Raw genomic sequence first — 72,089 nt, forward strand, 5'->3', positions numbered from 1 at the left:
AAGCTGTTCTGTATTTTCATCAACAAACTTATCAGCAGAAGTCATGCAAACTACAGAGGAAAGATAAGTGAAAGAATACTTCTTTATGGACTACTGTTCTTAATAGAAGGATCCATTTAGACTTCCAGTTTAGGAATTCTGCTTGTTAACATTTTATTTTGGAAAACAGCAGTAAGAAATGCTTTGTTGATACTTACCTATTTAAAGCAGTATAAATCCCAGATGTGAGCACAGATGTTACAGTATAGAGGGTTTTTGAGTGAGTGTGAAAATCTGAGAGCCTTTGGGTATGTTGTCAGTAAATCTCAGGCTACGATTACCTGTTTCACCACAATGAGTTGATGCAGGCACAGTGTGCACAAGTGACCACAGAATTTGCAAGCTTAAAAAAAAGCCATTGAATAATCATGAACACATCACCAGTGTAATTTTCACCAGTCTTCTCCCATGGCTATTAAGAATACAAAGACTTCTTGGTTTGGAATCAGATACTAGATCATTTATAACTGAGCTTAATAGGGTTACAGTTCATAAGTTAAGAGCATAGTTAAAATGCAAAATGAAAGTTCCTTGCCCTGTGCTTGTACTCTGTAATTAGCTGTTCTTCCTTCTGAAGGAGTGAGTTTGTGACTGCATTCTTGCATTAATTCTGATTAAAACTGTCCTTTAGGAATATGGCCAGAAATGCCATGAAATCCAGATGAAATATGAATGGTGCCTCTTTATTTCGTATTTTCTCCTAGAAGTACCATCTGAAAATATAAAAGGTGTTTTGCTTCTTGGAACCTCTGGATGTATTAAAACCATAGGCACACTTCAGTCTTAGCCCTGACTTAAACAAATCTCAATCTCCCAGCACACTGGTGAAGGTTCATAGCTGTAAGAAACCCAGCTCCTCTGATAATTCATACAGAATATCAGTTCCAGCTAGCTGTGGGCAATGCTAATGCTCATATTAGTGCTGTAAAATTGTTCCCCGAGCTTTTAGTTTTGAGAAGGAGTCACCATTGTTTTATTTTCATGGCTTGTGAAACATCAAACAGACTTGCCAAACAAGAGCAGTGCTGCCTTGCAGCACCTGGCAGCCAGTGCTGAGCAGTCCTCCCCTATGTCAGCTGAGGGGCTGCATATCTTGGGGGCGCTTCCAGCATTGTTATGCAGATTCACATGCTCTGAGGGATAATTGGGGGGAAAAAAGAAAAGTCTGAACTGTGTGCGGAAGATGCTATTACAGAAAAATTCACAGATTTTTTTAAGCCTAAACCTATAAAGAAATGAACTCGTACAATCCTCTGCTCTGACGTCTCCAAGCCCTGAGAGAGGGGTGGCTGAGTCATTCCAAGAGGCTGTGCCTTCATCTCATACCCACCTGTGGGGCTGAGCACCTCGGTGAAAGCCAGGACACACACAGAGTCGGCTGGAGCAATTAGGGCTAGGGTTGTTCCAGGCACAGTGTGTAGGAGCAGCATGACACCATGCACATGCTAAACACTGGCTCGGCTCATTAGGGGAGTCTTGTTCCCTCAGTCGCAATGCTGTGCTGAACCCTGTGTTAATGGTTTGGGAGCTTGCTTGGACACCCCATCGCTCAGCCGGCCTAAACAAGCAGTGCAAACTCCCACTGGAGGCCTGTCGGAGAGCAGGGAGCTGAGCGCAGTTTCCTGCACTCCTGAGCTGGTGCCCCCATCACTAAGGCTTCCTCACCTCAATGCTGTCTCAAACTGTCCAAGAGTAAAATTAAACTCAAATTGCTATACTTGCACTGCTTCTGATACAAAAGCCATCTCAAAGCGATTCGTGTGTACAGACAGCTCTCAGCTGCAACTCTGCCTGGCCAGGGAGGAGCTGCTGCCGCATCGGCCTGTAGGTGCTGGTTTGGGGCTGAACCCAGGTGAGGCAGTGGGAGGTAGGACGTGGCATGAGCAGCCTTCATAAACCCCTGCACTTCAGTTTTTTCTGTCTTTAAAAAGAACAGTGGTTGGCAATACCGCCCCTGCTTTGTGAAACCCTCCGAGGAGTTGCAGGGGAAAGGGAAGAAAATAAGAGAGAAAAAGGAAAGCAAAACCAAAGGAAGTAATGAAAGGAAGAGCAGGAGGGGAAAACAATGGAAGAAACAAGCCTTTTCCTCCTGCTTTTCCCTACTTTATTTCCAAGGCTGTATCTTACAGAAGTGTTTTGGACCAGTGGGTACAGCCCATGGGTGGGGGCAGTGGGGAGCAGGCTGTGAACAGAGCGTGGTACCCACCTGTGCTGCTCTCCCTCTACCCTTGCACAGCCCCTCTGCCTCTTCTCCTGGTGCACATCTCCTCAAGGCTGGGCTGCCAGGGCATCTACTATCTTCCTAGCCCACGGCAAACCGCAGCCCTCTAACAGTGCCCCCTCACAGTGTCATGTGCCGTCACCTTCTGTGAGCATCTCCACATCTTCAAAGTATGGGCATCACCTAGAGAAGCAACTGCTTGCAAGAAACATAGAGCCACTGCCCTACACACTTACTGCCATTTCACACTTTTGACTCCAGTGACTTAAACCCTCCATTAAAAAAGTCTGACCTGTACAGATAGTTGGGGTAATAGCTGAAATCCAGGGTAGGAGAGATATGAGGGTCTTAGGTGCTACGCTGTCTGATAGTTGTAGTACTTCTTTGAACAGTGCTCCAGCCTTCTTGCAGTGTTGAGATCTGCACTGTAGGACACAACCTGCCCAAAGGAACACTCAATTCCTTGGTGTTTAGGACTTGAAAATCACATTTAAATTCAAACCACTACAGCAACAAACAGGACAGTAATGTGGACCTTCTAGGATCTGTGGAGTCACCTGATGGTTATTGTCCAAACAGCAGATGCTACACAGGCTGCAATGCTGAAGGCTACAGCCTGTGAAAGCATGAAAGACATGCTGAATGCATGAGTTTGTGAGTCACCAACTGCTGCGGGCATTTCGGGCGAGCGGGAGTCAGATTCAAATACTCACAGAGTTCAAGATCTGATCCGTTTATTGTACAAACCAGGTAGACTTTTATAAGGCATTCTATAAGCGTGCAATAATGTGGTTGGCTATTTTACAAGCGTATAATAATATGATTGGTTAACAATTGTTTACTGGGAAGATTTCTGTTTTCTGCTTGTTCTGGCATGTAGGCTCCTTTCTGCGGTTTCCCAGCTCCTCTTATCACGTCCCGTTGGCCTTGGTTTTGAGCAAACATCTGCAATTTGCTCCTTTTTCTTCATCCCACTGTTCTGGCCGTAACCTCGTCTTATTTCTTCAGTATTTTTCCACTTGCTTCAGAGTTCAGTATAATCATTCAATACAGCAAGAGCCCCAACACCTCCCCCTTTCTTTTTAAATACAGCATTAATACTGCGTTCCACACAGCTCTGAAAACATTGTAAAAGGCAAGGCACTAAAAGTAACAAAAGAATAACAAACAACAATATAGACAGACCTTGTTTCAATAAATCCCTCAACCACCCTCAATTCTTGTTGAGGTAAATAAATTGATACATTTAAACGGTAAATCAACTGTTGCAAAAAATACGTATTTTTAACAAGTGTAGTATTCCACCAGGTACAGTTATCACTAAAGCCAAAATTCGTGTCATTATACTTCTTATCTAACCAACCCCAATATGATTGATTTATAGCCGTATAGTTTACTCCCAAAGGCTCAAAAGCTAGTTCAAAGCAGAAACGCATTTCTTGTAGGTGACACCTGAAGCACTTTTTTTTCCTTTTTTTTTTTCTTTTTTTTTTTTCTTTTTTTTTCTTTCTTTTTTTTTCTTTTTTTTTTTTTCCTTTTTTTTTCTTTCTTTTTTTTTCTTTCTTTTTTCTTTTCTTTTTTCTTTCTTTTTTTTTCTTTTTTCTTTTTTTTCCTTTTTTTTCTTTCTTTTTTTCTTTTTTCTTTTTTTTCTTTCTTTTTTTTTTCCTTTTTTTTTCTTTCTTTTTTTTTTCTTTCTTTTTTTTTCTTTTTTCTTTCTTTTTTTCTTTTTTTTCTTTTTTTTTCTTTTTTTTTCTTTTTTTTTCTTTCTTTTTTTTCTTTTTTCTTTCTTTTTTTCTTTTCTTTTTTCTTTCTTTTTTTTCTTTTTTCTTTTTTTTTTTCCTTTTTTTTTCTTTCTTTTTTTTTTCCTTTTTTTTTTTTTTTTTTTTTTTTTGGGGGGGGGGGGGGTTTGTAATCAAGTCCGTATTTTTCCTTGAGAAGCTTAAGCTGTTCCTCTTGTTTCAGGAGAGTTTCCAACTCTGATTTGTCAAATAGGTCCGTATTTCCCAAAAATATCATACGTTTCCTCCGCTGTGATTTTATACGGCAGGTTCCGAATATAAAGGATCCGATTGACCTCTGGGGGCAGCCAGATGTTAGCTCGCTTGGCCGCTTGCACTGCCATGGCGCCGATCGGAGGGGGGGGGGGTGTGGAGGGGGGGTGCAGCCTCGGAGAGAAACCGCGGCCGGGAAGGGGCCTGCCGGGCCGCACGCCGCTGCTCGCCGCTTGTTCCTTTTCAGGACACCAGGGTGGTAATTGCGCGACCATACCCCGTACAGCTCGATACGTGCGAGCCAAAGTCTTTACCCCCTTAGTCCCAACTTGCACAGATTCCCATAAGTCCTCTCCTACTTTCTTCCATGTTTCATTATTATATATATCTTGCGTAGAAGCAAGGTAACCACGGCGGCGACTCCAACATAGCAGATCAACTACTGCCTGCCGTGAGACTGGCGTTTCAGTTTTTTCTGCCAGTTTCATCAAACTGTCTACGGTTGCTTTTTCCACCACTGATGCAGTGATTCCCATCCTGCTTAAATTTCCTGACTCACCGGTCAGCCGTGCACGTTCCGCCTTTCTTCGGGCGCCCAGCTCTCTCTCCGCTGGCAGCAGGATCCTCGCCGGCTCCGCAGCTCGTAACACGATCCTTAATGAATCCTCCTGACCTTTTAACCGATCCTGTCGACCCTCATCGGATCACGTCGGGGGTCACCAGATGCTGCGGGCATTTCGGGCGAGCGGGAGTCAGATTCAAATACTCACAGAGTTCAAGATCTGATCCGTTTATTGTACAAACCAGGTAGACTTTTATAAGGCATTCTATAAGCGTGCAATAATGTGGTTGGCTATTTTACAAGCGTATAATAATATGATTGGTTAACAATTGTTTACTGGGAAGATTTCTGTTTTCTGCTTGTTCTGGCATGTAGGCTCCTTTCTGCGGTTTCCCAGCTCCTCTTATCACGTCCCGTTGGCCTTGGTTTTGAGCAAACATCTGCAATTTGCTCCTTTTTCTTCATCCCACTGTTCTGGCCGTAACCTCGTCTTATTTCTTCAGTATTTTTCCACTTGCTTCAGAGTTCAGTATAATCATTCAATACAGCAAGAGCCCCAACAACCAACACCATTATATGTGTGTGCCTGCAGGATCTGTGCCAGACACTGTGGCTGAGCTCCCCTGTAGGACACCTAGCAGTAGGTTCAGGTGTGTTTGTGCTTGAAGCTGACCCTCCTTATGATTTTCTGGGTCTTTCCTGCAAAAACGTGATTTAATTTAGATTTCTTGGAATTGGTCTGGTAACCTTTTCCCACAGAGATGCTACTGGATGAGAAGAAAGTAAATGCAATTTTAAGGTGATGAAAAAAGAAGCACATAGTAAGAGCTGCAGGATGGGAGAAGGAATGGTAAAGCCCATTTCTACCTTATGCCTTCTCCCGTTCCCCCACCTGTACACATCATAAGTGCAGTTCACCTTTAATGCAGCCTCAGGGAATCTTACTCTAGGTTATTTTTTCTCTCCGAGGCTGGCAGGAGAGCTTCAGCAGGGCCTGTCACTGCCCGGAGAGCAACGGTGTGCCCTCTGTGAGGCATGGACTGCTTTCTCTTGCTGTAAAGGGGAAGCTTAAAGAAGAAAACAAACCCAGCACAAACTCTAGTTTTCCCCGTGGGAGAAGAGGTCAGCCAGCTCTTCTAGTCCTTTTATTCAGTGCAACTGTGGCCTCCAAGAGGGACTATTTTTATAGCAATGTTCTAGCTTTTTTGCTCCCTTTTAATCCCACACAAGAAAGATAAAGTCAAACAGCAAGAATGGATTACAAAGGAATTCATTTTATATATGCTTTATATATATATATATTATACATATATGAGCATTTTTCATCCCTGCTTGAGTAAAGAGTATCTGTTGCTAATGCTGGCAGGGGTGGCTTTTGTATCTAGTCAGGATGGTACACTGCAATGAGAGATACAAGTATTTAGGCACAACTGACTGTGCAGAAAGAGTGAGGCACACTATCAGTGCAGTAAAAAACAAACTTTGTGATAGAGGAAAGTAAATGGCATTACCTCCTTAACACATCACCTCATTAAACTGATGGGTGATTTCAGGTATGGAGACTATGAAGGCATCCCTGGACTCCTGGACAGCGGGGTCCAGGGCACTCTTCCAACTCCTCACCTGGGCACAGGGTGGACTTGGCATCATCTGGAACTATGGTGGGGATTTGCAGAGGGAGCACCTTCCCGGGAGATGGCACTGCAGAAACAGATCAGTTCCCCACCAGACACGTGGCTACCTACCCCTCATTACCCTAAATATGAACCGTGAAGATGCAAAATTATTCTACCTTACAGTCAGCAACATCCCTGCCAAAACAGCCATCTGATTGCCCTGCTTGCAGCATTCAGCATAGAGCTGCTTTTAAAATCTGATGTGAATCATTTTCTGGTGGGAAAAATTTCTTTTGACAGAAGTGTTGTTTCTGGTATTTCATCAAATACAGTGGAATTTAACTATCATTTGGGTAAAATGTTATTCAGTAGGAATTTTCACAACTGGCAGGATGTATCCCCCATGGGCTTTGAGTGAAATAGTTGGTATCTCTGAGCAACCAAGTGAGGCAAGCACTCAGCTGAGAGATCACGGGAGCAGTGTATCCCTGTATCTGCCTGGAATCTTTTTTCTGCGATGCTGAAAAACAGCCACTCCTAATATTAACTCATTAAGTGTCACTTCTAGGGTATCCACTAAATCCAGCTTAGGCTGTCAGCAGAGAAAGTTGCTTCAGTCTAGTGATTGTTTAGTGGCCTCTGGTAACCGAAATGCAACTGAATGAAAAGAAAAAAATAGGGGGGGGGGTGTGTGTGTGTGTGAATAGAAGTAAGTACAAGTTCACCCATCGTAAACAGAACTTATTTTCTCCTGGCAAATGATGTCTGTAAATCCTGCTGGGCATATTAGCCAGCTGTGAGACTAACTAGGCATCAGGCAGTTTGCACCTACACAACACTGCTTCTGTGAATCCACAGAGGACTTCAGCTTCACACTGGTAACCCTGGCCCTTCCATCTTCAGACCAAAAAAACCTCACCCCTTTCTTATTTATTTAAAAGCATCAATCTGGGAAAAACAAACAAACAAACAAACAAACCTACAGCAAAGGGGAGTGGGCTCAGGCAGCCCAGGGCTGTTGGCAGTGCTCCTCATGTGGAGAGTGGGTGCACCCCCAACGGCACACCAGCCACTGCTCGCCTCCTCCATCCTCCTGCAGGGGTAACTGTGCTCTTCCTTACACAAAGATGTAAAAGGGACTGAGTGGGTCAGACCAAAGGTTTGCCTAGCACAGCTACCCTATTTCTAGTCAGGCTGATAAACATAGATGTACGGGACGACAGCAGGACACAGCACAAGCCTCTCCTCACAGTCTCCCCCGCTTTCAGTCAACAAGTCCAAGAAGTTTAAAGCCAACATTGCAGCAGAGAAATTTGGTGTGGCTCCTTAGTTTGTCTAATCCCTTTCTGAAACATTTACATTTCTGATCTCTGTAACATCCAGCGACCGAGAGTCGTACCTGTTCATTATATGTTGGGTGACGCAATCATTTCTTTTGTTTCTTTTAAACAGGCTGCCCAAACACATCCCTGCTTCCCAGAGTGCCAGCTACAGTGAATAATATAGTGTCACCTGTTCCATTAGCATCACTATCCTTAAAATTATTTTCAAGGAAAAGTAGGAATGTTTTGTGCTTCCTATCATTTTGGCTTGGATTTATCAAAAGGGTATTTTCATCTGTTTTGCAATTTGGTTTGGCAGAGAAAGCTTAGGGCTCGACAGCAAATCACAAGTGAAGTAGTCTGCGTTGGTTTCACAGAAAGCATGGGGCAACAGCTGGTCCTACCTATCCCCCAAACAAACCAGAGCGTTTCATAGATCCAGAAGCAGCAGAACATTTTGTACATGTTGTGCAAGGGCCAAACAGCTTGGGATTTGCCTGCTGCCACAGAAATATCTGGCTTTTCCGTGCCAAGGCTGATAGACGTGCTGAGCTGGGCATTGCTGAAAAACGGCATCAGATTCAGGGTTGGCCAGACCTTAGAAAAAATATTGTACAGCCTAACATCCTTCTCTTGATCAATGACTGATTTACAATATCAAGTGTCCATGGTTTCCTTCTCCCTGTATAAATGTGGTATGTGGGATGACAGCTGCTATGAAGAAGGGCACAGTAACTGTGTGCCAGAGTACAGAAAGAGGGGAGAGAGGGAAGAGGAGGATATTTCCTTCCTCTCCATGCCCTTACTTACATAAAATGTAATTCTTAAAAGAAATCCTTTCTGACAAAAAAGGAGTACAGTAAGAACATGGTTATTTTACCCCCTAAAAAGGACACGAGGGGAAAAGGCACCATAGCTGGCAGCAGCGTCACCCTTCACCACTCCTTCCAGAGGTGTTTTGTGAATTCCTGCTGCTGTGTAGTCTGTGAGCACTAACAAAACTTTATGTTCTGGGACAAGTTTAAAACTCTGCATCAAACTACAGCCATACTTGGGCTCCCATCCCATCAAATTCAGTTAAAATAGCTTGACTGGAAATAGATACACAAAGTGCAAAATATCCCTTTGGATCATTATTCGTACTCACTTCTGTTATTCACATGAGCACTCAGGACTATTATATTTTGTTTTCTAAATTGTCCTCCAAGTACAGTTAGGTAAACATTCAGATACTGTTGTGGGAAATGTGGGATGGATGGACGAACTGCATAATATTAGCACATAGCAGGGATAAGACCTTACAACTTGTTTTCTAAACCCAAGATTACCATGCAAGCCCAACCTTCCCATAGATGCAAAGACCATGAAAATTGCAGCTAGCCTCTTGTGGAGGAAGGTTACAAAACTAAAGTCCTAAATATTACCAAGAATTACTTTGTAATAACCATGACAGTGCTGTAATATGATTTACTCATCCTTTTGCACTAGAGGGCAAGAAAATCAGCAGGGCCCCATTGCTTTTTGTGTCTTTGACAGAGCCCAGGGAAGACCAGCTGGATGCTGCTGCTTCTTTGCCAAGAGTGGGGATACAACAATATGCATCTCCCTTGCCCTTGAGAATTCACCTGCCAAGCTCTGCCCCTCTCCAGAGAAAAGCAAGCCACCACTCACTGCTTGCAAGGTCTGAGCAACCTGCTCTGACAGGTAGGGAAAGACTGCATCATGTAGCTCCCCTTTGTAACGTTTGTGCTGCTTTGGAACAGTGAAACCTTTTTGCAGGCATAATTTTACCAGCTACTTCCAGCATTAACAGCATGGGAAGATGTTTATGAAGGGGACTCTTGCCTGTTCATCAAGGAACACTGAACCCTAGTTACTAATATCACCTAAATGATTTCTTTGGGTGGTTCTGTTATTTCAGTAAGCTTCTGATGTATTAATTGTATACGTGATACTAGTGCTAAATGCACTGAACTGTCTTTTGCATTTGCTGAGATGGTGACTCACTGAGATCATCTCTACAAGTGCAACTCCAAAATAAAGGGGCTGAGGTAATGGATTTCAAAGAGGTATTTAATAAGCAGATTCCTCCGTTGTCCAAAAAGATGCATACTAATCAGGCAAAATTAAGCACGAGTATGGTTTGTGTGGTGTCTCTCACTGGCATAAATAGGTCTGACACTCCCCTCTGCACTTCCCTTGGTCCATCTGCTGTGCAGAGGGTCACCACCTTTAGGGAACCATGGCCTTTTCAAAACTGAAATAGCAGTTGAACATGACAGCAGAAGTTAAAATATTTGTACACTGGATTTTGAGACTCCTATTTTAACATTTTATCATATCATCGTAAAAACAGAACAAATGTTTTTACAGCTGCTCGCATGTCTGTTCATCTAAATATGACGGAGATTTTCTGGTTGCAAACCTGTATAAAATCATAACACAGGAAAAAAATACATTCCCCCTACCCCCTATCCCCAGCCCCTTTCCCTGTCAAGAAATAATTTCTCTTGCATTTTTCCCTTATTTTTTTGAAATTTGCATGGGCAGCCAGGAAAACTTTCACTGTAAAACCTCACAAGTTATGTCAGATATGGGCAAAATTAATGTGGAGGCCCTATCTTCATTACTTTAAAAGGAAAGACATCAATATGAAAATCAAAAAAGGGATGCAAGACACAACACTCCCTTGCTGGAGCAACACACGTGGCAGCATGCAAGATTTTGTGTGGGCTTTGGTGGCACATCTGTGCCTTGCCTCTAAGCACAGGCAGAAGCAAGGTCAGCATCCCTTGGGGAAATTCAATGTCCCCTGCACCTGCAGCAAGTGTGGCGTTATGACACTGCTTGTGCTGGTGGAGGGGAAGCTGGCCTGCCCCCATGCAGGCTCAGCTCTACCTTGTTGACTTCAAGCATTTTCTCCATCTTTTAGTCGCTTGCTCCAGCTTCCTGAGGACTAGCAGAGGCGGTGTGATGGGCATAAATGCTCGTGCCCTTTGCCATGCACCTAGGTAGGGCCTGGCAGCTGGTGGGACCCACATGCTGCTGAAACTCCACATCCAGAATCATAGCAGTGGTGTGGCATAGGAATAACCCTGCCCTTTCAGGCAGCCTTTTGGTTCACTCGAAGTGAAGAACCAACCTCTGAGCTCCAGTACTCTGCAGGATACAGTCACAGCTGTATGATTTCATGGTGCTGCAGATTGGGACTATCAGCACAGATAATATAAACACACCTGCTCAAAATATTTACTTGGCCCTGAAACCTTGCTCTGGGAGTAGCTGGCATGCCTGATGATTTCTTTAGCTAAACAAATTGAGTAGCTTTGTTCTTAGTATGCAGCCTTAGAAAAGGGAAACCTTAAGATGCCAGTTAGTTTCTTTAATTTTAATTTCTTTCTAAATGCAATTTCCTTATATTGAAATTCCTGGTAAATACACAAGAGGGACAGAAAAAAAAAAAGGCTATTATTCAGCTACTAAGTCACTGAAGGGAGAGGCTGGCCATGGCTGGAGGAGGCATTGCTGTGACAAGACGGAATGGGCTGGGGTGGCACTGCAGCAGGTGTGGCTAGGACTCCCACAGCCCTGCTAGCCAGCCCAGGACTGCTGAAGGGGCATAGGCAGACTGGATCAGGCTGTTGAGAAGAATGGCAGCCAGGACACCCGCTCACACCAGAATGGTAGTGTCAGGACTCAACCCACAGCAGGGTGACCTTGCCTTACTGTCCTGGCCACCCTTTCTCTCCAGCAAGTTTTGTGCAGTGGTGGAACCTACACAGCAATTACTTTTGGACATGTCAGCAGGGAGCAGCCATGCAGAAAAGACTGTGGTTAGCCACAGGTTATTTTAAGCTGAATGAGACTTCTAAGCTGGTTGTGTTACCACCTTCGTGGGCTGAGAACAGCTCTTCCCAAAGAGTAGGAAACAAAAAAGCCATATACTATGCTTATGGCTGTAAACCTGCATAAACAAAAGGTTTTAAAACAAGTGCAAAAGCATGCATTTGGTCTCTGAAAAACACGAGGATTCACTTCTCTACACATGGCACTCTGACAACTAAGGTAGGAAAGCGAGGTGCAGGGGTTTTCAGATCCAGCTTTCATCTAGGAAAGAGCTGCACACCGATGAGGTGTGTTTGTACAAAGTTTTAAAAAACCCACAATGACTAGGTTTGGGAAAACACAGGGATTTCATACAATCCCTTTGCCTGTACTCCACCTAACTAAATTGTATTTGGTTAAAAAAAGTAGACAGAAGTCAGCAACTTAACTGGTGCTAGTAAAACGTGCCCTAAAAGAAGTCACAGTTAGCAGAAAAAAAGTTCAAGTTACTCTGACTGCTTAGGACTTGCAATCAATAGAGACGTTGTGTCAGCTTTTTTAAAAATAGCTCTCTATTTGTAGCCCAAAACAGCATACGAATACTCAGAAGGAGGATGTGCATATATTGACTTTCTTTCTCCAGTACTAGTAGGCTCTGCAAAGATGTTCTTGGCATAACCTTTTACCACACATAGTTAAAAAAACACCCACCCACCCTAGCAGCTTTTCAAATCATGCAAACTGCTTTAAGAAAATCAGACAGGTTTGCTTCAGACTGTTCCAGAGCTACCAGGAGGAGAGTGGGATGAAATGAAAGAGAGAAGCAAAAGCTGCTGCAGGAGTTGCAGAGTAAGAGTGTTTCTGAGGTCTGGGAGCAGAAGCCCAACCGAGTAAGGATATTTTTGCCTATTGCTGCTTTTGTTGTTTGGCAGGGGTGTGACACAGTTGTTTACTGAACTGCAACGCCAGCAATTAAAGATTTTCAATAGCCTGATCAAGGAGGGGGTGGGTGGATTTTAGCCTCCATAGAATCAGGTAAAAGATTTTTGGGACAGTGTTTGCTGGAAGGTAGGAATGATCACCCCTAGGCTTCATCTGTGTTTGCTTGCTAGCACAGCCCAGCGGAGGTGTGGCTGGCACAGTGCCTGCTCAGCCTTCAGCCAAAGGGCTACTGCACGTCCCCTGGCCCTCCCTGCCCTTGGGAAAGGGATAAGCTGTGGCAACCCCAGAGCTCAGGATAAGCAGGGATGTGGCAGAGACACCCTTGAAGAATCAAGGAGAGCTGCGTCTGGAGCCTGGCACTGTCACTGCTGCTTTAGACACGTATGATGTGCTTCTCTTGCTGAAAGATGGGTTGGGTCTCTGCAGTTGGGTATCACCTCTGCTCCTGGTACCGTAACTCACCATCCCCCTCTGTGCTCAGTGGTATTGTAGTCAACCAGCTTGCAGATAGGTGATTAATAAAAGACCAGGCTATCATTTTAAGTTTAAATTTAGACAAAATAGGTAAATACCTATAATAAAAACAAGAAGGAATTTGCAAAAAACAGGACGTTAAGAACTGTTAACAAAACACAGCGTTGGGAGAACTGATGAACACCATGAATATGTCAAGCTAGGGCATAACAAAAGCTCAAGGGGAACCAAGTTGTTAATAAGAGCCAACAGAAAATTACTTGAACTGTGAACTGTCTTAATTAGCACACTAAAAGATCCACCCTCATACAAAGAAAGCCCCTTACTAAAAAAGCCCCCTCCTCACAGAACATCATGTGAGGTGGGAAAAAAAAAGCTGTACTTTTAAATGGAGGCAAGGTTTGTAAGAACCAGTGAGAACTAAATGTGACTAAACAGTAAACGATTGTTATAAGTCTATGAAGTGTTTTACTCTGCGTTGAGAGGTAAGTTTTTGTGAATTACCACCTAGCTCCCACTTTGCACAAACTAGAACAAAAAGATAGTGATTTGAAGAATCAGTCAGCAATATGCAGGCGAGCGGAGGTTATCTTTACTCGGCAGCGCTGGGTGCATGGGGGATCGCTCCACCAAAGTCATGTACACCGACGGGACTTTTCAGTCCCCCCTTTATACAAGCTACTCATACCTATTCATTAGTTTTCCAAGAAATCGTTTACACATTCATTACAATTCTGAGAATTCATTTACATATCACGTGCCTGCACAATGTCCTTGAGGAGTTGTCTCTACGCAGACTCTATTCCTTAGCCGCCATGTTTAAAGTCTTGATCTTCGGCACGTTGCATGTACAACAGGAATCTAAGACCAAATGTCCCTTCTAAAGATAACCAACCCAAGGACTTAGCAGTCTGTGCATCCGTCATGTTGCAATAAGGGTTCTTGGACATCTCCCGACTTTAACTAAACATAGGTGCGTCATCCTTTAGGTAAGTGGTACAGTATCACTATTCATTCCCCCCTTTTCTAACAACTTTTGCAAATTCTTTTGCAACTACAAAAAAATCATTATGCCTTATGATCATTCTTTGACAGCACCAAACAAAACATTGAAGTAATACACATATTATTCCTAAAACTATTACAATAAGTATTATAACAAAAGCATGCTTTAACCATTCCAAATTAGGTAACCACGAAGTCAGTTTGTTCCGTATAGTTTCAAAACTCCATGAGAAATTGTCTGTAGTAATTTCATCCAGGATCTGCACCATGTTCCATATCTTATGGATGCCTTGTTTAATCATTCCATCCATCAGATTGGGAACAAATATTTTGCCCTGGGTTTCCAGGACTTGCTCCTCCTGCCTTGTTTGAGCTTTCCAATGTGTTATTATCACTTTTCATAACAACTGTGGTGGTTTGGTTTAATATTTATAAATCAAATCTAGGACCCAACATATATGTTTTGTCATCATATAGACAGTATCCTTTACCATTGCCTGGCTTTTTCCAAAAGTCTGGCCAGTTAGGCCATTTGCCATCTAGATAATTCCAGTTTTGGGAGGCCACCCCATACAGGGGTGTTATCAGGCCTCCCTTAGGAAGAGAGGTACATATCCAGCATTCCTTAGCTTTTGTGGCATTAACAATTCTTGGCAGTGTTTGAAGATGGGTATTGTTTATCCATGTTTCAGTTTCTAAAATCTCTACAGTTATTACAATTAAGATCAGAATAACTGTACACAAATATCCCTGATCCTTTTGACAGTCCATTGTGTTTCTAGAAGTTATTACAATTAAATAAATTACTATTACAGAAATTACTATTATAATTATGATCTAATAAATTGTAGTTTCATGGGTCCTGCTGAGGTGACAGCCCATGATTTCTCAGGAGTTTTCTTTATCCAAGAATAGTGAATCGAGGCTGGTTTTTCTCTTATCTTGAGGGCGGTGAAGGTCAGCAGCAGCACATGATAGGGTCCTTCCCACTTTTCTTCTAAAGGTTTCCCTGAAAAAGTCTTTATATACACATAGTCACCAGGTTTAAAGGAGTGAATTGGTTGATCTAACCCCCTGGCCCTTGTTCCCAGTATTTGTTTATTTATAACCTTTAATTGTCCCTGGAGGGCCTTCACATATTTGCACAAATATCCCTCTCCCAACTGTCTTAGATCTTCTCCAGCAAATTGTAACTGGTACGGTCTCCCATAATATTTCGAAAGGGCTTAATTTTTTCTTTGTTCTTGGCTTAGTTCAGATTCTTAGTAATGCTAAAGGGAGAGATTGTGGCCAAGTTAGATTTGTTTCCTGCCCTATTTTTGCTATTTGTTGTTTAATTAAATGGTTCATTTTTTCCACTTGCCCACTTGCTTGAGGTCTGTAAGGAGTATGTAATTGCCAATCTATTCCTAATACTGTACTCACTGGTTGTATTATTTTGGCACAGAAGTGTGAGCCTCTATCAGAAGAGATTGTTGCCGGTACCCCAAAACAGGGAATAATCTCATTCAACAATCCCTTTGTTACCTCTCTTGCTTTGTTTGTTCAACAAGGGAAAGTTTCTGGCCAACCGGAAAAATGTATCAGTCATAACTAATAAATATCGGTACCCCCCTTTTCTTAAGAGTTCAGAAAAATAAACTTGCCACTGTTATCCTGGATAATTTCCTCTATTAATGTTCCCTAGTTTTATTCTATTCGTTACATTGGGATTATTAAGTAAACACAATTCGCATTTCTGAGCCACCTGCTTTATTGTAGTGTCCAAGTTTCGCCCTATCAATTTTTGATTTAGACTTTTATATATCGTGTCAGCTCCCCAGTGAGTCTTATTATGTTGTTAGGGCTGTGGTCCATATTAAATTGGATGGTACCACTATATGACCATCTGCCAAATAGGTCCACTTATTTATTTTACCATTCATGTCCTGAATTAGCTTTAGATCTTTAGAATAGTTTGGCTCCTGATCTGTACTTACAGTTTGGATTTTACCGTCTGGTATTAAGGATAATTCCTCCTTTCCCACCTCCTCTGCTACTCTTCTGGCCTCATGGTCGGCCAGGTGGTTTCCAATTTCCAAATCAGTGCCTCAATGGGCCATCTTATGTTCTTCCTTCCTGGATGACCCTCTTATAACAGAGGGGGTCATTCCTCACATCAAGGTCTTGCATGGCATATGTTCCCACTGCTCAGCACCTACGGGGTTGCAGCCAACAGCGGAGCTCAAGATTCTTCTTGGTGGCAAACACAGGCCAACCCAGTCTTGCCCTTGACTATGGTAGGAGCTACTTGACCAACCTTATTCCTTGTACTTCGTTGTCAATGCAGTTTCATCTGCGCATCCCATAACAAGTCACCGTCATAGCAAAACACACAGATTCACATTAGTAGAACTACTACAGAGTGTATTTTATTTTAGTTTTTACGCCAATATCCCCCACAGCCCAGTTGACCAAGGGATATTGTTTTACCTGAGTTAGGCAGGCCTCCTGCTTATCATTTTTACTGTAACAGGTAAAGCATTTTTCGCCTTACCTGGAATTTATTCCCAGATATACCTGGTTAAAGATTTCTTTTACTTCAGGGAGATCCTCTTTTCCACTTTTCTGCTGAATTAAAGATAAGCTCAAGATTTCAGTTAATTGATTATTTTGGTGAATTTGGGATTCTTATTGTTTTCTTAGTTTGTACTTTAAAGGTTTCAGGATGTTTTCCTGGTGGCCAGCAGCTCCCACAACTGTAACAAATTCTTTTCACTGGAGTTTAACACCAATAAGTTGGTTTTGTATTCACTAAAAATTCCACCTCATTTTTCCTAGTCCCTAGTTCACCAGAACCCCTTGCTGGTTCTTTAGCTCAGGGCAATCTCGCTTCCAGTGCCCACTTTCCCTACAATATGCACAGTGATCTGATCCCATAGGAAAGGGATTCACTCTTTCACTTCTGCCTGACATTCCTCCTCTGTCTCTGCCTCTTCTCCTCTACCAGTTTAGCACGACCCAGCTCTTCTTTTACCTTCTGTACACCTTCCCTATTCCTTCTATCAACTTTTCTACATCACGATTATCTAGTAACAATCAACTCGAACCTTTATCTAGTCCTATTAGATTATGCTGATAAGTCTTTCACAACCAACTTTCCTAAATTTCCCCATCAAAGATTCACCTCTATTCTCCTCATACCCACTGCCTGCCCTAAAGGGGCCGTTACCGGTCCTGTTGTGCTGCAAATGCTGCAGCAATTGGGGTGACATTGTCAGGTCCTTCTGCTCAATCGTCAGCAACAGCAACCCCCTCCTCCTCACCATCAGGATTCAGGGCAGGAGATGCTCTTCCTGCTCTGCAGGTTACACAAGCCTGCCTCTGCAACAGCACTTCTGTTTTAACTCTTTCTTACCCTGAATGCAAATCTGCTCCTTGTTGCTTTAAGTCTGTGTTCTTACATATCAGCCTTTGCAGGCAAACAGCAAACACCCTGCCATGCGTCCAGCAGGACTCAGCCGCACCTTCGAGGGGGTACAGGGGGGTACTGCGTCCTTCCTCTGTGCACAAGGGACAGCAACCCTTACCTGCCACCGTGAACTACCCTGGGAAATGAAGAGGAAGAAGGCTGTAAAAGTCCTAATGTTATTATTCACCAATACTGCCTCCAGCAGCTATTTGCGGATGAGTGCTAAATGCCTCTATTTACTCAAGACCAGTTCACACGGAGGAATGACTCTGTCCTGACCTGTGATTCACCCTCACTAGGTGACAAACTGGTAAACACAACAACTTCTCCTTAGGTGAAACCTGAGTAAATTAACTTGCACCCTGAGGCCATTTCCTATCATAATAGGATTTCTAAAGTCTGGCTTAGAAGGTCTTGCTGAGGAACCAGTGAACTATTCTCACTGATGGTCCTTTTATTTATTGCCAGGTGATTACATGTAAGCATAGTATTATCTTGAAAGCAAATAACCCACTTCTGCAACCTGCAGGTTAAGGGCTCAGACTCAGCTAGCACACCTTGAAGCCATGGGTGGTAAATGCCAGCCTTTGCATCACTGCTACACACTTGAAACTACCAGCCAATTCCTCTCGACAGGAGACTGAAACGGCAATTCCTCAGCAGCCCTTGCAAATCCATGTGTGGTGGTCTTACCTCTCTGGCCTGTCCTTAACTCCTCCTTACCCTAAATCTGCTATTTGGTGAACTTTCCGTGAACTGTTGTGACTGAACTGGCAGCAAAACATCCAAGTCTTTGGTCCTACAAGGTCAAACCGAAGGTGATCTTCTAGTAGAAATACGTAAGCCCATATGGATATTATCCATCAGGTAAGTCCGGCATAGTAATCAAAGAAAACTGCTCAGTCTCACTTTGAAGACTGTAACCAGACTGAAAGGGATCAAGATTTTTCCAGGGTTATAAACCTACTTTCCCCTCATAAATCCCACGCTACTTAAAATACAACTAAGGAAAATCTACTTTAGCCTAATCCTGTTTAAACCTGGTCTGACCTGGTCTCCTCTGGGAGTCAAATGGTCCTGTGTACAAACCATTGAACAGGCTCCCTTGGGAACTCAGGGAATAGTCATCACATACCAAACTTCTTGCTGACCTACTAAAGTAAGCTTGAACCAGATCTACAGTAAGAATGCTGTCAACCCAAGGAAAATCCTCATCCACAAAATGAGGCAGGCTGGGTGGGTTTTAAACAGTGTAAGTGTACACTGTGGTAAGTAGGTAAACAGGAATGAGGAACAGTGAATTAGATTGCTTTTCCTCAGATCTGTGCTACAACCTTGGTGATACTACAAGTGAAGATTCACAGTGGGACTTCATCCTGCCTCACTACATTGCACAATCACCAATCAGACAAAAATATTAGAGGGACAAATGTAGGTCTCTGAAGATGAAAAGCCTGAGCTGTGTAGGGAGCATTTTTCCACCTACACGTTTGCCATGCAGTAGCTCCGCAAGCACCTTGTGCTTCTAACACCTCTCACAAAAAAGTACACCGACAAGCTGTACGAGTACATCACCACCACCAAAACGCTTTCAGAAGACAAAATACATGAAGTACATGTAAAGACCACTGTCAATAAGTCTGAAAATAAAAATCAACCAGTAAAAGCAAAGTCCAAATATCATCTCTAAATATTCCTGGTTAACATTTAATGACTCCTTTCAGACACTGGATAAAGGGACAGAGATACCTATCTCCGTAGGTATCAGTGATAAGATGATGTAGCAGTGGGAAAATGAAGCTGAAAGAAAAAAGGTACGAGCAGGGCTCCATACCAAGTCATGACTTCAGTTAATCCTTTAAGTCATGTTGCCTCCATGTATATTGACTGAATTGTTGGAGCTATAGGAAGAACCTAGAAACACATGAACAAGGAAGACCAGGTTAGAAGTGACTTACCATCAACAGTGCTCACAGCCCTACCAAAATGACCACAAAAACCTAACAACTCCTAAACAAAGCATTTTAAAACTGTTGATTTTTCCCCTAACAGCAAACCGAATCACAGTGAGGCTGGTTGCCTATGGGTATGGGGGACAGTAAAACCAATTCAGATCTAGCCGTGTTTTAAGTTTAAAAGTAGCTTAGCAAGCGAAGCCATGGGCAGCTAAGGTGTCGAGTCCAATTAGGCAAGTACATTTGGCTATTATGCAGTCAATGACCAACTCTTTCCTTGGATTTAGACATTTTGCATGAGCAACACAGCTTTAGTGATCCATTTAGCAAACACAGCCCCAGTTTGTCATTAGGGACGCTCATTTTACTCTGATATTCATGCTGGTCTTATACAGAGAAGGTCACTTTATAACCACAGTATATGACATTGCAAATATCAGACTTGGGTCCAGTCAAATCCTTTGAGATATGGCATGTAACTGGAAGAAAAATGAAAAAGATGAAGGCACTTTATATATGAATTCCTCGATATACACATGCTTCCTACACATATTTACAATACATGCACAACAATTAAAAAAATAAAACAACTTGCTGCATAGTCACAACAACATAACTGAGAAATGTCACCTCTGTATGGAGTATAAATAGCACCACACTCCAACGGCAGTCATCTAGCATTAAAGGCATCCCAATGGGACCTTGGAAGGAGAAGGGGGGGTTTGGAAATGCCTTCACTTGGCAAAGGCCATGGACAACCTCACTGTGAAACACCTGCAGAGGCAGACACTTGACCCATGTGGTTAGTTAAGTGCAAGACTTAACCTGCCTTATTATGCCAGGACCAATAACACAATATAGTCTAGCCTGCATCCATGTACTCAGGTGCAAAAGTAGATATAGTTGTCCTATTAATTTTGTTTTCTCTCCCTATTGAGTAAACCTCAGTTTATGATAACAAGGCTTATTGCTACCTGGGAATAAATGCTGTGAGTGGTTGTAGGCAGGGACAAAAAGGCTAGGACTACAAGGAGGTAAAGATACAGATACCTTACTTAAGTTGAGTCAAAGTAACAGTCAAAGAAACAAATCAGCAGTCGAGCTACAAGTGTTTTGTAAGTATACTGCCATCTTCAACAGTTCTACACCTCTATTTTCATTTTGATCACAGGCTGCCTGTAGTCTGCTATCTTGCATCCCACATAGCAAGACTTGCTTCTTCCACTGAATACAATTCTTTAGACCTGTCAGAAATCCAGTTCTTTGTCTTGTTGTGCTGTTGTCCCCTTTCAAACAGAAATGGTATCTGCATTCTTTTCAGTCCAGCAGAAAACAACAAAAACCACAAACCCCTAAACCCAACCCTGTTTATTCTTGGGCCATCACCAAATTACTACTACAATGGGCAATTTACAACCTACTGAAGCGTTTACAGTAGATTAAGGGGTAATTCAGGGCTGTGAAATGGCACTTAAAAAACCCCCACAAACCACCCAAACTTTCCTCTGTTAGGTATGGACCTCACTGTGGGGGTAACTAATCCTAACTGCACTAATCGAGAGAACTTTGGTCCTGGACTATTTTTTAATGTTTCCACAAGTTTGCACTATTTTTCCAGCTCAGGTTTTCTATCTGTTCCCCTCATGTAACTGTTTGGGTTTATCACTTATTAATTCTAATGGCATCCAGATACTTTCAGGTGTATTGCCAGAGACCTTTTGTCTCCTGAGTAACAGCACAGTCCAACTTCTCTGGGCGTTTCCAAAAAAAGGGAGTCAGTAATAAGTCATTTGTGATAAAATGCATTTTCATTGTTTGGCTAGCTTAGAACCCAATACAAACAACAACAACAAAATCACACACCTATACAGAAACCAAAGTTCCTTTTCTTACTGAATCACTGCTACTTAACACACCTGGATACCTGAAATAAGCCAATTTCCTTATTTGCTGTGCATTTCCTCCTTCAAATATATGCATCAGATTACATTCCTCAGCAGCTCTACAGTATTAAGAAACCAACATGCATTTTGACTCAGACAAGAGGCATGAGTCAAATCCTTGTTAAGTATTCTCTGAGTGACTAAGAGACATGATAAATACAAGCAAGTGTCTAAGACATGGCCTTACACTTGTGAATACTGACCTTCCAAAACACATGGCAGAGTAACGAACTTTCAGAAGCACGTGTTCAAAGAGCTAAGTATCAGAAAGACAGTCAGGGCTTCTCGACCCCATGGCATCCTTATGCACCACAACCAAGTCATCTGGCAGCTCATCAGCCTTAGAGCAACAGGTTGTAAACACCACAGGAAGCTCATCATTGTACTCCAAATTCCAGTAACAGCTGTCAGTAAGTTTGCATAGGATCCTGTGGAACATGGTATTGCAGTTACAACACTAGCTAGGCAAGTATTTCCCAGATTGAAGATTACCAAACAGCTTTTAGCCGCTTTTATTTACACATTTGTTTGTATGTTCCTTTTTGTTCCCTAACTAAAATAAAGTCCCCATCATCTGGTATGCTTGTTTGGGACAGAGGAAGACTCTTCCCAGAACAGCATGTTTATGTGTAAGTTAAAAACATCTCAGTCTAACAGCCAAACATTAGACAAGGATCAGTGTCATGTGAACTGATCATGTTTCTTTCCTGGAAGACGTACCACAGTGTTCGCACCCAAGTATAAATACTACCCCTGTCTCCTTTGTCAATACCTGCTCTTTTTAAACAGCCTTCCCCTCCTTTGGGTGTTCCTGAGCCTCCACAGAATCAGGGCTCCTGAATGATTAGAGACACTATACAGATTATTAGAAGAACAAAGCTCAGGGGAGCTTGCAGACTTACATTTGAGTACAGGCTCACACCCCACTTGTGAGCAATTTACGCATGATACAGTTCATGATTTTATAGGACAATGATGAATTTTTCATTCCACACACTCCTCCAGATCAACTCTTTCAACAAGTCTTCCCAAGTACTGCCTTTGTTCAGATGAAAAAACAGGGAGAATGAGACCATCATAATCATTAACTACCAGTATCAGTACTATTACCTGTCCTTACACACTGTAGCCATGACTGTATCAAACCCAGACACATTCTCCTCAAATATCCAGTTACAGGGCATTCTCAGCTTCAAAAGAAAAAAGTGAACAGCATATTATGCCGCAGTGCAATAGTGATTATGCTTCAATACAGAAGGCAGAAAAATGATAATTTTGCTGCTTTAAAGTAATTCCATGATTAAGTTATAAAATTCATCCTGGAAAATGAAGTCCCAGAGCATACCTGTGTTCCCTTATTGGAGATGTATATAGTAGCTGTAGTAGTAACATATCACGTGAGTGGCAGCTGACTGGTGGGATGCACATTATCCATTTCTGATACAAGCAATTTTTATGCATAATCCAGCAGTAAAGATTTCTTCCTCCAAGGCAACATGTGCTGTCCTTCTTATTGGGAAGGATAAATCTGGCATATTTAACATCGTATTTGGATGCTGACCCTGACAATAACTCTGCCCAGGTCTGCTGATGAAGATGTGGACAGAATGGCGAAGCCAGTGTACTGGTTCTATTGTAACAGATCCACTGGAAAAAAGTTTTGTAGGCAAAAGAAAAAGCCTTTGAAGTTCGTTGCTAGTGCCTTCCTTTGCTCCCTTTTAAGCACGCTGCTGTTTGCTGGTATTTTTGTCAAGCCATCAAGTAGTTATCTGTATTCCAGCTGCTCACACAAGTTATTTTAGAAGTTGGTATATCCAAATAAGAAATGAAGACATAGGCAAGCTTAAGCATAAAGACAACATCTATAAGAATTTTATACTAACTTTGCACCTTGAACTTTACAAGCCCACTTTCTGATCACAGCAATAACTAAAACCAATAAACTATCACAAAGAAAGTATTGCCTTCTGTACATTACTTTTATTATTTACATAATACAACGTAGCATAGATGCTGGGTAGCATGATTATGTGCAGTACATAAATATGAACTATCTGTACATGTCTACAGATCTAGTAACTCAGAAGGATGAAGTCAGAAGCAAAACTGAGATGCTTTTAGTAATGAAGTAAAAACTATGACTGACTACTGCAATAGAAATCAGAAGTTCAGGAGTAGCGCCTTGTATACATACATAACTATTTACAGATGAGAACAGGCATTACCACAACACTAGTCTAAACTGTACTTGTTTTTATATAAACACAAGTTTCATACATCACAAAACCCCCTTCCATTATAACACAGAAGTGATATTACCAGACAAGCATCAGTGAAGTATAGTGCCTTTTCTAGAGTTGTTATTGTACAATGCTGTAGATAATGCAGCCCATGCAATACACCCAAGAACACTACAGTTCTACACTCAAGTACAATTAAAAGTAATAAAACAACCCTTCAAGAGTGGTTCCATCTACAACTGAATTCTACAGCAGCCATGTTGGGGATGGTTTTCCATGCAGAATGGTGCAACTGTTACACTGAAAACAGGAAAAAATTATGCCCTTATGAACTGTGAATACACAGAAGGTAAGCAGACACCACACTTCAGTAACTTACCCATCAGACACATGTCAGTTGACAGAGTTGCTGTGGCATGTCTAAACTTACATAGCTTTTTTTTGTAAGTCAACCTGTCAAGCTTGTGCTATGTAACATTTCTAACTATACAAGAAAAAGCTAACAACTGTTGCAGGCCAGTTCACATTTCCTTTGGGAACCTATGAAATAGCTTTCCCTTTATACTTATCTGATTTTATCAATTATACTGAGAAAAATGGAAAAGTGACTTTCTAAAATATGGCACCAACACTGATCTTACTGGCATGGTGGACCCCTCTACATAGCTTACATTCTGCTGAAAAACAATGGAGTGTGAAAACTAAAATGAGAATGAGATTTTAAATGATAGAATTAGACTACCAACCTTTTTGACATACCCTTCTTCAAAACAGGCACGTAACACTAGCCAAAGATGATATACTTCAAATACACTTCAAACAGTAGATATGCTGCAAACGTGCAGATAGCATATATCTGTTTGGCACATGTTAACTAGAGGGTCTGTCCCCTGTGCAAGTTTCTAACCATCCAATTATATCCTGGGGAGAGCATATATATTTTCAAGGGCTGTTATCTACCCAGTTCTGCCTGTAAGAAACACCCAAACATCCTGAAGTATCATTAAGACAGACAAGGCTGAAAGTGAAACTTTGAAGAACAAAGGAAAATGGCCATGCACCTGCTCTTTCATGTTTTCCTAGGATGTATTAAGAACAAAACAAAGTCAGTCTTTTCACAAGCAGGTTAATTTATATTCTCTGGATTTTTTCAGCCACCACAACTGGGTTCTCTTTCCTGATTTTTGCTGCAGCTTCTGCTTTGTAATCATATGGGCAGTTATGCTTGTCAGAATAACGATGAAGTCCACAAAATAAGTTTCCACATCGGCAGTCAAATCCTGTAGATAGAAAAAGCAGCAACATCAATAGGAAGCTTCATATATAAGTTGTAAATTAGGGGCTTAGTCACTACAAGCAGGGTATGTTCATGTACTCTGACATACAGAGTAAGAAAGATGAACAGCTGTACTAATTTGTTGGGATCCTGAAGAAGCAAATTAAATTTAACGGTAGAGACATTTCACCAAGTTTAATCTAGCAAGAGGCAACTAATCATACCAATGTGTTCAAAATTGACAGGTGTTCTCATACCTGTAAGGCCAACCTTCTTTCTGCACATGAAACATCTGTTCTTCTTTGGTTTGGGCAGCTCAGGGGCTCTCTCTTCATCCTGGGAAGTACTAGGCTGAGAAACTGATGGGCTTGGTTGAGTAACAACTGTTGAAGCAAGTAAAGCAAGTAAAGGTTAAATTTCCTGTTCTTGACTTCACTAGCTATTCAGTAGCATGCATGTATTTCTTGTGTATTAAATACCTCTACTAAAGACCCTGATGTTTGTTGTCCAGAGGACTACATAGGCAAGTCTATGAAAATGTAAATCAGGAATAGGGATTTCCAGGTACTCTGTTCTTCCCTTTTGGCTCTACACAAAACAAATCAGATCTTCCCCACAGTCCCACCAGCTAGAAAATACAAGGCACTTGTTACACCTGTACAGGCGCATACAGGCATTAAGGATTTGGAAGGCACTCCAGAAATTCTAAGCACACATTTAATATTTTTAAAAAAATCATGTGATCAAGTAAGATTTAATATAAAACAATAACAGTATTGTCAGGGCTAAAGTTGTTGAACAGAGGGGATACCTGTAGAGAGCATAACTAATAGGAACATATTTTAGAAGGATTACTCTGCCAGTACACTTGTGAAGTCAAGATGCCTAAAATAGTTCACAAGGACAGCAGCTAACAAGCCACTGATTCTGTGACAGATCCAGAACACAGCTACAAGACACGCACAGTTTAAAGATTTCTCATGTTTTTGACACTTCCAGTAATTTAAAGAATCAAGTGCAGATTCACACTGACTATCTGTATTATTGTACTACATTCAGCTTCAAAATAAGTCATTCCTCAACTGCCTCTGTTATGAACACCTGCAGACAAAATGAGTCAGCTTTGATTTAAGTTCTCTGCAGGATAAAGGTTTGCCCTTCTGTGAATCTGATTGTTAAAAAAGTACTTTTTTTTTTTCCATGAAACTTTTAAAATGTCATCTTTATATCCAAACTAGTACAGAGGAAAGCTGAGTTGTTTTTGTACACAACTTAACACCTGCTCCTGGTACATTTTTCCTGAACACTCCCAGCTGTATGACACCTATTGTTCTAAAATAGAACAAACTATAGAACACATTACAGAATAGGCAGCATATGTAGGCTTTAAGGACTTATTTGTAATAAACTCTACACACACAAATAGGATTTGTTAGTTGAGATGCTTTTGGATCAGTAAATGTTGTATCCTGTGAAAAGTGGATTTTTTTTTCCCCTGACTTGAAGAAACAGTTATATTGATTGGTTTTCCGTTTACCCTTTATACTCGTTTTTTAAAATTGTGTTTGCATTACCATGTTCACAGGTACTCTAAACACCCAGCTCACTATTACCACTAACCTAAAAAGCCTCACAATTCACTGTATAAGACAGCCTCCAATGAGGACTTCATAATCTAAACAAGATTTAAAAGTGACAAGCTCTCAGAGGTAATAAGGAATCTTCAGCGCTTAAAAAATTTCATGCAGTAAAACAATGGCTGCTAATATTTTCTTATACATTATAGCAACAGTCCTAACAAATAACCAAGGCCATTCATCACTTCACTTTAATTTCTGTCACCTGGCATAGATCTTTTCCTTAAAGTTTTGGAAATTCAGTCTCAGTGTTCTTCTGCCAGGTCTGAGTGATAGAACTATTATTACAGCACTAGCACCATGATCACTGATGCTATTGCTACTTCTTGGAGTAATTTCTGCTGCTTTGTTTTGAGAAAAAAATTTGGCTTGAGAAACATTCTAGATGAATTGATACAATCCTCTGAACTTGTGTTTAAATCTCAAGGAAAGCAGTGTTTGGTATCAATTAATCAGTTTGAGAGCCTGTGACTAAAAAACAGGTTAAGACCAGTGATATCACAAAGAGCGTAAGCCTGCTGGATACTATGCACCTTGGCTAACAGCCACTAGCTACGGCCTTGAAAGTAATCACTAAACACCTCACAAAAAGCATGGTCAAACTCCTTTTAGATTTGCTATATTGCTAATTTGTTTTAAAATGAAGTTATAATCCTAAAACATGGCAGATTAAACAGAGGAACCAGAAATGCTCACACACTTTGCAAGTGGTGTATAGGTAGTCAAGGGAAGTTTCATCTGCATCAGAACCAGCTTACAAATATGAGCCCTGGGAGCATGCATTCTGTTTCAATCAGATGTAAAAGAAAATGCGTAAGTCATTCACAATACACACCAAGAGAAAATGAAAAGAGGAGCAACCTTTATCACTGCCTATCACGCCCACAGGGAAGGAAAACTGGAAACAGCAACTTCCCTGGAATCACCAAAGCAGAGATAGCCTAGTAGATCACTACCACAAAACAAAGACACTGAAAACAAATCCATTTAAGGGAAAATGTTACCAACTACTACAGATATACTTTCTCCTCTGCATGAAGAAGCTGTGACAACTGGCAGCCCAGCCAGGAACTGGAACATGACAAAAAGTATCTTAAGAAACTATAGCAGCACATTTCCTGAAAGGGATGATAAACAGGATCCTTCCCTCACCACTAAAACATATTCCAAGGAAAAGCAGAACACAACGAGTTAATAGGCACTCAAAGGTCCCAAGACAAGATGGGGCACAGTCCCCTAAAACCAAATAAGATGTTCAACTTATTACTTCCCATGAATACAGAACTCTACTATTCTTTTACACCAGTTTAGCTTGATGATGCATTTTTATCTTGTCAAACCTTCAAAAAAGTGCTTCTGAGTAATAGCTAGGACAGAGGCAAAGCTGCCTATCCTGCCTCTCACTTAAAGCTCTGTGAGAAAAATCCCTTTTCATCAACCTGAAAGATGAAAAATACCATAAACTGTAGTTGTTCTGGCATGACATCAGCAGCAAATATAAATTCATCAAACGCTATCCTGAGAACTGCTTGTCATAAAAGGGTTCCTTTAGCACGTAAGTCAAATCCAACTGGGCAAGTACAGTTCCAGTCCTCAATATAGGAAACTCATTTTATGCCAGACATCACAGCGTTAATCATTAGGCCAAGTCTCTGAATGACTGCTGTATGATCATCATGGAACAAGTGGCTGAAAAAAATGCTAAACATTGGAAAATAACCGTTACAGGTAACTGTAGACCTGCTTCCTCAGTAACAACTTTCAGATGAAGCAAACCCTTCACCACTAAAACAGGTTTCATCCCTTTTATCAGAGTTCCTGTTGGCAAATACCTCTCTCCATCACCTTGGTTATTTCCCTTCCCAACACTCAGCTCAAGAGGTTACCCAATCAGGTTTACTTCACTTGAGTTTTATCAAACCAGTTCTCCTTTTACAAGGCTGAAAAACATAGGAGCAAGAGATTTTCCGGGCTGAGCAGGCCTTTAACTATTGTTTTGGTCTTAAGTTTTTATCTGTAGGCACTGTAAGATGCATTTCCATGATGCCCAAGGAAGACTCACTGATCTGCTAGGATAACAAAGACTAATAAAAACCTAGTATTGGGTACCTGAAAAAAAAAAAGCCATAAATATAGGCAATACATCATGAATTTGGGAAAACTTCACGTGCAGTCTGAGATAAGATGCATCTTTACAAAAGGCATGTGGGAACAGCAAGGCCACTGATGAAAAAAGTTAGCCACATGCCACAGCATGAAAGCTATTCAACACATACACAGAAAGGTCTTGGACACTGGAGAACAAAGTTCTTCTTCAGTCCCAAAGTATTAAATCACAGTGACCATGTGGGACAGCCATTCAAAATTACAAACCACTTTAAGAACAGGCTTTTCAAAACTGACAGTAGTTTTTCTTACATAAACCAGTTGAGCTGCTGCAAAAGAGCATGCCTACTGTAAGTATTTTCCCCTCAAATTTCACACTGGAAAGGTATGAATCCTGTTTCAGTTGAACAAAACATGATGAAAATAAAGCAAACTTTTTAACCCTCCCTATATCAAAGTGCGACCACAAAGGGCTACCAAAGTAACACCAATGAGTTTTTTAAAGCTTCTCTGACTAAATAAAAATTAACCAAAACAAGATCCCAACAGCTTAAACTGCATGACTTTCACTGTACTATAAGTGGTAAGCACACCAGTGGAGCAAAGTCTTGAAAGCATAAGGAAAACTGATTTAAGCATTCTGACTTGAAGCTAAGCCCAAATCCCACCATGGAAGAACTGGAAAAATTAAGAACGAGATTAAATTACAACAAGAACAAAAGAGGTAAAGTCAAAAGTAATCAGAAAGACATTAGACTGCACTTCTGCAGAAATGGAGAAGAAAGCTGTACTAGAAACTGCAATCCTTACATTGCATATTAACAAAATGGACTTGTACATAAATACTGTCCATCTTTCCAGGTTAAAATTTTATTATGCTTTACCAGGCTTCCTGAGCATAAAAACTTTATTCTTTGTGAACTACAATTGCTATGTTGACCCAGATGCCCATGACAAAAGGCTGCAGAATAAGCTCCCATCATGTTTTATTTCATAACATAGAAAGTGAATAGAAACGTTTGGCAGCATGCAACCTATCTCCCACATGCCCAACTAAATAAAGTATTGAGTATCTTTACCGCTACATTAATACAATGTAAAGATACCCCAGTTTCAGTATCACAGAAACATGGTTTATTTGGTCACCATGAAGACTTGATGTCTGTGGCATACCACTGTTAAAGTAACAGTGCCCTATCACCAACAATGACAGAACCAACAGTTGGGTCCCCAGACACCTGAAGCAAGGTGAACAGCTTCAGGGCTTAGGAGAGACTAATGGATCCCTTTCAGAATTGTTTCAATCCAGGGTGAAGCTACAGCAGACATGGGGAACGTGAAGATGAAATTATTATTTCCAACACAAGACAGAATTGTTTTATCAGACAATTTTACCAACAGCCACAAATGAACTGTCTATACATAGCAACATGCCTAAAGTACTATAGTCATGCGTGAAAATAAGTCAGATTAACAAGGCACTCATTGCAACAAGATTAACAAATATCATCTTCAGTCTACCATATCTCAAAGCTAGCTGTTTACTTGGCGTCTTACTCACAGTACTACTTGCAACACACTGGTTTATCTACAATATAAGCAAGGGTAACCCATAACAGGGTCTCAACCTGAATGCAGGACTGTTGTAAAATAACTCTAATCATATTGGTTTGGTAGAAATCCAAGAGACACGTGAGCCAACCACCATTGCATGCAGTCTTCTGAAGCCGATTTACTCAGAAACAGGAAGGGTAAGCTAAAACATGAATGGAATTATAGAGTTCAGTATTTAGGTATTTTTAAAATTGTAGATTACACAATACCATAATCAGTTCAATTTCTGGTTCACTTTCTTTATAAGCAGTCATGCTCTGCAGCTGTGGCTTCACAAAAATGATAGCTAATTATACCACTCCCTAAAACAGAGCTATTACTGGGTTTTAAAAAAAAGCCAAACCACCAAAAACCCTGAAAGAACACCCCAAACAAAACTCCAAGTCTGATACACATGTTGATATCAATTAAGTCTGGAAACACCTGATCAGAAGCTGAGCATTCAGCAAGGTAATGACCTACAAAAGTGCAAGAAAATGCTGGAAATATCCTATAAATTTAAACAACATAGTTGTTTAAACATACTTGTTTTCAAAACAGTTTATTTTTTATCATTATATAACTATGTTACTAATATACAGTTCTTTTTCTTCTACAGATCTTCCATTTCCATTTGAGTAACTGCTAAAAAACCAACCCACTCATGTAAGGAACAGGCTCCACTATGCCTTCACCAACTTGGTAGATAGATTGCTCTGATTGCTTAACACAAGGAAAGGAGTTTGCTAGGTCTTGCATTTAATTCCTGCAACTCAACACAGCAAAAAAGCAACTATGAATCATATTTCTGTGACAGGTATATTCTGACTTCAGTCAAGACTGTATTAGAATTCAATCCCTAAGTGTAGAACCTTATCAAAATCCTGTAAGAAGTATTTTGTAAATAGTGCTTGCTTATGAATATGAGTTTGCACATAAAGTTTATACTTCTGACTCACCAGCAGTTCAGACAACTGCACTGAATATACACCACTGTTCCATTCTAAAACTGCAATAAACAAGTTGAACTAAGAAAGTACCAGTTACAAGAAAACAGCACATTAGACATGTGAATTACAGCCAACCAGAGCAGTTATATCCATCATGCCTTTCCTCCTTTAAATGTTAAGATACAATTAATTGTATTAGCACCAGATTTGTTCTGAATGAGAATCCAGGCCGCAATCTCAACCTGTGTGAAGGGGGAGGAAAAAAAAAAAAAAAATCAGGGTGAAAAAAACAAAAAACCAAAACAATCAGGACAATTAAGCCTGCTAAGTTTCATTGGTCTCAATTTCACTACCTTGAAGTCAGTTGCTTCAATCCTAACAGCAAGCAAGTATAATTCTATGCTACAGACTGCTAAAAAAATAGATCAGTTCACCAGATGTAGTTCTAGTTTTAACTTTTTGGCTTGTAGGGAAATATCCAAAATTTGATTTGCCAATGAAAATCTGGCACAAGAGAAGGTGACTTCATACTGTTGAAGACATTGAGGGGAGAACAATCTACCTTGCTTGAAGACTACATTGTTTGTTCATGATCTGTTACTTGGTAATAGACAGTTATGAGGTGCAGTTTCTAGGGTCAGACTGTGCTTACAACTAGGCTGTGTTTTCATTAGCAACTCCACAACTGTAGCATTAGAGGATTACACCTCATAGACAGCATTAGCTTTGTTGTTATGAGGTGATGTAAATTATTTACCATTGTTTCAAATCCTCCTTGAGAGGGGTGACCAACACATATTGAATGCTGCTGGGAAAAGGAAGAGAAGAAAAAATGCAACTAGTCCAGACATGACTATTTTTATAAAAAGTCTTTTGCCTGCAAGACAGATCAGTGTACCAGTGACTACAGCTAACACTACACAGTTCAGAAGTCCAACAAACCCTAACAGCATATAAAGACATTATTCTATGCTATCTACAATCTGTTTAAATCATAATACTTAAAATAGAACTCTGCCATTGAGGCTGTCTCACAAATTTACAAGTATGTACTCAGGAAGGCAGTTTTGTTCCACAAGGTTTTTACCAGAACAATGAAGTTCTGGTAGTTTTTCCAGCAATCTCTACAAAAGCTTGTGACAGCTTTTACTAGTTTCAGCCTGCAAGGTTATTTACAATTAATACATGCTACTTTTGTTTCTCCTTCACCCGGTTCTAATCAATAGTGCTGTATGACACTACCCGTCATACAGCTGACCCACAGTACCTGAAAAACACGTAACAGATCAACAATAACTGAAGATTGTCCTTTACACCTGGCAAAAGGACAAATTCCTACTGGAAGTTCTAGTAAGAGTAAAGCCACCTGCTACTTCACCACCACCTCTACCACTACCATTTCATGTGTTCCTCTCTCCTGCTTGCCACATTTCAAGTAGGAATTCATAACATGGCGAGATGGGTATTTTAGCAAAGTCTAAATTATTTCTCATTTATGTACAGAAAACCTCTTCAGAAGACATCAGTTACAGGAAGTTAATAGCTGCAAAAATATCTTCTCAGTCTATACATAATAGAAAATCTAATATATTGTATAACTGTACTTTAATGCATGTCACAGAATCTTGACTAATCATGTAAGTCTTGTAGGACTTCTGGTAAATGGTGAAATCCTCTGTACAAATACTGAGCAATTAAATTCAGGTGTTAAAGCAGTCTTTGCTGGCAAAAATATACCTAGATAAAAATCACTTTTATACAGGGCTGAGTAGCACCTCCTACAATTTTAATTTCACTGATTTCAAAACTGAAAAAATACATTTATCTTCAACTTGAGTGAAGAGACTTCACACTAAAAATCAGCTTCATACTAAACATAAGCTTTTTGTGTTTTAGAACTGTTAAATTTAAAAAGGGTGAATATAAGCATGGAATAAGTGTGCTAAGACATCCATTTGAACAAATTGGTATGAATTCACTTACTGGTTGTAGATAAGAAAGCTGCCCCTCCTCACCTCCCTCCAAGAAACAGTTTGCACTAACTACTACAGCTGCTAACTTCCAGTACAAGAATAAAACTTTTCATTTGACAATTCAAACCCAGCAATGAAGGCCACAAGTATCCCGCACCTGCAGAACAATGCTTTGGTGATATCAACTGATAACTCAGTTAGTTCAAGAATCCTAAACAGCTTTCGTTAGTATTTTTATACCAGTATTCCCTTCCCCCACAGCCTCACTCCTCTGTAAAAAGTAATTTATGAAGAATTCCATTCTCCACATGCAACAAGCCATTCTGACTGTCGTGAGTCAGCAGGATTTGTACTGCTAAACAGCACACACAAATCTTAACATTTTGACTTCAGAACCAAACGCCTTGCTGAAATGCGGTTTTAGCATGCCTTACTCTTAAAAAAGAAAGATTTGGGAACCAAAACCACCCTCACAGGTGACAGTATTTTCACTAACATTGAACATGCCTCTTAAAACTCTACCGGGCCACTATCCTTTTTCTTGATTCTCTGAAGAGTACTCAAAAAAAGTACTTAATCACCTTAACGGTTCCAACACTGCAACTGGAGATGCCTGCTTAGAAAGTAAACAAACGATCAGCTTCTCTTACACCAACAGTTGAACCCACTGTTACTCTCCAAACATACCTGGCTCAGTCTCACTTTTTGGTGTTACTTTTTCCTCTCTTGAGATGCTCATTTCTGTCATTTGCTGCGTTACAGGCAAAGCGGCAACAGGCACGTTTCTGTTTAAGTACAATGAAACACAAAACTTACATTAGTTTTGCATTCATAATAACAGCTTAAACTGTCCAGATCTATTAATAAGCCACCTATTCAATTACTACTGATACATGTTCCTGTCCTCTGCTTCTGTTATCTTCAAAACACATCTTTTACTCCATTTTAGTTACTCTAGAAGAAAACAGGCAAACCTGTAGCAAGTGTTTCTTCAGATGAATCAGAAACATTCTTTTAAATGTAGCAGTCAACCCCACATATTTTAATCAGTTTTCATTTACACAGATTCATAAACCCCTGTCTAACAGACCGTCCTTTCTTCCTCTGCAGAAACTCACTGCACTAAGGCAGGATTGCTGCAGGCCTTCAGGCTGCAGTACACTCCAGCTCACTCAAACCTCGAAGTCATACCTTCATCTTACCTTGATTTTTCAGATATGCTCCCAGCAGCACCTTCACAGTTGTTTAAGCTAGTCTCTGCTCTCTGTACAGATGCAGCATCTGAGGTAGGACTGTTTGAACCACTGGCTGTTCCTATGTAACAGGAGTTTAAAAAATTAGTTATGAACAAACTGTAGAATATATGCTAGTCAAATAGTTTCATATACAGCTACGAACTGTCTGCACACCATCTTCACTGCTGCTGCATATTACTTCTTCCTTTAAGACAGGCTATACTGTTTACAACCAAAATACAAAGATTCCACAAATCTGTGCTAACAGAAGAGGCTAACCGGCAAAGCAAGTTATGGCTGAATGCCAAGTGTAGCAGTACACATTACACTTAAATTTTTATCTTTGTAGTAATTTAAAGTAGTATTCTCCTTCTTGATATTGTTTTAGTACACAGCTTTCAGAAGTTCTCCTGAAAAGTGTTCTGGGATTCCTCATCATCTTCTGTATATTTTAAAAGTAAGAAAAACAAAAAAGCCACAGACAACCTTACCCATTGGGCTGATTCTACCACTGTTCTGCTGTCGCTGAAGATGCTCTTTGTAGCAAACAGAACACATCCCATTTGTCCTAGGATTTCCATAAAATCCACATCCCGTACTACACAGCATGGGCCCTGGGGTCTGGTTTGTCTCCTGAGTCATTTCAATGCTGTAAATAAAACCAAGAACTGCATTAGGAGCTGGCATGTCACCAAAATCCATTATGGGTTATAGAATTAAAGTATGTCTGCTCACCCTGCACCCAAAAATGATACCAGTATTCTTAAAGAGGGTTATATGGATGTTAATATACCATTCAATAGCGCAATTGTATTGCTGAATAACATAGTTATGAACCTTTAAGAGAAGAAAGCATCATCACACCAATACTAAGAAACAATGTACTTGTTGAGTACTGAGCTGCATGTGCAGGTTATGACCAAATTAAATTCTCACAACCAAAAAAGTCCTTTATCACCATCCTCTGAGCACTAATAGCGATATGCAGAATAAGCAAGACCAATTTCTTATCTATTAAAAAGTTCTGGCAAATAACAGCTTATTTCCCCCCCCAACTCCAGAAGAGCCCCACTTTTCCAGTAACGTTGATTTTGCATCATTTTGATGCTAATTCCACTATTAGCGGTTCCTACTCTCACAATACATTTATTAAACAGAACAATAAAAATCTCTGAAGTACTAGCACCAGCCATTTAAAGTCCGTATTCCTATCTTTAGAAGGAGTTTCCAAAACAAGACCATGAACATTGCTTAATTGTTTATGAAACCTGATACTGAGTACCAACTGGCAAGAACATGTGTACAACAGGCCCTTCAACCAAGAACCTAAAGAGCATTTCTGAAATAGTAAGTTTAGACTAGGTCCTACTCTTCCAAGAGAAATAAAATTAACAACTTTAAGCTTAAATATGTTCCATTACACAGCCTAAATATATAAAAAAAGCACCAGTTAAATTCTTTGTCTTAATAAAGTTACAGCGAGCCTTCTGAACCTCCGACAGGCAGACAATGCTAACTCTTTGCCATGCACTGCAGAAGTCAGGAGTAAAAATACTTCACCTTCATTACCAGTTAACCTCTGCAAAGCAAGGTTAGTAGAAAGAGTGAGCAGCAACCAAATCCTTGATTCCCAAAGGCAATAAAACTGGAACACAGTAATCAAGCAATCTGCTACAAATTGAGGGCACTAATAATACTGTGCTTGTCCTCCCAAAATTTAAATTTAGTAGAAGCACTGTACATGGCACCTGGAGACATTTTAGTGTAACCTCTAGATTCCTGTCTTTCTATTCAGGAACAGTCACATTAAGAGATATTTCACTGCTGATGCTCATAAGTCAAAAACACCAGAAGCAAATTCATTACAGTGTATAGACAAATACTTCTTTTAATTAAGGAATCCCACACTGCAAGTAGTACATTTACTTTCCATTAGTTTGACAACTGCAACTGACAGATGCCTTTGTCTAGCTAAACTACATCTCCAAGAGTTAGAAGAGCAGGAGAAAGTAAACCAGCAAAATTCATCTGCTCGTCTGCTGGTGGTCCCAGGACCTAATTTTCCAGGTATAAATACTTGTATTACTCATGCCTTTACAACACCTTCCAGATATAAATTGTTTCTTTCCAGGCCTACAAAACAGCTTCACGCTTACTGTGATAGTTTTACAGCTATGCACAGCAGTCAAGGAAGTCAGAAGAAACCATGACCCACCTAGAGAAATCTAAAAAAGCCAAAATCTTGTCATCTTGTCGTGTAGGCCTATGCCCATGCAATACAAACAAAGACCATACTTCTGCCCCTTTATTTAGCAGCTAAGCTCAAAGTGCTATCACACACCGCCACCACCAATCTCAACCGACTAGCTCCACTTCCCAATGAGTGTGCTGCAAACACGTTTCACCACTTACTAAACCTAGCTTTAGGTGCTGATGCTGGTATTAGCCTGCTACAAATCGGAGTCTCCACGGCTCCTTTATCAGCACATTCTCCCACTACTTGTAACGCACACCCCTAATTCAAAGCTCATGTCCTTGTCACCCCATGCCTGGTAAGTCGCACTTTGCCAGGCTCTGCAAGGTGACCCAGGTGCCAGCCCTGTTTCTCCTGAAAGCGCCCACCGCCGCCCTGCACCACCCTGGCCGGCCCTCGCGCACCGGCAGCCTGCTAAGCCCCCCTGCACCAGCTCCGTGCCGCTGTCCCGGCGATCAGCCCCCGGCCGCGCCGCCCCGGCCGGTCACATGGGCGAGCGCCCGCGCTTCCGCCTGTCAGACGGCTGCGACGTGACGGCCCGCTCCGCCGGCACGCTGAAGTCAGCCCCTATTTATATCTCCCGCAGGCCGCCGGCTCCGGCGCGACCCACCGGGCCCCGGCGGCCCGCCGCAGGAGACGGCAGCCGATCACCCTTCCCTTCCACGGGGGTGCGGAAATCCAATCCAGAAAATGCAGCATCACCGGCCCGTCATCTCCCGCTGCCATCGCCGCCGCCGGCTCGCAGCACGGAGGGCGGCGGGGTGTGCTCGGGGCCCAGCGGGCCGCCACCGCTTCGCAAACGCGCCCCATCATCCCGGCGGTGGGTGGTTAAACCCAACTGTTCCTCTTCGGGAAGAGAAGAAAAGATTATGATTTAAAAAAAAAGAAAAAAAAAGAAGTCTTCGTTCTGCCACCAACAGGAGCCGGTCTTCACCTCAGGGGTGCTCCTGCTTGGCCCCGGGACCTCCCAACACAATGAGAGCTTTTATTCCGCGTGTTAAGTCCAGCAGCAACTGAGGCCGCTCACCCTCGCCGTTACCAGCGAAGGTCGGGGTGTGGGGGGCAGCGTGTATCCTGCCGGCGCCCCGGGCCCTGCAGCTCAGCCGCCCTTCCGCCCCCGAGGCGGCGGGCACAACGCAGCGCCTGGCCGCGCAGCGGTCCCGCATTTCAGTATAACGGCGGAAATAAAGGCCCCAACGTGCACTGAAATCAACCATAAACCCCGGGAACTGCGTCAGCGATGGGCTTGCTGGCCTAAATACTAACTTACCTCATCATCCTCCTCTGGGAGAGGGACCACAGTTAAACAAGAGAAACACAGAAACAAAGCGCAAGGGGAGTTGACCGAGGCGGTTCGGGCCGCTCGCCCCTGCACGGCCACTCTCGGGGAAACCGGGGCGGAGGGGTCGATACGGAGAGTACGAATCGACACCGGGCACTTCCCGAAAAGGGTGAAGCCCGGATGGGCGAGTGAGACAAAAGCGGAGCCACTGCCAAGCGCCTGCAGCGCGGTTTAATTGCTACCCCCGCTACCCCCCCCCGCCTCCTCCGCCGAGGACACCGGAACACAAAAGACCCAGAGGCTGCGGGGCCAAGGAGCAGCTACGGCGGCCGGAGGTGCCCAGCCGGGGCGGCGGGGCCGAGCCGCTCCTCGCAAACCCCTGAGTCACGCCCGGGCCGCCCGCCGCCAGGCCCCGTGCCGCTGCCGGCTCCCACGGACTCACCACCGCCAGTCAGGGAAACCGCACAGCCTCGCCGCCGGCCGGGCACAGCTCTGCGCCGGCCCGGCCCCCGGCCTGGCCCCGCGCCGCGGACCAGCCGGCAGGAGGCCGCTGGCAGAGGCAGAGAGCGGCGGGATCGCCCGCGGGGAGGCCCGAGCACCCCTCGCTGCCGTGAGGGCCCTGGTTAGCCCAGCCCAGCCCCCCTCACCTACCTGCTCTCGGCGGGGGCCAGAAACCCCGCAGCGGGTGTCGGAGAAAGCGCCGCGGCAGCCGGGGCAGGAGAGGGACTGGGGGACGCGAAGCTGGCAGCACCGCCGCCGCCGCTTCCCTCCTTTGTTCCCGAAGCAGCGGCAGCGGCGGCCGCTGCGCGAAGCGAGATGCTCCGTAGACAGCAGAAGAGACGAGGGAAAGACTGAGAGGGACAGAGGGGAGGAGAATAAGAGGAGGAGGAGGAAGAGGGAGCAGTACCCACCCATCGGCCCCACCTCCTCCGACGCCACCTCCGAGCCGGGCCATGCACGCTGCCGCCCAGGGGCGGTGAGGAGCCGCGGGGGACGGACTGAGGGCGCGCACGGGGATCCGCGACAGCGAGCGCACCGCCGCCCGCCCGAGCTGCGTCTGCTTCGGGAGGGTGCGAAGGAACTGATGCAGCGCGCCCGCCCCGCCCTCCGGGGGGCGTGGCCGTGGCGGCAGCGGGAGGCGGCCGAGGGCGGCGTGGGCGGTCTGGGATTCCCGGGGGCGGCGCGGCTGCTCGGCGTGGCGCTGGCGGGTGCGGGCCAGGCCCCGCGTGGGGCGCCTCAGCGCCGGCGCGTTGCGGGGTCCCGCAGGATCGGGGCACCTAGCGCCCCGCTTGTTCCCGCCCTGGCTAGATCCCTTGGCCCTTCTCTGCTTGCAGTTCTTTAGGCGAGCAGCGATGCTACCTGTACGTCAAATAAATATCGGGCGACTTTCTCGGGGCTGTCAAACCCCACGAGCAGGCTGTGATGACAGAGCAGCCTAAGCGGTGGCGTTGGCAGCCGGCTGGGTGGTGGCTTCCTTCTGCTCAGTGATGGCATGGAGAAGTTAGCCCTGCTTATTGTGAGCCATGCTGGTACAAAATCCTTGATTTTTGTGTGTTTGTCAAAATTACTCTGCTAAGGGGAAAGTATCATCTGCAAGTACACACCGGTGTCAGCTTGAAACATGTACGTTTCAGGCCGCTGTGTTAGGCTGTGGCCCACATCCAACAGAGTGATTGGATTCCTCCTTGTGCCCGGTTGCCCTGGGGTTTGCCATGCCTCCCATGGGCCCAAGAGTCTGCCAGCCCAGCACTCATGTTTTGAGGGCTTGCTGTTTTGAGCTGTTGGATGTGACCATGTAGAAGCACAGGGAGGACCTGAAGACCAGATTGTGATTTGCATTCCGGTTTGCAGATCTGTGGGTCATTGAATGTCAAGAGTAAATATTTCTGTACTTAAGCATGCCTAAACTGTGTTTTAAAGATGGTGTAGATACAATAAATAGACTTCATGTCTACTGGATGTTGATGAAGCTATTGTATTCAGAGGATGTGGTACTGACTTAGATGTGTAAGAGAGAAGGGAAGCTGGTATCGGAGAGAGGGAATTAGGTGGTCATGCAAGCCTGGGTAGCGTGGGAAGAAAAATAAATCGAAGGAGAATAAAGCTTCTTATAGCTTTCCTGCTTACTCCGAGAGCAACACAGTGTACCTGATGACTTCAAAACACTTGAGTAGGTAGATGCTGATGACTTGCTTTGTCATACTAAACTAAGGGCATTTTTTTCTTTAAGGCAGTATTCCTGGGAAGTGGAAAATACATGGATTCATACAAGCATGATATATTTTTCTTAAACATGTCCTCCGGATAGAACATCTTCAACTGTAAAATTTAAAGTTGGTTCAGATACATGTTCTGAGTAATTCAGCTTTTCTTAAATGCAATTTCTGCCACATTTAATGATATTCTAATGCAACAGTTGGGGCACATAGGGCCTCTAAACCACTTATTCTGAAGAAAATAACTAGAATTGAAATGTATGCCTCTATGGGAAATACACCATAGAAATGGTTAGAAGGTCTTTTATTGTGCCTGATGTGTCTACTAGAGCTTGTAATTTCCTTATTTGTCAGAGAGATGTCTCCTGAGACCCAAAAGCTTCAGGTTAAGTTCAATGGCACAATACTGCAGCATGGCACTCTGCAGAAGTACAAGGTGCTCTGCTGGCTGCAGAGCGCTGCTGTTGTGCTATGGAACAGCAGCTACTCTGCAACTGGTGCTTGGAATTATGTCTTTGTGATCTGCAGTATTTGGGCTGGTAGTTCCTACTTGGTAGTACAAAAGTTTCAATTCTTGCAAGAAATCATTTAAGCACAGCTTCCTGATGTAAGATGTAGAAGAGAAGTCTTCTGAGATTACTGCTTTCAAGACTCTGAGAGCTGGATATCTGTATCACTTTGAGGGGAAAACTGGAAAAAGAAGCTGAGATGTGTATTATTTTCTTGCAGAAGTTCTATGACCCGAACCAAACCTGAAAGGGACAGTAAATCTCATTGTAAAAATTCTTGGTAAAAAAAGTTGGTCTACTAGTAGCCCTGGAGAGTATTTTTGATCTCTTACAATGGCAGGGCAGAGGGCAAAGACAGAACAGTTTCAGCTGAAAGCCATTAACTTCTCTGGCTTTCTCCAAGGTAAATTTTAAATAGCAGAGTGATTGTTCAGGAGGTATGTTGACAAAGTCTGTCTCAAAGATAAGGAGCCCCAGAGGAATGGGAAGTTGGCAGAATTCCCTACTAAGGTCTTTCGCCTACACACTCTTCTCATGGTTATTAACTTCTGTAGATAAGCTGTCTTAGAAAGGCAGTATTTTTCCTGCAAGTCTCAGGCCTAGAAACCAGGAGAGTGCAGGATTATGTAAGAGTATCACATTTTTTATGGGGTTCTGCAGAACTGGGAGGCCCTCCCGTTTCCAAAGCCACAGAAAAGTTGCCTTTGTGACCCTGTGCATATTTACCCAAGATTTCTAACTTTAAGGCTTACACTTTTAGGACTGTCTGTTTGCTTTGGAGTCACATTGGGACACACTCTCACTACACAGTATCTTAGAGGAAATAGGCGTCTCTTAAAATAGATTTTTATTGCTTATTTTCTTCTTTTTATTTGACCTAAATTTACCCACAAGATCTAGGTATGTTGTGAGATCAGGAGCAAAAGTGCAGCAGCATTGCCCCAAAACAGAAGAGAACTTTCAATTTAAGTTGCTGATTATGAATTTCATTACCAGTTGGCTGATCATATTCTTCTTCTCCTTTGGAGCAAACCCTCACACAATTGAAAAAAAGGAAGGAATAAAGAAGTAGCCACACATTTTGCTTAATTCAATGCTAAAAAGCTGATTCTACCTACTATTTTAGAGATTACCTTATCCTTTAAGACAGGGGTCCTCAAACTACGGCCCACGGGCTGGATACGGCCCCCCAGGGAGGGTCCTCAGTCCGGCCCCTGGTATTTACAGACACTCCCTCCCCCCGGCGGGGCGGAGGGGGGGAGGGGGGAAACCAAGCAGCCGCAGATGGCTGCCTGCCACTGCATCCGCGTGCCGGCCCCCTGGTTAAAAAGCTTGAGGACCCCTGGTCTAAGAGGTCGGCACCTTCAAGACTATTGTGAAGTTCATGCAAGCTGATTTGGAGGGGATGGTTTTGTCTGGAATAGATGGCTGGAAGCATACCCTGTGCCCCATTCCACGGCCTGGAACACTGTCCTTGGCCTTGAAATGCAAGTCCTAAGGTGACACAGTACCCCAGAAAGAACTGGGGTGAGATAGCAGATATAATTTCCAAAACAACCTTATAGACACCTGGGCCAAAGGGCATGGCATTGAGTGGATATATCACATTCCCTGTCATGCACCAGCCTCCAGGAAACCTGAACAATACGATGGGCTATTAAAGACTACACTGAGAGCCGTGGCTGGTGGGACCTCCAGACAATGGGATACATGTTTAACAAAAGCCACCTGGTTAACACTAGAGAATCTGCCAGTCAAGCTGGCCCTGCCCAGTCAAAACTTTTATGTACTCTAGAAGGGGATAAAGTTCCTGTAGTGCATGTAAAAAATACTCTGTTGTACCTGGTTGTATTTTATGAATTGTTCAAGGGTGTAGGCACTTGGACCTTGGCAGGTGAAGGGGGGCAGTAAATAACTCGTTTGGGAATCTGATGGTGACAGGTTCTGTGCACTCTTCTGAAAGAGCAAACCTCCGGATGAAAGGCAGCTGCCCTCTGCAGAGCCTTGAGATGAAATGTAGCATCCCTGAAATGTTTTGGTGAAGATAACATTGTTTTTAGAGATAGATGGTAACCAGTCTGACACCAAGGGATGAGTGCTCATCTTTTCCACAGATTCTTTTTCTCTAAAATATGTTAGTCTTCTTCATGGTACATAATTGTAAACTTTTGCCTAAGAAGGGTAGTAAAAGGCTGCCAGTAGTCTTCCCCCCACCCCCCCCACCCCCCTTCTGTAATGATGACATTTGAGTAATGACGTACTCTGATGGTCTTACCTTCATTGTAGGCAGTGGAAGAAATGTAGAGAGTCACTAAAGTACAGGCTTTTGGGGCAGTGATCCTCTTTTTCTCTATTTGTATACTACTTCACATATTGTGATACAGCCCCTGTTCCTAGGTGCAACTAGATAATAACAACCACTATTATTACAGTGGAGGGTTTGAAAGAATGAATCATTATTTGTATGACTACAGAACAGGAAGTTCTGCTGGCAAATCTTTATATAAACTTGTTTTCAAGGACACATTTATGAATACCAATTTCAATGAACTTTTCTCATTCTATTTGGGAGAAGTTCTGCTTTAATTGCGCTTTATACAGCTTTGGCGAAATGAAGTGTATTCACCTCTTCAAGTCAATGCACTGAGTACTTCAGCTTTTTCTGTGTCTGCTATGACTAAGTCATCTATTCCACTCAGCAGTTGTTACTATTTTCTCTGTTCAGTTTTTTACCACTAATGTAATTGTGGAAGCTCTTATTGTTCTTGATGTTCCTTGTGAGTACCAACTCCAGATGAGCTTTGTCTTCCCTGATATGATCCCTATAAATCCAGGCAGTGCTTCTTGATTCTCTCTTTGTAGGCTGTCTCTGCTGTGTGTCTCTGTATGGTGCCTTTTTTTGTGTTGGGGGTTCTATAATGAGTTTCCTGTTTTGCCAAACTGGCTTTGTGTTGTGTCTGCTTGGTTCCTGGTTGTAGAGATGGACTGTTCTTGTGTTTGAGGATGCTTTCCTCCAAGGCCAACCAACTTCACTGGGATCCTTTTTCCTTCAGAGCTGAGTCTCGTGGTATCCCACCTACCAGTTCCCTGAATGACTGGGGTCTGTGTTCTGATATACATCATCCTCCCTCCCCCTGCTCAGGAACTTGACTCCACTATTTCATGGCCAGTACAGCATCACCCACTGTCCATCAGCCCTGCTTGGCCCATACAGCACCTGTGTAACAGGAAGCTATCCCCAACAACCTCCAGCAATCTCCTGGATGGCTGGTGTCGTGGGTGTCCCAATGCATTAAATTTCCCAATGAGGGTGGGGGTCAGTGATGCAGAGCCTTCCTCATGTTGTTCAAAGAAAGCTTCATCAGTTTCCTTATCCTGTTTGGTGGTCTGTTACATACTCCACCACAGTGTCACACTTAGCAACCTCTTTTCCAACCCTGACCCACAGGCTGTTACCCAGACCTGAGCCACACACATCTAAGCTAGTCCCTCACATGGAGGGCAGCCCACTTCTTCCTCATCCCTGCCCGTCTCTCCTGAAGGGCTTGTCTCCATCTGCCACAGCACTCCAGTTGTCTAAGCTGTCCCACCAGAATGCTTGCGTGGAAAATACTTTGTTGTATGCACTCTCTTTGAACATCTCAGTCTATTGTCTTCATTAAACTCTAATCAGTGAAATGCTACATGGCAAAAGCCATCCGCTGCTAGGCAGTCAGGTGCTAAGCCGTTTTAGGGCTTTAACTATCAAATTGAATGCATTCAGTTCTGTTTGCTTCTTGATAAAATGCAAGTCTGAGCTGTAGAACAGGCAGGAAAATCTGTATATTTTGTATTAATCTGAAACCCTGGTACATTACATTCTTAAGCAGGTAAAGGTAATCTACATTACTTGAACAGCCCAGAACAGGCCTTGACGAGTTGGAAACCTCTGTGAATACAGTGAATGGGTGCCTCAGCTAGGCTGGCTGTGTTGATCCTAGCCAGTGCTTCTCAGTTTCCTTTCCTCATTGTGCTAATGGCACCTCAGTCTTGTCCAAAATGATTTTAACCTTCAGAACTTAACGTGCTCTCAAACACATGTCAGTTCACAGGCTATTCTGCATAGTATACCTACTCTTTGTGCAAGTCCTCACAACTTGCTCTTATATGTCTTGTTTTCACCCTTTAAGAGCTCTTTTTTATGTTTTGATACTTTAATACTTTTGTTCTTTGTTTTCTGCTGATGCTTTAGATAGTTTTGTATTAGTGGATTACTCGGTGTCTGGCTCAGCTATTAATTTAGTTTCTCTAATTGCTGCATTATTTTAAAAACACAATCAACATGCAGAATATGATCCATACTTTGATAGCCTGTACTTGTGACTCGCAAACTATATCTGACCATAGGGACCACAGATTTCTGCATCCAACTGTTTTCTGCAGCACTGCAAGGAAGAAGCCCAGATGTCTGTGTCACCCAAAGCACTGCAGTTGTTTATGATACTTAGATCATCTAAATCAGTGGTCTCCAAAGTGGTGTGTGCAAGATGATCCTTTGGTGTGCAGGAATAACATCTTAGGACTTCAGCAATGCATGTAACTTAATACTGGGTGTGCGTGCTCAAAAATGTTTCACTAATAGGGATGTGCAATCAAAGAAGTTTGGAGACCACTGATCTAAATGATGCCAGTCAATCACATACATCAAACCTGTCTGCTATAGAAAAGAATTTCACAGAACCCAGAGAATTAGCATGGTGTTGTGCACCAAGTGCCTCAGATGTCATAGCATTTAGTTGTATTTGAAAAAATACATTTATTCTTTCATAAAGAAATTACTAAAGCATTTTAACCAAGGCTCAAATATATTGACAACATTGATTATGTTGTATTAAGCATTGATTGTTCAGCTTTTAAGCACATAAAACTGGAGACCTTTCTCTACCTCCTGAATCTTTCAGAATCCTCTGCTGCCGGTCCATGGGAACAGGGTATGTGCTGAAATATGTTTACAGTATGAGTTTGGGATATGCTGTTTGTATCTCAGTCTGTCTGAAATATGTTTCATTGACTAAGTCTTGGCTTTATAAACACAGTTATGTTTTACATATTGTTGTGGTTTAACTCCAGCTGGGAACCAAGCCACACGCAGCCGCTCACTCACTCCCTACACAGTGGAATGAGGGAGAGGATCGGAAGAGTAAAAGTGAGAAAACTCATGGGTTGAGATAAAGACAGTTTAACAGGGAAAACAAAAGCTTCACACATAAGCAAAGCAAAAGAAGGAATTCATTCACCACTTCCCATGGGCAGGCAGGTGTTCAGCCATCTCCAGGACAGCAGGGCTCCGTCACGTGTAATGGTTACTTGGGAAGACAAACGCCATCACCCCAAACACCACCTCCCATCCCCCAGTTCCTTCTTCCCCCAGCTTTATATGCTGAGCATAATGTCATATGGTCTGGAATATCCCTCTGGTCAGTTGGGACCAGCTGTTCCGGCTGTGTCCTCTCCCAATTTCTTGCGCAACCCCAGCCTGCTCATGGTGGGGTGGGGTGAGGAGCAGAAAGTCCTGGGATCTGGGTAAGCCCTGCTCAGCAATAGCTAAAATATCCCGGTGTTATCACACTGTATCCAGCACAAATCCAAAACACAGGCCCATGCCAGACACTAACAAGAAAATTAAATCTACCCTAGCCGAAACCAGCACATATATCCAAAGTATGGAATTTGTAGAATGGTATATAAGTAGAGATAGATGAGCATTTTAATAAAAAATACTACTTTACAAATTACTAATCAGAGGCTGTTGCTTGACAAAAAGTATAGTTTATGTAATTTCACTAACAACACCATCAGCCATGTGTCCTGAAATGGATACGCACATTTTTCATTTACCGAAATCTTTGCTGCTAGTAAATGAGTTTTATAGAATTTTTCATAATGAATATAAATAATAAATAGATTAATTTCAGATGTTGTAAACAATTTCATGACCTTCAGAAAATTTTCTACTGTTTATCTCTGTAATGCCCTTGAGATATCTCTTTAGTTTTCCCTAGTTGCTTCATATTTTGCATCACATTCTTCTATGTTGTCTGTTTCAGTCTTGGTTGTCTATGAGTTCTTTGAAAAAAGGAGTGTGTTACACTTAAAAATGTACATCAATAACATAAAAATGAAAAGCCCTTATATCAGAAGTGTATCTGGGAGATAAATCAGATTCTCAGTATATTTTCTGATGCTTTAGTTTTGGCTTTTGGTGATTTTTTTTTTTTCTTCCTTTGGTAACAGACCTTCACTTCAGCTCGGTTGAAAAATGACATAGGTAAATACACAAATCTTAATTCAGACTTCTTTTTCAGTTTTTCATTTTCTTGGACCCCATTCTGGTCTTAGTTACATCAGTGGAGATTCAGAATAGCTGAATGATAGCTGGTAAGAAGTGCTTAAGAAACACTAACATTTGAAATGTAGAAAATCTCTGCATGATTTTAATTTATGTTGCATCACAGTCAAAAGTAAAAATTCCAGTGACTCATGTACATTTACTGTAAACTGGGTGACAGCAGTTATGGCAAAGCTGAGCACTGTTGAAGATGTCATTCTGAAGTGTTAGCAAATTCTACCAGAACATGTTAGCTGCTATTTTTTTTTGGTGTTTGGTTTATTTTTTTAACTTTTTTTTTTTTTTAAAGGGACAAGAGGACAGGCTGTTTGCTTTATTCAGCCACGTCTCTTCCTCACAATGATTCTCCTGAGAAAACTGCAGTACTAGTGGCATACGTTCACTTCTTTTGATAATCTTTTAATTTTCTATATTTTTTTTGCTATGTTTAAATAGGATACAGATACCGTCACTCAGACTGTAAGGGATTTCTGCCCAATCTGTTATGTTATTTAATCTGACAATTAAACATTGCCTTAATTTTCCTTGTCAGATTTCTCTGTATTTTGGGGCATCTCCGAGGCAAAGATTAAACTGTACTTGTGGTGTGGGATGACCATGTGTCCTGGTATAGATAGCCTGAAATGTGACCTGGTCTCAGTCTGGGAGAATCAAGAAATATGTTTTCATTTTTCACAGAGGAGGAAAATATTTACAGGTGGATGTCATGGGTGTAATGTTAATAAATGATGAGGTAGAAGACTGAGGTAGGCAGAGAAGCTGCCTTATGAAAGCAGGTGGGTTTGCAGTGCCTGTTTGTTCAATACAGCAGGGTAATGTCCTGATTCGTGTAATGCAGTTGGTGATGGCCAAATTCTTTGGGTCTGTGCAGCTGTACACACCCTACTAGGATACCCAGCTCTACTTGTGAACAAAGTTTGCCTTCTCTTAATGCAGTTCTTGGTGTCTGATGTAGAGGTAAACTAATCCTTTTTGACCAATACTGGGACGTATTTGATATGAAAGATAATTTCTTCAGGGCAGAGCAATTACTCAGATTTCTGTGTGACATCAAAAGATTCCTGCAATAAGGGGAGGTTTTAATTTGGATTAGGTCACCTTTCTATCTTTTCAGAGTGGGATTCTTTTGAGCTAATTTGTATTTGTGGCTTATGATTTGTTTACCACAGAGATGTAAATATTTGGCAGGACACCACTGGTAATGATCTGTGGATGTTCTCATTCAGTTTCAGGAAGAAAAAAAAACCACAACCAGCACAACTTTATCTTTCTCCTCACAGGAGTTTTCAGGACAATACTATTTTTATTTTCTCTGATGCTGGGAAGAGCTCAGGGATAATTCATCAGTTCGCTCAGAAAATAACTTCTAATCTCCATTCCCTATAACCCAACAATTTCATGCGCTGTTTTGTGGGAACCCCATGAGTACCACAGTATTGGGTCAAAACCAACCTATAGTAAATTTTCTCAGAGAATGAAAATTGTTAATGTGAATTGGTGGAACCATGAAAGAAATTTACCCTTTTAAGTTGCTTAAATCCTCCACACAAAAGAGCCCCAGGAATTCTTATGCCTTGGAGCTAAGACTGGATCAATGAAATAGAAAGGAAAAAGCTTTACATCTGCAGCCATATGGAGACTCATGCAATACTAGCAAAGCTGTAATGAATGGGTTTCCAGGGTGTTGGGTGTATAGAGGCCAAATTTATTTTATGACTAATATGGAACATTTAAAAGGCCGGAGTTTTAAAGGCATAGCTGAAACTTGCATAGCAGGATGAGAAGGTTACCCAGTAACAGGAATAAGAAAGAGTTCTGCTTACTTAAAATACTATAGATTATTCATTATACAAAGCATTACTTAGAGTTATTGGTCTTTGAAAATTTGCTTCCTGCTTAAGTTTTCAACAGTGCTTAACTTAGGGATAGGAATTATGCTAACTATTCAATGAGCGTGAAAGTACCTTTTGTGGGATAAGCTTTTGATAGCCCCTGATTTTGAGCTATTTATATTATTATATTCTTTTATAGAATTATTTACATTGTGTATTATATGTTTTTTATAGTTTTATTTGGATCTCAGAGCTAGGTATGTGTACCTAACAATCCATGTAATTTGTACACCAAAGAAAAGTATTTGTTACACGAAGCAAACTGTTAAATGTAATTTGGCTTCCCAGGAAAATACATAGTTTAAAAGCAGTATTTGTGTGCTTTCAAAATAAACTAAACAAATAAAGACAAAAAAAATTCAGACACATTAGATGGACATACATTTAAATAGAAACAATACCTATTTTAAGTAACAGGGTGGGGGCTGATTTTCTCTTCTGATACACCCTTTCTCTTGTTTACATCTTTGCACTGAGGACAGACTACTTCAGTATTGGGAACATAAAAAGAGTTTGTTTGAGCTTTGGTTCAATTCTCTTGTGTCTGAAAATGATGGCCACAAATACATGCCTGCCTGGAAAAAACAGTGATCAGTACACACATAATTTTTCTGTACAAAGTTAGGGGGTTTTATGTTAAAATGTTCTTTTGGGACAGTAAGCAGTAACTGAAAATTTGTGTATTGTGTAAAGCCTATCACCTTCAGAAAGCACTGGTATAAAAGTTGCCTGGTGAAACTAAAAGCGTACATCCCCTTTTAACTAATGTGCTAACAATATTCTGATATCCTGCTTACTATTTTGAATTTTTAAAATGTTCTGTGGCATGTGGAAAATGCAGTTACAGTACTTTGATGTGCTATAGTGTATGCATGTATACGAAATGGCATGGTAGCACCTATTGCAGTTTTAAGGTGACTTAACAGGCACTTCTCTGTAACCACATAGTTACTTATTAGTAGAGTTTCATTAACTGATAACACCAAATTTATAGGTAACGGTACATTTGCAAGCACTCCAGAAAGCTAAAATGTCTCCGCTGTATACCCTAGTATTTCTGCTGTAACTCACACAGAGGTTAAAACACTACTTCTCCAGAGAACCTAGCAGTCTGGTGCAACCAGACAGAGATATCCTTTAAAGAAAGTGTGTTGGCAAAGTTCCTGCAAGCCACACCTTGAATGTGAGCCTAGTATGTGTCCTTCAAGGTATCCAAGGTACACCACCTAGAGCTCTGTCAAGCCAAAATTCCTAAAAGCTTTTGAAGATCTTGACTTAAGTGACTTCTAAGAGGTATGTAGCAATTCAGGAAAACCAAGATGTGTATTAATCTGATTTTCACAGCCACTGGTTTCATGTAGTGGCCAGTTTGGTCTTCTGCAAATGAATTCTTTGCATTCCAGTCCAGTGTTCTTGCTGTGGAGGCACAGAAGATGTTTGCTTAAGTTGTGAATATAAAAACATTCATGAAAATCTTTCACTTACAAGCCATTTGCCTCAGACTCTTTTCACAAGTGTCTGTCTGCTTGTTTTGGCAAGCATTTAAACTATAACGTAGCCTACCTTAAAAGCCTTGTAAGTGTAACCAAATGGAGGTCATTTTCATTAAGATATCAGTTTGTCATTCATGTTGCATTTCCAGAAGTAAGATATTTTTGGATAAAGCATGCAACCACTGCTGAGAATGTCATTTGGAACATAATGAATATGCAAAATTAGCAAATCTGAGGAAGCATTTCCTTCATTGCACTCCAAAAGCACCATGAGGCTAGAGAAAACTTCATGTTACCTGCCTCTTCATTCCTCAGCACTAGGAGATTTGTGCATTCCTGACCCCTTCTAGGTGTCTGATGGCATCAGTTTCTAACTTCCATTTTTCCCTCTGGTAGTCTTACTACAAATAAAATAACAAAGATAATTTGTTTATAAAAGAGTAAAGAAGGTGTTTACCTAGGCTTCAATGTAAGATGATGATACAGCAGGGAATGCAGATGCAGCAGGGAGAGCTGTCTACCCAGGTTCACCTGCCAGACTGTTCTGCCATTTTGGGTAATGCTGCAAGCTCCTTTGCATTTTAATCTGAAATAATAAAAAAATCCAGGTATTGCAAAACTGATCTACAATATTTTGGCTATAATATTGATCATAAAATGCATAGCTATTTTCCTGCTAATCATTTCATTACATTGACTTCGTCTTTTAGAAAGCCCTAGCTGCTAGGGAGAAGATGCATTTCTCTCCTGGGCTGAAGAAGGCCTGCTGTACTGGGATCAAAGTGGGAATTACACTGGACACTTCTAGAAAGCAAGTCGCTACCTAAATACGGATTTATGTACCTAACTTTAGTTGAACACGTTTACTGAAGAGACTGGGACATGCACATGTATTATGACAGTGGGAGAATCAAAGAAGGACCCGCGGAGCCTTGGTGCCCTGCCTCTTGCTTTATCCCTAGGAGACTGCCTCAGTACTCACAGCACTCCATTTTAAACAAAATTAGCCTAGCCTCTCCCTGCTAGTTTACACAAACAGTTACATCTGTTTCTAGACACTGTACAATCCTGAGAATTACAATACTATATGTATGAGTCTCTTTGTGGTATTGGATCGCTATTTTTACTGTGCTGACTGGCAGAGACTGGGCAATTTAGTTACTTTGGTTAAGTCTGATCACTTGATACTCTGGAGGTTGAAAGCTGCAGTGACAGGAAGAATCTTCTTTGAGAGCTGGCATTCAATATGTAAGTACTGAGGGAGATTTCCAGGCCTGTCCTGAGTGTTGCCAGTTACACCTCCCCAAGCACTTCAGCTTGATTCACTGTGGCCTGTCAGCGGTCTTGCATACTCTGTCATCGTAGGCCTGAAAATGCTTGTTGCAGTTTTGTAAAGTCAGCATTCCAACAGTAAAATAAAATAAATTAAAATAAAATAATAATAAAAAGTAATAGTAGTAGTAGCAGCAGTAAACAACAACAACAACAATAATAATAATAATAATAATGATGTCATAAACATTTATCCTATGGGAAAATATATAATTTGCAAGAACTACAAAGAAATATTCATTCTTTGGACTATAATTGTCTTGTCTTGTTTGGTTTTGCAGTATGTCTAAGTATCCTATATATCTTTTCAACCTGTTAGGTTTTCAGTACCTGGGTTTAATTTAAATGTTTCATGTACTTTTGAATTTTTGTGTTGTTCCTTCTGTTGGGTTTCCACTGTTGATAACCTTCCTATTATCCTCTGGTTTTAGCATCACATTTTATTAAATCTCACAGTTTATGACTAAGGTGGGTTTTAAAACTAGATAGCCACTGAGAAGTTTACTGAAAATTTGTCAGATTGCACTGAACTCTTGGGGCTTTGGATTATTAGTCCTGTGGAAATTGAGGTCCTTAAAGTAATGGCATTTCCAGAGCATTTGCCGTGCTTTTTCACAAGACTTTACCATCAGTATCTCATCAGAAAGAATACAATGTCCTTTTGTACACATTGAAGAAAGCTTTCAGTATGTCCCAACTAGCTACACATAAGAGAAATGAATTTATTATTTTTTTCCCCTGGCAAGACAATCCAGTGGTCAGGTACCTTTCGTAAGTGGTCAGTTTTCAGCAAGTAATTAAAAATGCCATCTTTGTTAGCCTAGTCTCTTACCTTCTTTCCTACTAGTCAATTACACCCAAGAGTGTAGTTTGGTATTGAAAACATTTCTTTCCCTTGCTAAGAAGGAACCAGCTTTTCCAAGACAGAGGCAATACACCTGTGTGTTTAGAAGAAAATTGTTACTACAGCTCATAAAATATGAAACAAAGATAAATACAGAGTATGGAAGAGCTCCACAAAGTTTGATTTTACTAGCAAAGAAGAAAGCTACATCTAAAGTAAAACTAATAACCTAAAATTATGTTTGTGTCATATTTATCTTTTTAAAATTATAGCTTTATACTCGGGATTTTTTCACTGCACCAGTCCACACAAAGTGATAAAAACAGCTGATGGACACTTAAGTAGACAGCATGTTAATAAGGCCTGCAGATACAACTGCTAATGTTGAGACCCTATTTTTCAGCTGCCTCTTAGCCAAATTAGGGATTAGTTAATCGTGGGGCAAGTTTATGCTACAGATGTGTCTTGGTGATGTTATCTCAGACTGACTCAGTGCTACAGACCCTCCTGGTGGCAGCACTTTTATAAAGACAAAACCATGTTTTCATCCATGTGGCTTCTTTCATTTGTAAAAGGAACAGGAGAGAGGTTTTATTACATTAGTACCAAAAGTACTTTGCTGGAACAGGAATGATTTGTTGGTGTAATATAGCAGACTTTGTATAAGGGGAAGGTTGCTCGGGTAAAGACGGAGATGTCTGCATTTGTAACCTGTTTGCAGACTTAACATTAACACTGTCATCTTGTAATTTGTTTCGATTTACTTTGCAATCTTAACCTTCTTCCCATGTCCTTTGAAAATTAAGAAACCATATGAGATCAAAAGTGCTTTCCTAAAGTCAGTGAAAAAGCACAATCTTTGACAAAAAAGAGTTAAGAGTGGAAGTGCTGCCGTATGGGATGGGCTTGCCAGGGAGAATGGAGATCGGACAAGGAACTTGGGCACTCCTGTGCTACTGATGCATACAGGCAGCCTGGGAATCTGCCAGTAAATCCACTTATTAAATGTTTCTGTTTGCCTAAATGCCAACAGGTCATATCTGCCACTTTCTGTTTCTTACCCAGGGCCTCTTGTCAGGTACAAACTGGGATGATACTGAGGTGCAGGGTTCAGTTTGGGGGCCCACTTCACTTGAGGTGGAAAGTGCACAGCCCAGTCAATTGACCTGCATACTCATCGATATTGGAGACATAATGAGGAAAGTGGAACTGAAGCAAAGTAGTGATAGGATCAAATCCCAGAGTGGATGGGGGTAGTGGGACTGCTTAGGAAATCGGCTGAGTCATCCAAAGAACCAAAATAAACATAAAAGTGATTGTCATCAGTCTCAAAATGATGACCCCAATGTAGTTAAAATGATGTAACTGAGATTAACAAATAATTATAAAAGTTTTCAGCCAATAGGGGAGTACAATTAGGGCTGGTATATTATTACATATGTAACTTGGCTGCTTTTGTAATTGATGGTGAAACTCTCGCTGACTGTAGCAGAGCAAAACGAACAGTATTGAGCATTGCATACTTGCAATTAGGATGACAGAATATGGCCAAAGACAGGTAACTGTAGCATTTACTGAGCCTAATCAGAACCCTGTGGAAATACCAGCAGACAGAAGATACCAAATACCAGTTGCTGTCTTTTGGGGAGGTTGATTTTATGGCTAACAGGTAATGAAAATAAGTACTTCTTCCAAAGGAAGGTACCAAAGATGCAAAGATACCAAAACATAAGAAATGACATTAACAGTCTCAGGGCATCAGGACCTATGAATCATGAAGAGATTATAATCTGTGTTTTGTCACTCTCTGCTTCTGTTTGCTATATACTAGGAAAAATACCAATTTTTTGTTAATAAAGGAAACAGTATATATACCCTCTATACTTGAGGCTGTCTATCCCAGAACGTTTTGAAGACTGTTCATCTAAGTGCAGCAAACATTAAAGTCATTACTAATAAAATTATAAAATAATATAAATTAATGATACTGTAGTAATGAAAGGAAAATACAAAATCTATAGAAATTCTAGCTACAGATCTTAGCATAACTCTTGCGTGTAGTTTCAGCCTCTCAGAGTAATTCCCATGGAAAACAACACTGATGTGAAATTTTGGTCATAATATCTCACCTTGCCCTTACAGACACTTGGAAAGTTTTGTGACTGAGTATTGGGCATCAATCGCTTCCCTCTGCACAGCAAAATTAACCCAAGTGCTGTGTGGATTTACGTCAGTTTCTTCTACTATAAATTCAGGTTCTAGGACTCTGCTCTGTGGCAAAAAGACAGGAGTGGCCAGACCTTTCCTTGGCTGCAAGCAAGCACTGCTGCCAGCCAGCACACAAGCAGGGGATTGCCCATGGCTGGTGAGGCTGTGAGCCAGTTGGTGCAGGGCAGCCTCTTGGTGACTGTGTGCTGGAGATCCGATTTACACCGCCTGCAGAACGGTATCATAGCAGCAACAGGGAAGGTCCTCCCTGAGCTGTTTTTCCTCTGTGTTTACTCAACAGCACAATGGGAAAATCCTCATGGTGCTTGCTTACCCACAATCTAACCAATTTATCTGGCTTTATTTCAGTTTAGGCTTTAACAGTCTCAGAGGTGCTAAGCTGTATTGACTGAGCTACACTGAATGGACGGTAAATAATTTTTTAGGTTCCTAGCCTGGGCCTGGATTTGATTAAGTCTACTGCACTGGAAATAGGGATGGGGAAAGTTGGGAAAGGTTTCAAATATACCAGCGATATCTCTACAGATATCCTGAGAATGGCCCAAGTGACTCAAGTGACTTAGGACTTCTCTGGGAGTGTACCAGAAGCATTTTGTTGATGCTGTATATGGAGCTTTTCATAGAATCATTTAGACTGGAAAAGACCTTTAAGATCAAGTCCAACCATTAACCCAGGACTGCCAAGTCCACTGCTAAGCCTTGCCTCTAAGCACCACAACTAGATGTTTTTTGAACACTTCCAGGGATGGTGACTCCACTACCTTCCTGGGCAGCCTGTTCCAGTGCTTGACCACCCTTTAAGTGAATAAATTTTTCCTAATATCCAGTCTAAACCTCCCCTGGGGCAACTAGAGGGTGTTTCCTCTATGGTGTCTCTCCCATAAACATTTATTGAAAATAGGATCATGGAAAGACAGTGCAGAGGTAAAGCATGACTTTCTTGTCTGCCTTCTCATGTTGGCCATGGCCTGCCCAGCATTCCTGCCCCACTTGCACATGGTGGCCATGTGCACTACTTCTTTTCTCATCTCACAGTGATGCAATCCTCCATAGCAGAGGGTGTTGATGAATCTGTTCATGTTCCTCTCCTTTGATACAGAAATCATGACCCTGCCATTTAATCCACATATTCACTGTATTTGCTTTCATTCATACTAGTGTGAAGGCTCTCTGCTTTGGCTTTTGAGCAGCCCTGTGGCCTTAAACAGAAATACTGAAAAATTTCAGTGACATTCACTGAAATTTCACTGAAAAACAGCCACACCAAATTAAAATGTTGTATATTATAACTTACAAACTTAGCTTGGCACATCCAAAGCTGAACTGATTTATTTTACCATTCCCTTTATAAAGAGAGAGCCAGTGCACACTCAAGCCCACCACCAATTTTCAGTTTTCTCCTATTGCCTTGATGCTGCTATTAAATAGCCAGCCAGGAATTAGTGTGTGCTTCTGGCCTGGCTCCTGGCTGAGCAGATGAACAGGAATGCACCAAGTCCCCTTCCAGCTTGCAGCTCTTTTGTAGCAGCACTGGTGTGTGCGCTAGGAATGAAAGCAGACAAAGGCACACCACTGCCTTTTCTTGTGTCCGGATTTGGGCAGGAGGGTGGTGGAAGGCTTTCCACACTTCTGGCTCCCATGTCCCCTTTATACATGGAGTCATTTCAACTGTAAAACTGGTCATGCTTGTAAAGTACTTGTGCTAGGCTGGTGGGTTAGTGACTTTGGGGAGGTTACAGTTTTGAACTTTGGCTTTTGTTAAAGGAAATGAGTGGACTGTTGTCTGGTTACAGGCTCGAAACTGCAGAGAAAAGATAGGCAGAGCCCACTGGTCTGTGTTTGTTTACCTCTGGCTGGCATTTTACCTGGTGCCAGTGTCTGGACACTCTGCTTGCACCTCTTTCCCTAATCAAAATTTCACATTAATTCTCACAGTGTAGGCAGTGGATTTTGTATGACATATGGCTTGATTTCTTCTCCCCACCTTTTACCTGCAGTTCAGTTTTGAAGAAAAGATTAAACTCCTTATTGCTCTCACATCTGAAATGCCTTTTGGGAAGGTTTGTCATGCTCCCTTCTTTTCCTGCTTTTAGCTGTGCATATCAAGCCCCATCCCCATGCCACTGTAGTACATGTAACTGTTTTTTCTTTTAATTGTGGAGTGTAAAAATGCCTGTCTGCCGCCTTGTCATCAGAATAGTGTTAAATTGCATCACATTAACAGGGTATCAGAGTGTGTAGGTGGAGCCCAGGGAAAGCCAACCTATTGCATGGTAATGCAAGGGTAAGAAAAGGGCCATATGGGTCTCTGGTCACACTCTTGTCAATTGAAGGAGTTATCTGGCAGCTCACAGGGGCTGGCAGCGGGAATAATCCTGTGGACCATCTTTCTGGAAACCAGGTTATTATTAAAGTATGCATTTACTGACTCCCAAAAGGGTCAAATGATAAGAATAAACCAGCTTTGTGTTCATCTTTGATGCACAGCCTATTTGCAGATAGTCTCTGTTTCTGTGCTCATGTCAGTAATTACTGTGAGTCACCGTATGTCTGATGTGCAATGCAAATTACTAGGCCAGATTAAATTTTGAAAACATTGAGTATCTAAACCTGCAGATTTTAATGTGTTGATTTTCACCTACATCTCAATGATGACAATGATTTCTTTTTTTCTTTTTTTTTTTTTTTTCTTTTAATACTCATGGTTTTCAGTATATGGTGCTGTTTATATCATGAAATGAAAAACTTTGGTGAAGCCTTACAGCATATTCTAGCTTTGGGGATAATGACACCATTAATCCACACATTGTTGCATGTCTGATATAAAAAGAACTCTTACCGGTTGGGGGAATGGACAGGAACTACCTGTTAGTCTTTATCACCCACTGAAGAATCTTAGCATCTACTAATAACAATTTTTGTTTTTCTGAAAGTCTTCTGTCTGCCCCTTTCATCAGTGGCCCTTGGTTTAGGAACTCCAGTGTTTCACTAAAGATTTTTCATCTGCTTTTTCTAAGGTTACATGAACACTTTCTGGTTTTCATGCTTTTTCTGTTCCCAGTGACCCTGACACTAAATTTTTTCTAACTAGGAAATTTGGATTTGAGATTGTATTTGAAAGAAAAATAGATACATCCTGCAGTTATTTTTTTGAGTTTTGCTATTGTTAAACCAACACAAAATTCAATCTTCCTTACAAACCTAGCACTTTAGAGAAAAAAAATGTTACTCATTAGGGAAGCTGGCAGTTTGATATAAGTATTGAAAGTCTGCTTTTCTGTTTTTTTTTTTTTTTTTTTTTTTAAGCTACTTTATACTGCAAGCAATCAAGTTTATGAGATTAAAAGGTTATCCTGAAGAAGTCACACTGCATGCCTGAAATCACCCAGCTGTTACAACAAGGCTTTCCAAACCAGTGACAGATGACAAAACATTTTGTTTTGTGGTAACACTTGGGCATGCTGACCTTATGACCTTTGATCTTGCACTTGTTTTAGAAGCTTTCAAAGTATTTCAGGATGACCTGTTTTTTTAAGATCCATCAATGGTGGCAATATCCAGTTTGTGAGTCTTTAATATTATCAGCTGTTTCTCTCTTTTTGCTGAGTAACTTAATGGGAAATATGATGTCATTTTGTATTAGTAAGCTCTTTGTATGTTAGAGTTTGACCTTCAACCAGGCTAGCAAATCCCACAGATGGAAACAAGGATAGTTAGGCAAGCTTCCTGAATTTGGGAGTAGTAGGAACCAAAGAACTGGAGATATGCCTATGAATCTGTTAGAGAATGGCCCGTCTTTTAGTTTAATAGGCTCCCTTTGCTGAATTGCTGACCCTCATGCATGGTCACCTCTGCAGAAAGGAGAGAAGATGCTGATACATTTGTGAGGAGCTTCTGGTGTTGTTTAGCAATAGCGGCCTCACTCATCAGCTTAGCAGAATTTTGCTAAATAAAATAAGAGCTTGCAGGAGAAGTTCTTGCACTGGAAATGCTGCAGCTCCCAAGTATCAGCAACCAGACTAGGTTTCCAAAGTAAGAATCGGGGTTAAGACAAATGTTTTCTAGGAAGAAGGTTTTGTGGTTATTTTATGAAATTCAGAAGTGAGTGCTAATCAGCATACCTTTTCATGATCACTGTAACCATAGCATTTTGCTTGACTTTAGGAACAGGCAGACTTTATGGAACTTGAAACTTTGCAAATTATTGTAAATTGCTACTTTTTTTTTTTCCCTACAATAATTATTTAGAGTATTTTAAAAATCGACATTTTCTAAGGTTGTCTTTGAAATAATTTTTTTTTTTTTAAATTATGTTTTCCATACAGCCACAAACAAAGCTGGACCACAGTCCAGAAACCTCTGAGAAAGAAACATGAATACAAGTGACTTTGAAAGGTGAGGTTGCTGGGGCAGCCTTAGTTTAGACCCCTTGAGGTTACACATTATGCCACCAGCTTTAATTATATTGTTGCATACATTTTTTTCTACTCAAAATTTTGCTTACCGTTATGCTAACATTTATGAATCTTTCAGTGTTTGACTTTGCATGGTTAACTTTTATCTTGCATCAGGCATGTCTTATGGTTTGGAGGAAGCTGGAAATGTAGACATGTATTTTCCTGGGATTTTTAAAAAGGAAGTCACCCCTTAAGCTGAAGAAGTAATTATCTTGAGCTTCTCTGACCCCCTGTCATGTGGGTCCTTAGCAGAGATAGGGAATCATAATGCTTTTCTCACCTATTTGAACTAAAGGAGTGACTGGTAGCGGTAGAAGCAGGAGAGACTCAAGTTTCCTGAAATGCTAAACAGCAATACCAGAGGTGTGTAAAGCAGCCTGGGTTACTGGCTTTCTTGGATGGCATACAAAGTGTGTCCTTTTCCTCTTCTTTTCCACTTTGGGAGGCTGAATATAAATGTGAAGATGCTCCAAGAAGAATCAAAGTTCCAGGCCCATAATGCTGGATTAGTTTCAGTTTGTTCTGCCAGCAAACGCAGCCTTTGTTCTCGCGGCAGCTATTCATCTGCTTTTCAGTTGGATGGGAATTGCATTCAGCCTTTTCCCAGGGCCCTGTGCTCAGGGCTGTCTCAGGGATGTTGTCTTGAGCCTCTCCTATGAGGAGCTAAGCACTTGGACTTTTCAGGAGCAGCTGAACTTCTTAGAGGACCCAGACCATGCAGTAAATGACATCTTTCTAATGAAAAGAATATGTTGGAGGATAAAATAAATTAATATTTCAACAAAGCCCTTGAGACAGCTTAAGACACTGTTCTTAAAGAAGGACTGGCATCTGAAAAGAGTCATAGGAACAATAAGAACATATTTTTAAAATCAAAATCTCATGGAAAGTATTCTTTGGGGCAGAGAGGATGGAATACCGATTTCAACTCTACCAGCTGTAATTAAAACCATAAGCTTCTGTTGGGCTTTTTTAAAAAAAAATATCTAGGAATCCTTATGGAAATAATTATTCAACCTTTTGGTGCACCACTGAAAGAGAGAAGAAAGCTCTAGTTCACACGTTCCTCCACATGGGCAAACTCCTTCATGCACCACAAACTCCACTTATTTTACTAATTATTAGGGTAGTGTCTTAAAGGGAGTTAACTGGTAGCTTTGGGGAACCACAGTGCTTAGCTTGATCTCTGCATTTTAGTTTTTACCAGTATGGACTTAGGTTTGCTGGAGATGTTTTAGGATAATGGTGACAGCACTAGACTTGGTCTGGCAAGCCAAGCAAATGGACCATGCTGCGGTATGAGGAGGAACTCTGCCTAGCCTGGTGCCTGCACTGTGCTGCTGTAGTGCATTTGATGGGTGCATCACTCCATACACTGTGCAAAAGGGCTATGCTGGCTTTCCCACGTGTGTGTGGAGGTGAGGAGTGCTGGTTTCGCTCCCCATACCCATGCTTCAGCATGGCAGGGTCCTGCAGCTGCATCAGTCTATCTGTGGTCCCCATCAGGAGTGTATGCATCCATCCTGCTGCAGCGACTTGCAGTATGGAGGCCTCATGGTGTGCAAGGAGAGATGGTGTCCAACCATCAGTGCCTGCAGAGATCCTCCAGCACTTACAAGCATGTGCCTGCTTATAATTGATAAGAATCTAGCTCTCTGAATGTTGAAACTGTATAGGTAAGAGATGTACTATGAAAAGGGTGTCCTTTTTGACCATTATACCTTTAATAATCTCTTCTTTAGCCTTCTCTTTTTTGAAAATTCTTAGGCAGCCATTGTCTCAGGAAAAGAGAGAGACCAAGAGCAAAAGATATCCAGTGAAAGGGGTTTTATTTTCTTCTCTTTCTTGTCATGAAAGGGTTCATTGTTCCACCTCCACAGTTCATTGCTGGCTGCGAAGAAAGGAGCAAATTACTCAGTGCAGGCAGAGGAGAAGAATGGTATTGAACTGGGATGAACAGGGGGTTTCATCACAACAAGAACTGGCCAGATAAGAAATCAGTTGATTTGTGTTAGATGGCTGATGTTGTATTTTAATATTCCAGTAGTGACCATGCTATCTCTGATGCCTTTTGGAACTGTTTGTACTTTGATTTAATTTAGGATTAGAGCTTTTGAACAGGTTCTGTAAGACCCTGGAAGGAACAGTTACTTGTCAGCTGTGATTACATTTAATTAGTGCAAATGGGCAATTTGCCATTTCCCCCCTTAGTCATAGTTTACCAAGCTTCACTGAGTCTTTCTGGGGGTCTATATTGCTTTTTGGTTCTCTGGGTTCTGAGTTATATTGTACTACTATATTCCTGATATGCAGTTTTATAGCAATTACTGTTGGCACAGAGGAAATAGATAGTACCAGACAATGTAAAAAGTTCTCCTTTCTGCATTATATAGGGAAGACATTTATTTTCTTTTCTCTATGTAACAGTGAAGAAATGTGGCTGAACAAATGAAGGCGAATTGGTATTTTTTCTTCTAGTAGTTTTGACAGCACTTTCTACATAGGATTTTTTACCAGTAGAACTATATTGATCTATCTATAGTGCCATAGTTATAGTGCTCACATTCCCATGTGAGCAGTCTTAGTCAGGAAGGGAAGTGTTCATGCAAGGATTTATGCTGATATAGCTCTACTGAGATAAAATATACCAGCATTGTTTGACTCACACATTTCTCCATGTAGATAAATGCTTAGCACAAATGCCTGGCTCAAAGACCCGCACCCAGTAATAACTAATCATCAAATAATAGCCCAATAATAACCCAATAACTTGGGAGTTATCTGCAATGGGGTGCTGGAGAGTGGCTCAACTACCCACCCTTTTTTTCCACATATCTATCAGTTCCTCTGCTGAGCTTTAACCATTAAAGCTTCTCATCATCATCTGGAAAGGCTCTTAATCAGTGAAATAGTACAGATGCTTCATGATATATTGTCCAATAACAATATTTTTTTGTCAGAATATATGGCATTCACTGAACAAAAACAAATTGAGAGACATCTGTAGCTAATTTTAGTCTGGAGGAGTGGAATTTTCAGGGATGTCTGTAGGCCAGGGACATTAACAATGACACGGGCAATATGTATTTGATGTAAATTGTTAAAAATCTGTGGGCGGTGCTGCTCTGGGCTGGGTAGTTACTATGACTATATGTGCAAATAAAGTGATGGCTGATTTATGTGCAAAGTCATGATTAATTTCAAGTGGGTTTGTAGGTCTGCATTTATTTTTGACCTCCTTTTCTATTTCACAAGAACAATTTTGTCATAGAATTTGGTCTTCATTAACTCTTAATAAATACTTTCAGTTGATTTCAGTGTTGCATGACCAGGTCCTAGCAGCATGGACAGCACAAGGAAAGATTAACTTTGTGGATCAATATTGACTGTACCTGGGGACTTTTGTGCATGTTGAATTGACTTAGTGGTAACTTAAGCTGCATTGATATAAAAAGATCTCCATTTAGGCAGTATATTCCCCTAGTTTAACATAAGTGCCAGTAGCTATATTGCTCTTTTTTTATGTTTGGTTTTGCTAACATAAAATCTGGATGATAACCAGCAGAAAATTTATATTCATAGTGCATCAGAGCTTTCCTGGAACACTGCTACTAAATGCTGCACAACATCTGCAAACAAATGTTTGGTAATCTATGTGAGCACAATGAAATGAAGGAGAGAGGCTTGGATCTCGAGGGGTTTTGCATGGAGGACAATCAAAAAAGCAGCAGGGCGAGGAGGCAAAACCTTAGGACTGCTGAAGAGGGAACATTGCTATAATCAGGGAACTGGAAAGGCATTGCAAAAGCAGATCTTGTGGATAAATGAACTAACAAAGCATGCTTTCTGGTTGCTTTTCTGCTTCTTCCTCTTTGATGTCTGACTACATTAACTTGAGGTTCCATCAGCAGCAGGCTCTGAAAACCCCATGCATGAGGAACAGCTGTCCATAAGAACCTGTGACTCAGAAACTCCAGCAAAAGCTAGGAAAAAGAAGAAGCACTGTCAAGCAAAGCAACAGGTTTCTTTCACCCATGTTAATAATGTATTACGCGATTGCTTTAGGCAGCTGATACTGCTCCAGAGCATACAGCCTGAGTGGTAAGTGTATTGGGAGTCCCACCTAGATGCAGAAGACTACAGAGGGGACAGTCTGGGTGGAAGGGGCACCATTCTGAGCTGAGGACACTACACGGGAGGCAGTGTAATGGAAGTCATGTTTACCCTGCAGAGCAAATGTCCTTTGGGGTCTATGTCTCAGGTCCTGACCCTATGATCACCTAGTTCAGTGGAGCTCTTGGACAACATTGTGATTTTATTCTGGTCTCTGTGCTTGGATTTCCCTTGTGTGGAAAGCAGGACACAGGGGATGCTGCGGTCTGTATTTCATTCTGACATGGCATTGCTGGGTGTTCACCTAGGCTCCTGCAAAGTATCCAGGACCCCATGATACAGTCATAGTACATATAAACCCTGCTCTTCACTGTCACATTGAGGCCCAGCTGATAAATTATAGGCAAAGAGTGCTGAAGCAGCTAAGAATATCGCTGTTGCTAAATATGAATCAGGTTTGCATTTGCATTTTCTTTAATTAGAAACATTTATCTTGTACATTGACATTGTTCCACTTAATGAACCTTCCTTTCTTTGTACCATGAAAAGTGAGAGAGTGGAAGCAATGAGAGAGTGGAAAACCAAAGAGAATCAGGGTGAAGCTATATGAAGCAGTGCTTCAAAGGAAATAGCAAATCAGAGGTGTATACAGGCAGTCTTCACAGACCTGGACGCTGGGCAGCGTTCAGCAAATTTTCGTTCAGGTATTTCCTTCTGCTCTGCAAAAGATCAGTACAAGGGCTGGTGCTGCTAAGCAATGAATTTTGGTAAGGATTTGCCTTTTACAGGCATGAACGACTGCCTTCTGCAGGGAACATACCTTGAGGTATCATAACCCTTCAGCTAGTGATCCCTTCTGTAGTGAAAGCAGTGGCCCATGGAAGCTGAGTTGCTTTGATTCCTCTGGAGGTGGATCTTCAGGAGCTCCTTTAGCCTTTGGTGTTCTCCAGGGGGCTCCAAGAGGCAACAAGTAACTTGAATCCAAAGATTAAAGTTTTCAAGCTGAGACCTCTCTGATCCTATGGTTCAAGCCCCCACTCTTTGCACAGCATGTAAACAGTTGCAGTTTAAGGAAGACAGAAATATTGTTTGTTTAAATGTGATTTGATTTTCACTTTTTGAGCATTAAATCAAATGTTCCTGGTCAGAGAGAGCTCTTCTTTCATTCTTCTAAGAAAGTACCATTTTACAAAACATTTGAGGAGGTATTCCACAGAAAGCACCCACCGTTTCTTGGAGTCAATAGGCCAAAATGCTTAAATAGATCACATAGCAAAGGTACACTTACCACCTTCTTGTCAGTAAGTGTATCTCATAGCGCTGTACCCTCAATAAGGCACACTGCAAGTGCAGCAAAAGCTCAGGTCCAGGAGATTATGGGCCTTGGCTAGTGGTTTCACATCCCACAAGCTAGGACAAGTGACCCCACGTATTTGTCAAAGCCTCTTTTTCCAAATTAATGTCTACATATCTGTGTGAGGTATCCCTGATACTGTATTCCCAGCAATTCTCCCTTAGCAGGTGGTAGCTCCTAGTGTGCTCAGTCTGCCTGGAAAATTGGTGTCTTTCTCTCTCTGGAATGCTTCCTAACTGCTCCAGACAATATTGCAGGTGACGTATCTGTGGTTGATATTGTGCACCAGGGATCACTGTTTCCCAAAAGCATGCTCTGTGGTCATCCTGCAGCTGCTTTGGTGACTGTTGGACAGTTCCTGATATAAGCAAATCTTTGTCAGCTGTGGTAGCTGGAAGAAAGGAGGAAGACTCAGATGAAGACAGGAAAACACAGTCATGTCTGTGCATCCAGTCAGTAGCAATCTTGAGGACTGCTGAGGGAAAGACGCTGGCAGTATCTGTTATTCAAGGGATGTGTCCACCTTCAACACAACAGCTCCGCTTGTCAGGCTGTCAGCACTGTATTGGTCATCACCTGCAGGCAGCAGTGCAGCATCATGAACTTCCAGGTGCTCCAGGTACTTGCAGGAGGTCTCTCGTGTTGTTCCTTTTGCTGAAGTGCACACATTTCTGTCTTCTGCAGCAACAGGGTTGCTGTCTTCTTCTGACGATACCTCTTTATTGCTTCCCAAACAACAATGAAGCTATTCTGTGTTCCTGTTGAAGCAGCTACTCAGGCTTCTGCTCTTTCCTTAGCCTCATGCTTATTCTTTTTCCTGGACAGCTGCAGGTGAGACAGAGGAACCTGTGATTGTGGCCACTAAAGCTACTGTCACAGCTGTTGACTAGCATAGCGCTTGGCTTGCAGCCAGCTGACAGCAATCAGTGTCATGTCAAATGTACACACACCATGTATGGCATCTGCCTGACTATAAAAGTGAAGCACGACTTGCCTTGATGGTGGTAGTGGCTGTTCACTGGTGCTGGCTGTTCAAAAGAGTCAGATCACAAGATGGCAGGAGAACATTCCAGTATTTTTCTTGTGTGATCCTGAGGTGAGGCACAGCAGTTTTTGTTGCTTCATGACCCACATCCAACTGCCAGAAAAGTGTCACCATGAATGGAGGTCAGCACTGTTACAGGCAAGCGAAGCCAGAAGAGGAAACGTCCCTTGTCCAAAAGCAGTAACTCACTGTGAAATGAAAGCTCTTATGATGCTGCCACTGTGTGCCTGCTCCGATGGTACGTTTAAAATGAAGTACATCATCTTGATGTAACCTGAAGAAAGCAGACAAGCTCTGTATTGGGTTGGCTTGCATTTTCTGTATTGGGTGGCTTGGATTGGTATCACTGAAATAAATGGGCTTGCACAAGTGAGCTGTATATATTAATTGCAAATGCTCTAGACTGCTTTTTAGAGAAGTGTTGACTTGTTGAATGGATCCCAAAGCTGGTATAATACTGGCCATGACACTAGAATTTAGCTTCTCTTTGGCAAATAAGATTATATAGACATTCAACAGTCTGGGAGTGCTCCTGCCTTTTTGCACCAGGTCTCCAACTATAAGCTGGTGGTGGAGTCTAACAACATTATTTCATTACCTCAGTATCTGGTAAAACCCCTAAAATTAGCTATTAATCCCAGAATAATTATGTTAAACAAAAGCTGTGTCATCTTCCCAGTTCCATTCCATGTTATAACCTAACTACAGAATGGCAAGATTTGTATATTGCCATAAAATGCCACAGACCATGTCGGGAGACAGAGGCTCAGCTCCCAGGCCCACTGAATGCCATTTCAGTACTCAGAGATGCTGCTAGGCTTGGAGGCTGCAAATTCCTGTAACACTAATTCAGAAAACCTGTCAGCAAATGGCTGAAAATGCAGGACATTTATCTCACTACTTCATTATTTCTGCACATATGTCACAACTCTTTTTCCTCAGCAGCTCTAGGAGGAAAATTATAATTTAAGTGCATGAAAATAAAACCAGGCTGCCACTCTGAACACTGGTAGAGCCAATGCTGAGAGGAGAGGAACAACTGGGAGCAAACTCCTTTCTTCTGGTCAGTTTTCCTATCTTCATTTCATTGTCCAGCTTTCATTCCTCTCCCAAACTACATGAAAGAAGACTATGGGTGTGCGCATGTGTATGTGTGTTCAAACTGTCTTTTTCCTGTGTGTGGTGAGAGTATGCCAAGAACATTCTCAAAATTACCAAAATACAAATAAATAAAAATAACAAAATATGCAATAACCTCTTTTACATGTGTATGGGGTGTGCATACAGATTGTATTGGTGCAGCTTAGCAGTCTGAGCTGTAAGCCTTTGTTCTGCAGTGTTTTGACACAAAGTTTTCTCGAAGCTATGTTATATGCTGATGCCTTGTTATTTAATTTTGCAAAATATAAAGACACCATATATCTTGCTGGGGAGGAGGGAGCATGATAACAATTAGATCTTGTAGTAGTGAGAGGCTCCATTGGAGGAGTGGAGAGAAATACAGCAATTAGAAACTTGCAATACCTGGTTAATATTCAGTGTTAGCCACATTGTTCATTTATTTACATCTGAACACCTTTTCAAAGTCCAGGGCCCTTTGCTGTCCTTCCTCAAACTGACAACATAAGAAAACAAAACCCTGGGCAATTTTCCTTCTCTGAGGCTACTATAGCCTCTGTTCTCTCAGGATCATATGATTTGCTTGGAGTCTTCTAAAAATAATGTTGTAAGTATAAGCAATTAAAGGTGGAGCCTAACCTATCACATCAGCACTGTTTGACTCTGTACTAATGCTGAACTTTTCTTATCGCTTACAGTGCAGTTCTGTGAACCCTAGCAGTTGTCACAGGCCCTTGGGGAATTGTATTAAAATTTAAGCATTGCTTAATACTTAGAACCATGGTAAGTCTCTGTGGAACTATAAAATTACAGGCAGTTTTGCACAAGTGTCTTTTTAAATGACAGCAGAACATCACTTTCTCTTCCATTCAGAATTTATTAGAAAACTCCCTCCCATACTTCTTCCCTGCTTTTGAACTAGAACACAATGTGTTTTTCTCTCTTGAATAAAATTTCTTTTAAAGAGGTGTGTGCAACAGGTTTATGCATATGCTGAATTGGAAAACGTTTATACTTACATCAGAATGTGTTTGAGTTCACTCAGGGATGTACACTGTATGTACTTTGGTATACACAAAAGGAACAAAATAGGAATGTATTTACCATATATGTAGACTAGCATTTACTATCACTGAACAAAACAAAACAAAAAAATGTGCAAGACTGCATTTCTGACAAGCTTTCTGTTGGAAAATGTGCAGTAAAAGTATTGAAGTATTAAAATTCTGAAGAAATCAGGCCTATTTTGCTGGCTGGAATACCCCTTAGAAAAAGTGAGCAGGAAAATGTTTGAAACATGAAAATTTGCCAATCAATATTTAAGCTGAAAATCTACAGTGTTTAATAAATTAATTTTCATTTCAAGTATTAAATATATATACTATATACCTTATAATATACATAATGCAATATAACAGTTGAAAACTTGACAGTAATACATGGTGATTTTAAGATGTTTTGACTATTGCAGCACTTCCTTTTCTCCCCAGGTCCTGGAATTTCCTCCCTGAAGAATTCTGAAATTTTGAGTTGTTTGCCGTACAAATGATAAAAAATGAAAATCCTTCATAACACTTAATTCCTGGTACTGCTTAGTACCAGCGATGACTGCTCTATTGACAGAGCTTTGTTGGTGATAATAGATTGGATATAACACTTCCAAGAAATTGGAAAACATTGATTTGAGATAGTTACAATCTAGAAAAAATGTTTTAGGGAACAAGCTAGTGCAAGAGTAGATGAGCTAAAATGGCTTTCCTATCTTTTACTTTTCTGACTCTGTGACCCTGTAGCACATGCTTTTAACCCGTTAAAATAAGATCTGAATGCTCACCATTGGTTTCCAGCCTTACAGTCAGTAACAGCAAAACGAGGGCTGTTACTGATGCTCAGACTGCTGCCTGGCACTAGTGGGTGTGCCGTGATCTGGCATTGTCAGAACATGACAAACCACCGTTCTGAGCCTCCTCTGGAGGCTACTACGTAATTTAGGAGATAACTACTAGAGTAGTAAGATTTTCTTTTTCTCACCTTCCTGGGTGCCAGGTAGGGCAACAGTTTCCATGAAGAAAAAGGATGGAGGCAACTGAAGATTTCAGTTAAATAAAATGGTGGATCATCTCAGGGCAAATGATGAGCCACAGAAGTGCTTCTAATTTCCATGGCATTGTCACCTTTGTAGCGGGAGGAAAGGAGTGCAGGTAGGAAGGCACTGAATACAAGTACACTTTCTGGTGTCTGGTCTTTTAAACCGGGCTTCTGGCATACTGAGCAACTGGCATGTTCTGAAGTGACATGTTTACTGCAGGACCTGCAACTTCATTCTGAATAATAGATAAAAATCATGATAGAAAATACATTACACAGAAAGGCTGCATCAGGAATGTACCTGTGTAGTTGTAACCAACCCATACAATTACCCATGGATGAACATGACTTTTTAAGAACGCAGAATTGCCCAGTTAGAGAAATCTTTCAGTTTCTGTTACAGTAAGGTTTAAACAGCAAAAGTAAACCTCAAATTTTGGCTTGCAGTATTTTCTTTGTAGATTCTTGTTAGCATTTCATAAACAGACTGCAGTGAGATGTAGCAACATTCAGGAAAGCCTGTTGTTCCTTAGTAACAGTTCTGTCATGGCTCCACTAGCATGTCTGTTCCTGTACTTTCATGTAATTCTGCCTTTCCTTTTAATAGCTGCTCACCATCCACCCAGGCAGCCATGCTGTTCTATGTACAGCTGCTTTGAAAATTTTTGAGGATCCTAAAAACTGTCACCTTTGGGAATCTGCTCCTTTGCTGTGGCATTTGACAGGAATAATGTAGCAGAAGTGGAAACTAGTGGCAAAAGACTTAAACATGTAGAGAAGTTGCCAAGGGCATGCCAAGGAGCTAGACCTATGACATTAGGTAAACGCTACACATTAAGATAGGTTTACTAATGTGGGAGCCATTAGGCTTATGCATAACCAAAGAATTGATGGAAGTCCATATACAACTTTTCTATAAATGGACTTGAGGGCAGTGCTGATTATGTGACAGGGAATAAGACTGGCCTGGCAGTAGGATAGATGAACTAATAGATCTTTTCTATATTTAATTCTTATGAATTGTATTCCATCAGTCATCAAATGGTACAAGGAGAGGAAACTTGGTGCCAACCAAAGTGGTGCAGTTATGCAGATGGGATTGTTTTCAGCAGTTAGTTCATGTCTGCCGAGAACCACTTGCATAAAGTCCTTAACCTGTCAGATACAGGCACATGTTGGTGTGCCGGGGCCTCATTGATACTAAGGGAAAATACAATCTGCCTTTTCAACTCGTTGTTCTCCTTCCTGAAGGGCGGTGCTGCACTTTGTAAGCAAGGTGCTTGTGCCATCCCTGTAGTGTTGACTCCTTGAACTCAGATCACAGGACTTCTAAGCAGTTGCACAACTATAACATACTTTGACTTCTTTGAGTGGTTGTTCTAGCTTCACAGTATTACTATTTTTTTTTCTTTTTCAGGAATGACAAAGGCTAAACTCATAGAAATAGCAAAGATCCCCATAAAAAATGCATGCACTAGGAAATAAATACCCATTGTAAAATTGGACATAATGCTAGGTGTACAATTCACATACCTGCATGCACCAAAATGATACTTAGAGGCCAGACTAGGCTCTGGTGTACACTTTTACATGATTTGTAAATGCAAACTAAAAGCTGCAGTTTTGAGCATGGACTGCTGGCCAACAGTTCTTTCCTTGTTTTTTAACCTGTGCTAGTGGCAAGGAACAGCATTACTCTGGATCACTGAAGCCAAACCAGGGATGGGGGAGAAAGAATTAAGTCACAGGGTTTAATGAGAGTCTGCAGGGGTGTGCAGAGTTAGTTAGCATTTTTGCATTTGGTACTTACACTTCAAAGAAGAGAAGCCATTGTCACTCCACACTAACCCGCATGATACCTCAGTGGGGTTGGGTGTCTAACCACAGCTCCCCAGTGACCTGTTAGAAAGAATCCTCCAGGGTCAGCTGGGGATGCAGTCCCGTTGTCACAGGCACTGTGTGGCATGGCTTGGTTCTTGTCTGCCTGGGTGGCTAAACGCTAGGGTCAGCATCAACAGCTTGCTTCCCCAGACTGTTAACATGAGATGCCAGACAGGCAGGTAGTATTGCATCTTTTGAGATGAAACAAAACATGGATAAGTGCATTATAATCACTTATTGTGTCCTGTAGGACACCTCTCACTCATGTCCAGAAATTGTGGCCTGTTAATATTCAGGAAATGTGCAGGCTTGAGCCGTGTTTACTTCCTTGGCAGGTCAAAGGTTCCTCTGTTGCAAAATAATCTTGCAATGACCGGGTGTTTAAATGGACAAATAGCAGGCAAGGAAGTAAGCAAAGCCATCTGGGTCACTCCTGTCCTACCTTTCCATCAAGCTTCCATCTTTTCAGGTTTTGAAATAAATTTGTTTACTGACACTTCTGGAAGTCCCAATGTTCATGGATCATCTTTTCAATTAATCTCAGAGCAGATTAAAGTGTCAAATTTTTCCGGTTTCCTATGCATACTGATTCCATGCTGAACTGGTCTGGATGTTAGGGATACCTTCCAGGCATTTAAAATTATAATCTTGCCATTAAATTCATCTGGAGAAAAGTGAAAACAGGAAATAATCACACAAGGAAACTTTACTGCACAGGGGGAAAAACATCTTATTAAATCACTAGCTAAGATCTGTGTTAATGTTATTTCCTTTTCTGAAAGGAAATGGATTTTTTTCCTCCCTCCTCTATCGTTCTTCTGTGGAAGGCCGTTCTCCTCATGTTACAGTCCTAGATGTGCTTAATCCATAAGTAGAGTCGAAAACTAAATCTTTAAACCCAACTCTCCTTGTGGAACACAGAAGGCATATTGAAGCCGATCATTCATTAATAATTTATTTCTCTCTCAACAGCTATTTTTACACAAATTCTGAAAACACCTTAGAATATAGATCAACCTAGAAAACTAGTTGTCCTGTTGAAGTTAGTGGGATAACTTGCATGAATAAAGTAGGCTCGTGATACTGCCTACAGACTATGCGCTATGGCATGGGTTTTGCAGATGTGCAGTCTTAGGTCCTGTGAACAGATTCTGTTTAGAATGAAGCAAAAGCCAATTGGATCCCCAAAAAACTACAGATATATCCCTTTGAGGTTTGAAAATTGCACAGAAGTTTT

The 72,089-nt window shown here is 41.5% G+C and overlaps 1 protein-coding gene across 4 annotated transcripts; it reads right to left on the minus strand.

Annotated features, from left to right (window-relative positions):
* Positions 1 to 23,306: 23,306 nt before the first annotated feature.
* Positions 23,307 to 38,979, minus strand: ZFAND5 (zinc finger AN1-type containing 5). 4 transcript variants are annotated; one of them, XM_056325220.1, is made up of 6 exons: positions 38,804 to 38,979; positions 34,848 to 35,005; positions 34,324 to 34,435; positions 33,809 to 33,906; positions 25,120 to 25,245; positions 23,307 to 24,866 (listed from the first exon to the last, which is right to left on the minus strand). In XM_056325220.1, exons 1-6 carry the CDS (start codon positions 38,845 to 38,847, stop codon positions 24,718 to 24,720), a joined length of 687 nt encoding a protein of 228 aa, XP_056181195.1. In that variant the 5' UTR covers positions 38,848 to 38,979; the 3' UTR covers positions 23,307 to 24,717. The 4 variants fall into 4 exon arrangements, with proteins under 4 accessions (XP_056181195.1, XP_056181198.1, XP_056181197.1 ...); XM_056325223.1 differs by having other exon boundaries at positions 38,817 to 38,958; XM_056325222.1 differs by lacking the exon at positions 38,804 to 38,979 and adding an exon at positions 38,544 to 38,754.
* Positions 38,980 to 72,089: the final 33,110 nt, after the last annotated feature.

This window comes from Falco biarmicus, chromosome Z (genome assembly GCF_023638135.1).
Source record: "Falco biarmicus isolate bFalBia1 chromosome Z, bFalBia1.pri, whole genome shotgun sequence".
NCBI classification, from domain to species: Eukaryota; Metazoa; Chordata; class Aves; order Falconiformes; family Falconidae; genus Falco; species Falco biarmicus.

Bases quoted from the DNA above. Each gene is read 5' to 3' on its own strand.
- ZFAND5 (XM_056325220.1), bottom strand. From the start codon at position 38,847: ATGGCCCGGCTCGGAGGTGGCGTCGGAGGAGGTGGGGCCGATGG. The intron at 35,006-38,803 runs GTGGGTACTGCT...TTTTATTTACAG, and splicing joins GGAGGAGGTGGGGCCGATGG to CATTGAAATGACTCAGGAGA. The intron at 24,867-25,119 runs GTATGAGAACAC...TTCTATCTACAG, and splicing joins AAAGAAGGTTGGCCTTACAG to GATTTGACTGCCGATGTGGA.